The sequence below is a fragment of the Staurois parvus genome, unplaced genomic scaffold (assembly GCF_062004578.1).
Source record: "Staurois parvus isolate SC_StPar_1 unplaced genomic scaffold, SC_StPar_1.0 ptg000466l, whole genome shotgun sequence".
In the NCBI taxonomy this organism is placed as follows: Eukaryota; Metazoa; Chordata; class Amphibia; order Anura; family Ranidae; genus Staurois; species Staurois parvus.
In genome coordinates this window covers 1,276,095-1,348,183 of record NW_028318262.1, presented here as the reverse complement: position 1 = coordinate 1,348,183, position 72,089 = coordinate 1,276,095, and the positions used below count along the sequence as shown (strand labels likewise).

At 41.0% G+C, this 72,089-nt stretch overlaps 1 protein-coding gene across 1 annotated transcript; it reads left to right on the top strand.

Annotated features, from left to right (window-relative positions):
* The first annotated feature begins 30,572 nt into the window (after positions 1 to 30,572).
* Positions 30,573 to 71,342, top strand: ZNF366 (zinc finger protein 366). The gene is made up of 5 exons (XM_089689020.1): positions 30,573 to 30,704; positions 46,633 to 47,914; positions 51,091 to 51,282; positions 62,204 to 62,378; positions 65,264 to 71,342. The coding sequence occupies exons 2-5, from the start codon at positions 46,640 to 46,642 to the stop codon at positions 65,749 to 65,751; spliced, it is 2,130 nt and encodes a 709-aa protein (XP_089545146.1). The 5' UTR covers positions 30,573 to 30,704; positions 46,633 to 46,639; the 3' UTR covers positions 65,752 to 71,342.
* The last annotated feature ends 747 nt before the right edge of the window (positions 71,343 to 72,089 follow it).

The following is a 72,089-nucleotide window of genomic DNA, read 5'->3' as shown; positions in this document are numbered from 1 at the left end:
AATGGACAGCATGCCATTCAGGAGCTCAGTGTGCTGGTGTAGTCACCGGCTGCTACACATCTAAATATCTCCTAAACTAAATACGTTTAGGAGACATTTACTTTACCTACAGATAAGCTTTATTATAGGCTTTCCCGTAGGTACAAGATAAAAAGCAGAGTTTCCTACCGCTTTAACAAAACTATTAAAGAAAAGGTTAAAGAAAAATTGCCAGAAATATTGTGAGCCAAAACCTTCTTGGGCTCTGCCTGTATCAGTTTGATATCAATACCAGTTTTAGTTCTTGGGTAGCTCTGAGGACTGTAGACTCACACCCTTGTTATGAGAAAGAGGCTGGGTTCTGCAGTTTTAACTTTTCATGGTACAGAAGAGTAAGTGTTATGGGCAGAATACCAGGTGAAAGCTTAAGAAAATCTAATCAATTACCTTTATCAATGTAGTTAGCACATTCAAGGACTGTTAAGCTGCAATAAAGGTTATGTTTTTGGGTTCAGATATGCTTTAACCCAAGGCCACCCTAAGAAATCATGGGGCATTACAGCCTACCTGAAAGGGTAACCCCCTTTCCCCCACCTGGGGTGACTAGTGTCAGTGCAGAGCAGTACATAAAGTGCACTAAGTAATATGCAGAGCAGTATGTGACAGGGTAGGGCCCCTGGACCAAGGCATATAGGCAACTGAGTTTTCAGTGGTGTGGGGTTAAAAAACAGATGCTGAGGAAGCGACATTGTCACGGTCTGGGTCAGGTTCAGAGACCAGTTGCTATAGCAGTAAAAGGCTTAACTGAAACCAGCAGGATCAGTACACCAGCGGGTCACCCTGGGAAATAGCGCAGGCTCACCTGAAGTGCGGGGTCTAAGTATTAACATGTTTTCACCAGAGCTCCTAGTGGTGGAGATGGATTTGGCTGCGTGTTAATACCAGGTCGCATATCTCAGGATCACCCCACCAGGGAATGAGCAAGCTGAAAACCAATAGCAGATCAAACAGGTTAGGGATCAAACAGAAGCGGAGTCAGTCACAAGCCAAGGGTCGGTCACAAATGGTAGCAGATGTGATGAGGATGAGGCAAAATCGTAGCCCGTAGCAAGCCAAAGGTCGGTAGCAAAGATGTAGACGGCAGCAGGACTGATAAGCAGGATATTGGCTGGGAAGGCACAATAATCTGGCAAAGAGGAAATGCAGAGGCATGGCTTTTATCAGGAAGTTCATGGGAGGAGCAAGGCGTTCAAGGTTCAACAGAAAACAAGGCCCAAGGCTGGATTTTCCAATAGATCAGGCAGAGTGTTGTCCAACATCCCAGGTAGCTCAGTGAGAAGAAACATTGCCTCTCACCGCAGAAGTCCCAGGTTTGATCCCAGGCTATGACAGACATCTCCCCACTGCCTGTCAAACACCTTTGAAAAGCATTTGCTGTGGATAGTGTTCAGAGTGGTGGCAGGGTCTTCCGCAAGTGTAAATTTTGCCTTACAGGGTGATCAGTGATATAATAAGGATTAGGAGCCAATCCTGCTTGTAGGAAACCACCTGTTGATGACACTTATTCTCTATGCTGGTAGTGAACTTCCAGCACAAACAGTATATATATGTGGTGACCTACCTCTAATGCCACTGCAAAAAAAGGCATCTTTTAAGATTGAAGTACAGTTCTCAGGTACAGTTGTGAAACCTGACTTTAGAGTAATGGCCTGGACACCTGCTGATTGCTCACATTAGACAGCTGGCAGCCTGCTAAAGCTGGTGTTGTAAACTTTGAAAGTTGAGATGAATGAGCTTGTTGTAAATGTAATTACTTTTGGATACTTGTTCAGGATATATATAGTACCTCACAGAAGTGAGTCCACCCCTCACATTTTTATAAATATTTGATTCTATCTTTTCATGTGACAACACTGAAGAAATGAAACTTTGCTACAATGTAAAGTAGTGAGTGTACAGCTTGTATAACAGTGTAAATTTGCTGTCCCCTCAAAATACCTCAACACACCACCATTAATGTCTAAACCGCTGGCAACAAAAGTGAGTACACCCCTAAGTGAAAATGTCCAAATTAGGCCCAAAGTGTCAATATTTTGTGTGGCCACCATTATTTTCCAGCACTGCCTTAACCCTCTTCGGCATAGAGTTCACCAGAGCTTCACAGGTTGCCACTAAAATCTTCTTCCACTCCTCCATGACGACATCACGGAGCTGTTAGAGACCTTGACCTCCTCCACCTTCCATTTGAGGATGCCCCACAGATGCTCAATAGGGTTTAGGTCTGGAGACATGCTTGGCCAGTCCATCACCTTTACCCTTAGCTTCTTTGCAAGGCAATGGTCATCTTGGAGGCGTGCTTGGGGTCGTTATCATGTTGGAATACTGCCCTGCGGCCCAGTCTCCGAAGGGAGGGGATCATGCTCTGATTCAGTATGTCACAGTACATGTTGGCATTCATGGTTCCCTCAATGAACTGTAGCTCCCCCAGTGCCGGCAGCACTCATGCAGCCCCAGACCATGACACTCCCACCACCATGCTTGACTGTAGGCATGACACACTTGTCTTTGTACTCCTCACCTGGTTGCCACCACACACGCTCGACACCATCTGAACCCAATAAGTTTATCTTGGTCTCATCAGATCACAGGACATGGTTCCAGTAACACATGTCCTTAGTCTGCTTGTCTTCAGCAAACTGTTTGCGGGCTTTCTTGTGCATCATCTTTAGAAGAGGCTTCCCTCTGGGACTACAGCCATGCAGACCAATTTGATGCAGTGTGCGGTGTATGATCTGCGCACTGACAGGTTGACCGCCTCCACCCCTTCAACCTCTGCAGCAATGCTGGCAGCACACGTACGTCTATTTCTCAAAGACAACCTTTGGATATGACGCTGAGCGCATGCACTCTTTGGTCGACCATGGCGAGGCCCCATCTGAGTGGAACTTGTCCTGTTAAACTGCTATATGGTCTTGGCCACCATGCTGCAGCTCAGTTTCAGGGTCTTGGCAATCTTTTTATAGCCTAGGCCATCTTTATGTAGAGTAACAATTCCTTTTTTCAGATCCTCAGAGTTCTTTGACATGAGGTGCCATTTTGAACTTCCAGTGACCAATATGAGTGAGAGCGAGAACACCAAATTTAACACACCTGAGACCTTGTAACACTAACGATTCACATGACACCGGGAGGGAAAATGGCTAATTGGGCCCAATTGTACTTAGTGATGTACTCACTTTTGTGGCCAGCGGTTTAGACATTAATGGCTGTGTGTTGAGTTATTTTGAGGGGACAGCAAATTTACACTGTTATACAAGCTGTACACTCACTACTTTACATTGTAGCAAAGTGTCATTTCTTCAGTGTTGTCACATGAAAAGATGTAATAAAATATTTACAAAAATGTGAGGAGTGTAGTCACATCTGGGAGATACTGTAAATACTTTGTGTTCATATTCTGTATGCTGTTATGTAGTGTAAGGCCCATTTCACACAGGCTTCAGCTTGTGCAAGCAGTGTGAACAGCAAGCTGTTATGAAACTTTCAGTAAGCTTTGAGTAGCTTTCTCCAAGCTATTAAGGTGCCCCTCAGCTTCTGTTTGGAAGGTTATTCACATATCTAGGGCAGCACAGTGGCTAAATGGTTAGTACTTCCGCCAGCAGTACTAGGGTCATTGGTTCGAATCCCAACCACGGCACCACCTGCCTGGAGTTTGCATGTTCTCCCTGTGCCTGCGTGGGTTTCCTCTGGGTACTCTGGTTTCCTCCCACACGCCAAAGACATGCCAGTAGGTTAATTGGATCCTGTCTAAATTGGCCCTAGTATGTGTATGTATGAATGTGAGTTAAGGACCTTAGATTGTACACCCCTTGAGGGTTAGGGACTGATGTGAATGTACAATATATATGTAAAGCGCTGCGTAAATTGACAGCTCTATATAAGTATCTGTAATAAATATCCTAATGGAAGTGCAGATTGTAACTTTAAACTTTGACTGACAATTGCGCAGTCATGCAAGATTGTACCCATATGAAATTTTTATAATTTTTTTCTCACAAATAGAGCTTTCTTTTGGTGGTATTTAATCGCCACTGGGCACTTTACTTTTTGCGCCATAAACAAAAAAAGTGCAAAAAATTTGAAAAAAAAATGTTTTTCTTTGTTTCTATTATAACATTTTTCAAACAGGTAATTTTTCTCCTTCACTGATGTGCGTTGATGAAGCAGGACTGATGGGCACTGATAGGTGGCACTGATAGGCAGCACTGATGGGCACTGATCGGCAACACTAATGAGATGGCACGGATAGGCGGCACTGATAGGCAGCACTGATAGGCAGCACTGATGATGGGTACTGTTAGACAGCACTGATAGGTAGCACTGACTGGCATCGCTGCTGGGCACTGACTGGTGGCACTGCATTGATGGGCACTGGTGGGTGGCACTGGTGGGCACAGGTGGGTGGCACAGGTGGGTGGCACTGCTGGGCACAGGTGGGTGGCACTGCTGGGCACATGTAGGTGGCACTTCTGGGCACAGGTAGGTGGCACTGCTGGGCACAGCTGGGTGCACTGCGGGGCAACAGGTGGGTGCACTGCTGGGCACAGGTGGGCGGAACTGATGAGTGGCACTGCTGGGGTCCGATCATTAGGGCACTGATCATCAGTGCCCTTATGATCGGTGCCGATCCCTGCTCTGATAACTGCCAGTTCTCGGCAGTACTTTCCTCGCGCTCTGACAGCGTGAGGAAAGTGCAGCCGAGAACCGGCAATTGCATTTCCCGGTGATCAGCGTGTCATTGGACACGACTGATCACGTGGTAAAAGGCCGCTATGATTGGCCTTTTACCACATCACGTGATCAGCTGTGTCTGTAGGACACAACGATCATGGAGATCACCGGGTGCACACCCCCAGGGGCGCACAGGAGAGCGCGTTCTGGGAGGACGTTATATGACGCCCTCCCAGAACTGGCCGGCCGCAGTGTAGCCGTCATTCGGCTATCTGCGGTTGGCAAGTAGTTAAGTAGCAAGCAGCACTCCAAGGATCTGAGTTCAACATTTGCAAACTGGATCTGAAGGGCCTGTTAAAAGCTTCAAAGCCTTCTGAAAGCTCCTCAAATGTTTTGTAAAGCTTACTGTTCACACCGTGCTTATACAAGTTAAAGCATGTGTGAAACAGGCCTTATAGCCTTCCCTTAACTAGCACTTCCAGTGTAGAACAAAAGCAACCTTTAGCTGCACAGAAGTACCGTGAGGTACCGTGACCAAATGTATTGCACAATCCTCTCCTCCAGTAATTGGCCTTTATGGTCTATGTGTGTTGATTGCATCAGACTGCAGTTCTAACACTCCCTTTGAAACACACTACAGGTGGTGATTACACCAAGGCAAACCAACAAACAGTAAAAGCATCTTTGTATGCAAAAAAAAAAAAATAGTTTTTTCCTCCCCATTTTTGCAAAAATGCAAAGGAGATGGCAGATTCCCTTACCTGCATACAATATAGCAGATAACATTGTCATGGCAGTCTATGATCCTATAGCGTTCATCTTTCTGTTCATAGTCAACATGGTGAATATAGCTTCTAAAAGCAGATTCTATAGATGGTCCATTCTCAAAATACTGGAGAGAGATTTCCAGAAATAAAATGTATTTATTTATGTATTTTAACCACTAGCCTACAGGGCACTTATACCCCCTTCCTGTCCAGGCCAATTTCCAGCTTTCAGCGCTGTCACACTTTGAATGACAATTGCGTGGTCATGCAACACTGTACCCATATGAAATTTTTATAATTTTTTTGAGAGAGATAGAACTTTCTTTTGGTGGTATTTAATCACCTCTGGGATTTTTATTTTTTCTTAAACAAACCAAAAACCACTGAAAATTTTGAAAAAAAAAATTTTTTTTCTTAGTTTTTGTTATACAACTTTGTAAATAAGTGATTTTTCTCCTTCACTGATGTGCGCTAATGAGGCTGCAGTGATGGGCACTGATAGGTGGCACTGATGGGCACTGATGAGGAGGCACTGGTAGGTTGCACTGATGGGCATTGACAGGCATCACTGATGGGCACTGAAAGTCAGCACTGATACATGACACTGATATATGGCACTGATAGGTGGCACCGATAGGCAGCACTGACTGGCACTGACTGGCACTGTTAGATGGCACTGACTGGCACTGATAGGCGGCACTGACTGGCACTGATGCGCACTGATAGGTGGTACTGATTGGCAGCACTGATAGGTGGCACTGATTGGCATTGATAGGTGGCACTGACTGGCACTGATGGGTGACATTAAAAGGCAGCTCAGATGGGCACTGATATGTGGCATTGATGTGCACTGGTAGGCACTGATATGTGGTATTGATGTGGCACTGATGGGCCCTGGCACGTGGCACTGATGGGCACTGGCACGTGGCACTGGCACGTGGCACTGACAGGTGGCACTTCTGGGGCCACACTGATCATCAGGGAACACTGATCATCAGTACCCTGATGATCAGTGTACATGTCCCCTCCGCGGAAAGCCGATTACCGGCTCTCCTCTCCTCTCGAGCTGTCAGCGTGACAGCTCGAGAGGAGAGAACTGCCGATAACCGGCATTTCCGTGTTTACATGTAATCAGCTGTGATTGGACACAGCTGATCACATGACCGAGCCGACATTTTCGGCTCTTTCTGTGATCCACTGTGTCCGAGGGACACAGTGCACCGGCGATCGCCGTGCTGCACACTCCCTAAGCCGCGCATGCGCAGTGAGAATGGTAGGACATCATATGATGTCCTATCAGAACGAGAGAACCACCTTGCGCCCGTCATTGGACTATAGCGCGGGCAGAAGGTGTTTAAACAAACCACACATTACAAACAGGTTTATACTTTATACCCAGGAAACAGAGAACACAGACTGACTGCTATGCAGCCAGGGAAAAGGGAAAGACCTCTGGGAGCCACCTGAACTGGAAGGATGTAGTTTCCAGGTGACAGCCTCTATACAGTGCCTTGAAAAAGTATTCATACCCCTTGAAATTTTCCACATTTTGTCATGTTACAACCAAAAATGTAAATTTATTTTTTGGGGCGATTTTATGCGATAGACCAACACAATGTGGCACATAATTGTGAAGTGGAAGGAAAATGATAAATGGTTTTCAAAATTGTTTACAATAAATATCTGAAAAGTGTGGCATGCATTTGTATTCAGCCCCCCTGAGTCAATACTTTGTAGAACCACCTTTGGCTGCAATTGCAGCAGCAAGTCTTTTTTGGGGATGTCTCTACCAGCTTTGCACATCTAGAGAGTGACATTTTTGCCCATTCTTCTTTGCAAAATAGCTCAAGCTCTGTCAGATTGGATGGAGAGCCTCTGTGAACAGCAATTTTCAAGTCTTGCCACAGATCCTCTATTGGATTTAGGTCTGGACTTTGACTGAGCCATTCTAACACATGGATATGCTTTGATCTAAACCATTCAATTGTAGCTTTGGCTGTATGTTTAGGGTCATTATCCTGCTGGAGGGTGAACATCCGCCCCTGTCTTAAGTCTTTTGCAGACTCTTACAGGTTTTCTTCTAGGATTGCCCTGTATTTGGCTCCATCCATCTTCCTATCAACTCTGACAAGCTTCCCTGTCCCTGCTGAAGAAAAACATCCCCACAACATGATGCTGCCACCACCATGTTTCACGGTAGGGATGGTGTGTTCAGGGTGATGTGCAGTGTTAGTTTTCCGCCACACATAGCGTTTTGCTTTTAGGCCAAATAGTTCAATTTTGGTCTCATTTGACCAGAGCTCCTTCTTGCACATGTTTGCTGTGTCCCCCACATGGCTTCTTGCAAACTGCAAATGGGACTTCTTATGGCTTTCTTTCAACAATGGCTTTCTTCTTGCCACTCTTCCATAAAGGCCAGATTTGTGGAGTGCACGACTAATAATTGTCCTGTGAACAGATTCTCCCACCTGAGCTGTGGATCTCTGCAGCTCCTCCAGAGTTACCATCGGCCTCTTGACTGCTTCTCTGATTAATGCTGTCTTTGCCCGGCCTGTCAGTTTAGGTGGACAGGTCTTGGTAGGTTTGCAGTTGTGCGATAATCTTTCCATTTACGGATGATGGATTGAACAGTGCTCTGTGAGATGTTACAATGTAAAGCACTGAGCAAACCATTGGCGCTATATAAATCCTGTATAATAATAATGTTCAAAGCTTGGGATGTTTTTTATAACTTAACCCTGCTTTAAACTTCTCCACAATTTTATCCCTGACCTGTCTAGTGTGTTCCTTGGTCTTCATGATGCTATTTGTTCATTAATATTCTCTAACAAACCTCTGAGGGCTTCACAGAACAACTGTATTTATACTGAGATTAAATTACACACAGGTGGACTCTATTTACTAACTAGGTGACTTCTGGAGGCAATGGGTTCAACTAGATTTTGGTTAGGGGTATCAGAGTAAAGGGGGCTGAATACAAATGCACTCCACACTTTTCAGATATTTATTTGTAACAAATTTTAAAAACCATTTACAATTTTCCTTCCACTTCACAATTATGTGCCACTTTATGTTGGTCTATCACATAAAATCCCAATAAAATATATTTACGTTTTGGTTGTAACATGACAAAATATGGAAAATTTCAAGGGGTATGAATACTTTTTCAAGGCAGTGTATAGCAAATGACTGGATGGGACTACATATCGCAGGAGACCAGAACAGCAGAAGGAAAAGGGAAAGAAGCTCAGATCAAGAGCTAACTACTGAAAACAGCTGCCATGCTGCTTGTCATTAGTGATGGGCCGAACACCCCCCTGAATTTCAAACAGGGACAATTTCCTGAGCAGTATCTTACCTCATCTGAGTATGCAGTAAGATATCGCTCAGCTACTAAAATACAGCTTGAGTTATAATATTAAGTCACACAGTATTTTAGCATTGAAACATTTTTTAATGTTTTAGCTATCAGCTTGGTTCCCCTCTGAGAGCTGAATGTCAAAAGAATTGTTGGCATTGCTTGACAATTAAATTTTTTTTAAAAAGGCATGGAGTCCCCCCTCTCATTTGTACCATGCCCTCTGGGTCTAGTATGGATTTTGAGGGGAACCCCCATGCCAAATTTTGAAAAATGGCATGCGCCCCCCCAAAATCTATACCAGACCCTTATCAGAGCATGCAGCTCAGCAGGTCAGGAAAGGGGGGGACAACAAGCGAGCAGCCCTCCCCAAACCTTACCAGGCCACATGCCCTCAAAGGGGGACAAGGGCCTCTTCCCCACAACTCTGGCCAGTGGTTCTAGGGGTCTTCGGGCAGGGGGCTTTTTGGAATCTGGAAGCCCCCTTTGACAAGGGGAACCCAGATCCTGCCCCCCCATGTGAATTAGTATGCAGTACTGCATGGCATGGCATGGTACTGCAACCCATTCCAGAAAAATGTGTAGTAAAAAATGACAGGAGACAGTCTTTGACAAGTTCTTTATTAAAAAAAAAAATGTCAATCATGATGCCCGCCGCCACCACCGACCTGAAAAGAGGTAAAAATAACTCTCCGTTCTTGATGCTGGCTCCCACCATCTGCGATAACGTACGTCTGAGTCGAACATGAAGCCCATCACCTCTTGTCATGAGTGTTTGCTGTGGTGTCAGACTGGCCATGTCTGCATGGACGGCACAGCTGTCAGGAGATCCAGCAACTTGGATGAATGGGAAAGTCAGACAGATTGCCACTACAGGGTCCCAAGTCACTGCCACTGCCACCAATTCCCAATGCTAGAGAGTGGGAGGTGGCTTAAATACAGACTGCAATGTGGCAAAAGGCTGCTGGTTACAATTTCCTTACCCCACTTAAACTTTATCTCCTTGATCTGGGATACAACCTGGGAATTTTCACCCTGTGTCATAAGATCCACTTAGTTAGTCAAAGCAATAACTGGGCCCCCCAACGATTACTAGTACACTGGTGAATTGGGACCTGGAAAGACTGAAGGACCTATTAGCTTCCAGTACTGCCCTTTAAATTTGGACCTCCTTAGAATCAGCATTCAGGTACAGAGATACTTGGTCCTCATTTTGAGGTATTGCGAAATAAGTTTTACCTTGTACCTGTTCATTGCTATGGCCATTTTTTTAGCCTTAGCCCGGGTTCATACTGAATGCAACTTTGAAATCGCTCCACTTCACTCGAAGTAGTGCATATTCAAAGCCGCAGGTCAGTGTGATTTGTACCTCTGGTTTCACTGCGGCTTGCGACTTCATTTAACAAGTCCTTGCAAAGAAAAAAAAAAAGGTAGTACAGGAACTATTTTTGAAATTGCACTACTTCAAGTCACATGGATTAAGACAGTGCCATAGAAAAACATTAGATGCGACTTCAGGTGTGATTTATAAATCGCATGTCACATCGGTGTGAACCAGGGCTTAGGGTGTTTGTCACATAAATGTTTAAGCCTTAAGGTATGGCATTTCTAGAAAGGTCTTAGTCATCTGCAATCAAGGGACACGTACACAAATGGTTAAACATTGCAGATATAACAACTACTGATCTCAAAAATAACCTGTTAAAAAGGGGTTCTCTTGTTCTGCACCATCTCATCTGCCAGTCAAGGGTAACTTCTAATTTAGGCCTGGACAAGAGAAACCACCCCCTCTCCCAATAAAACGGGCATACTGCATAAGTTAGGTTTAGACACCAAGTCCCTTAACCAAGTCTTAAGTGGTAGTAAAGTCCGTTCTTCCATGTTTATCTACAGGTAAACTTACTTTTAGGTAAAATTAAGATCTTCTAAACATGCACCTTTTAGGAGATCTTCCTGAGAGCAGCAGCCAGCGACATCACTGGTGCATGCGCACTGAACAGAATCCCCGTGCCGTTCCTTCAGAGCTCTGTGCCGTACCAGGGGCAGCCAGAGCCCGCGAACCTGGAAGGAAGCCCGCTGAAGATGGAAGCCCTGTCAGCATGCCGCTGGAGGGCTTTGTTTTAAGACAAGCCTTTCATGATGTGCTAGTATGCGGTGCATACTAGCACATATTACCTTGCAGGGGTAAACTTATCAGAAACTTTACTACCGCTTTAAGCCACATGGTCCTACAAGATATCGGCCCAGCTTTCCTGGGAGACAGGTGGATTTGACCATACAAAGAACTCTGATCTTTTGGACATCCAGGATAAATAGCCTTAGGTAAACCCTCAACATCTTCCAAGGACAATTTACAAATGTATGCGTAACAATTAAACACCCCCTAGTCTACCTTAGGAGGGACATCTTTAGTTGCAGACAGGAGGTATCAGTAGGGAGTCATTGGTTGAGTTTGTCTGCACACTACAAACAAAACTAGTAAAACACAGACGTTGCAACACCAAGGGAAGGAACAGTAGCATGCAGACATCAGAATAGGGAGCTCTGCCAAAAAAATAGACCCATCTTATAAGTCTCACTAGTTCTGCAGCACATCTCCAGACAACAGAAACAGCTTTATAAGGCTTTTACTGTTACAGTTTTTGTGAACTGAACACTTTGATGCAAAATGCAGCATGTAGAAATGCAGCTTTTTGAACCCATTCCAATCCAGTAATTTCACTTAATACATACCACCCAGATGCTGGCCAATTATTTCTGATGTCTCTTGACCCTTTGCAATGTAGAGTAGGTCATCGTATTGTATGTGTATCCCAATTTAGCAAGAGGCTGTCCTGTTAAGTTAGTCTGCTCGCGCCCTAGAATATGAAGAAAATTCCATTAAGGTACCAAAAGAAACTGAAATTTAATTGATGGGGGGTATACCAGTTGGGCAAGCATGTGAGACCCAATGAACACTAGGAATCTAGTCCTGGTACACAAGGCTCTGGCATAGGCGTATCAGACATCCCTTGATGCTGGCAGTTTGAGAGACATCCCCCCCCCCCCCCCACACACACACACTATAATTTGTTAGATGTTACTAACTGATTATTTCTATCTTAATCAGTGTTCTATTTTTAGGTGTTAACTGTTCCACTGGTTGTTCCACCAGTGGAAGGAAGAAAGTCAAATCATCTGTTGGCTGCCTTACATTAGCAGATTTAGATGGACTTGACTAACAAACTGTCAAACACCTTATAACAGTTACAGCAAACAGTTCTTTCCTTTTGGGACAAGATTTACCATAAAATGGATAAAAACTGACCATTATAACTACTCCTGTCAGTGTTAAATTGTTTGTCTTAACCCTTGTAATTTGTCTGGACATCATCTGTTAAAATTAAATGAAAAAGAAAAAGAAAGAAAAAAAAACATTTATTGTCTGCAACACCAGGTGAAAATTAAGAGGAAAACGAACGAATGCAGCTACCACATCTAAGAATTCCTGCAAGTTTTTGTTTTTGGGTTTAATGCTGGTTTTAAGCCTGCTAGCAATTTTTGATGGAACCCTTAACAATATTGCGAGCCATGCGGCCCATGTTTGCTCAGGCACAGCAGCCCATTCATTTGAATGGGCTGCTGTGCCCGCATTTCCGTGCAAAGAATGCGCACGCACCTTTTTTAAAGGCGGCTGAAGGGAAATCGCATGGATTTTTTGACCATGTGGTTTCCCTGCAGTTCCTGCACCCACAATCATGCTGAGTGAGGTCCCGATTCAGGTGATCACTGATTGGTCAGTGAATAGTAGTAAACAAGATCTCACTTCCTGACATCATTGCTTACTACTTGTGAATTCTGTAAATGATCACAGAGGTCACATGGTACAAGACTATTCACAACAGCCTTGTATCATGTGACAAGCTGTGACCAATCACAGCTTGCACAGTATTTCTCAATGGCTTCAGGAATGCAGCCAGAGAGGAGAAATTATTGCTTTTACAGCCTTTATGGGTGTAAAGGCAATCAGTGTAAAAAAAGAAAAAACAAATCTTCATCACTCCCAACAAGTAGTACAGTGTCACCATGGTGACACTGTACTGCTAGGGTGACAGTATGTTTAACCGTTTGCCTACAGGGCATTTATACCCCTTTCCTGCCCAGACCAATTTCCAGCTCTCAGCGCTGTCACACTTTGAATGACAATTGCGCGGTCATGCAACACTGTACCCATATTAAATTTTTATAATTTTTTGTGACAGATAGAGCTTTATTTTGGTGGTATTTAAGCACCTCTGGGATTTTTATTTTTTCTTAAACAAACCAAAAACCACTTCTTTTTGTTGTTGTAAAATTTTGTAAATAAGTGATTTTTCTCCTACACTGATGTGCACTAATGAGGCTGCAGTGATGGCCACTGATAAGTGGCACTGATGGGCACTGATGAGGAGGCACTGGTAAATGGCACTGATGGGCACTGACAGGCATCACTGATGGGCACTGAAAAGCAGCACTGATATATGGCACTGATAGGCGGCACTGATGCACACTGATAGGCGGCACTGACTGGCACTGATAGGCAGCACTGACTGGCACTGATGGGTGACACTGAAAGGCAGCTCATATGTGGCATTGATGTGCACTGGTAGGGCACTGATATGTGGCATTGATGTGCACTGGTAGGCACTGATATGTGGCATTGATGTGGCACTGATGGGCACTGGCATGTGGCACTGTTCAGCACTGACAGCTGACACTGATGGACACTGACAGGTGGCACTTCTGGGGCCACACTGATCATCAGTGCCCTGATGATCAGTGTACATGTCCCCTCCGCGGAATGCGTGACAGCTCGTGAGGAGAGAAATGCCGATAACCGGCATTTCCCTGTTTACATGTGATCACCGATTGCCGTGATGTGATCACCGATGACCGCCGATTGCCGTGCTGCGTGCTCCCTGAGCTTCGCATGCGCAGTGAGAAAGGGAGGATGTCATATGATGTCCTCCCAGAACGAGAGAACCACCTTGTGTCCATCATTGGACTATATGGCGGCGGTGGTTAAAAAAAAAAAAAACCCATAAATAATAATAATATAAAAATGTAAACTTTTTTTTTAAAAATTATAATTTTTGGTTATAAACTAATTTGTGTTATTTTTTTTTACTAAAAACATAGATGAATATATTTTGGCCATGATTTATGGAGAAAGATTATTTATTAGCAAAATTTGCACTTTTAAAAAAAAAACATTTTTTCAAAATTTTTGGACTTTTTCATTTATATAGCAAAAAAATAAAAATCCCAGTGGTGAATAAATTCCACCAAAATAAAGTTTTATCTGTCTCAAAAAGATGCAAAAAAATTCATATGAGTAAAGTGTTGCATGACCGCGCAATTGTCATTCAAAGTTTGATAGCACTGAAAGCTGAAAATTGGCCTGGACTGGAAGGGGGTGAAAGTGTCCAGACTTGAAGTGGTTAAAGTGACACTAAACTGTGGTCTAAAAAATTATATTCATGTATGTATTCTTAACTCAAAAAATACTTTCTATTGTTCTCAACCTCCAAATTCCTTCTTTATTGCTGCAGTGATCCGACTTCCTGTTAGAGTGCAGCTGTGTTTGTTCTCTTAGTCCCACTGTATGTAGGAACATAGCCACCCTCTATTATTCGTTCCTTGGATGAACTAAGTACTATGGACTATGGAACTGTAGTGTGCATAGAGCAGTGCACATGATGTGTACTGCTTGTTCCAAACAAATGAAAATGAAGGGGGGAAAAGAAGAGTAAGGTCCCCTCCAATAGCTCTGAGGTCACAGCCCTGGGACAAGTATGTGGCAGCTAAAGATATAATTTTGCATACTTACTGGTGATCAGTGATTCAGAATGTAATAATGCCAATTGGATTAACATGAAAGCCAGGCACCAGCATTTTTAGGAAAGTTCAGCAATAGTGTACTAAATATTTCTATTAGTATGGGTTTCTTTTAAATCTGTATTAGTCCACCCTGCAGGCTTAGGCCTCCTTCACACAGTGCCATGTGTGCGCTAATTTGGTGTGTTTTGTGATAAAATGGTGCAGATATACTACTTTTTTTGCAACGCAGTTCATCACAGTGCATATCAATTCATTACAATGGTATGCAGCATATAAAATTGAATAGATGTAATTTTTTTAGAAACACAAAACAAAACAAAATCAAGCACTGCAATGCATTACAACAATGTACTGTAGTGATTACACATAACCATACCCAGGCATCATTCACATGGCTGCAAAATGTCATATAACATCGAGACGGAATGTATCTGGGCCAGATCTAGGGGGGGGGGGTGCTGGGATGGGCTGTGCCCCCCCTTCCCCAGGTCTCTGAGAGTGCAATCACTGATCCATGAGTCAGTAGAAGTAAGGAGGCACACTGATGGGGACAATCCATGTAAGGGGGCATTCTGATGGGGATAACAAATCAAATGTAAGGGGGTGTTCTGATAGGGACACCGATTTAAGAGGTGCTCTGATTGGGGGACCTGATGTAAGGGGACGCTCTGATCAGGACATCTAATGTAACGGGATACTCTAACGGGGACCCTGATGTATGGAACACACTGATGGGGACCCTGATATAAGAGGGTACTCTGATGAGAATCTGAAATAAAGGGGTACTCTGCTGAGGACTCTTGATGTAAATGGAGACTCTGATTGGTTTGTTTGATATAGGAGGGCACAGGCTCTGTTTAATCACCCTAATCCAATGACAGCCTAATACATACTAGTATTCCCCAGGTTGTGACACTGTATGACAGACTGTCAGTGACTCACACAATGTTGTCATTATGCCCCCTGACTTTTTTTACTGCACCCCCAGATCAGAGAGGCTAGATCTGGCCCGGGAGTATATTTTTATGCCCAGGAGTAATAGGGTTTTGCGTACAGATGGCGGTAGTGACCTGTACAAATCAATGATAGGCTGACAGACGCTGTGGCTGAACACATGTAACCACATGTCTGACCAGTTACATGCACATAGAGATTTATGAGCAGGCCGGTTCATGAGGTTACATCTAGGCAGTGTCTGTCAGGCTGTCATTTATTTGTACAGACTGCTGCTTGTGACTGTATGCAAACACCTGGGACTCCTGGGAGCAGAAGTACACTTTTTGTGTGAATGAGGTTATGGGGCTTATTCACATGGGAGCTATGGCCCCTCAACATAAACCATGAGGGAACGGTGCAGCACACAGGAGGAAGGAGGAGACGCAAGGCACATTGTGGGCTGAAACAGCGGCAGCAGGGGGTTCACATTTTTGGTGAATGGCTTGTTAGTCACTGATCACAGCTATTATTTTATTCAGCAGAATCTGGGGGACAGTTCTATTAAAAGTTCATGACTATTGAAGCAACCATGAGGTTTTAGCAGAAGGGGAAAGGCAGCCAGCTGGAAGTGATTCTGTGATACCATATACTTTTATGTTGGTGGCAGTGAAAGGGTTAAAGAGATTTGCAAAACATGAAGGGCCCTTCACCTCAAGCTTGTCCATTGCAGTGCAATAATGCACATTATGTTAATTAGAAGATGCCTATGTGAAGCCAAGCTATCTGCAAGAAGCCCCCGCAAAGTCCCACTGTTGAAAAAAAGAAGTACTGAAGAGGTTACAATTTTCCAAAGAGCACATTGACTGGCCTAAAGAGAAATGGCGCAATATTTTGTGGACTGATGAAAGTAAGATTGTTCTTTTTGGGTCTAGTGGCCGGAGACAGTTTGTCAGATGACCCCCAAACACTGAATTCAAGTCACAGTACACTGTGAAGACAGTGAAGCATGGTTGCGCAAGCATCATGATATGGGGATGTTCTCATACTACGGTGTTGGGCCTATTTATCACATACCAGGGATCATGGATCAGTTTGAATACATCAGAATACTTGAAGAGGTCATGCTGCCTTATGCTGAAGAGGAAATGCCCCTGAAATGGGTGTTCCAACAAGACAACGACCCCAAACACACCAGTAAACGTGCAACATCTTGGTTTCAGACCAACAAGATTGACGTTATGGAGTGGCCAGCCCAATCCCCGGATCTTAATCCAATAGAAAACTTGTGGGTGACATCAAAAATGCACTTTCTGAGGCAAAACCAAGAAATAGAGAAGAACTGTGGAATGTAGTCCAATCATCCTGGGTTGGAATACCTGTTCACAGGTGCCAGAAGTTGGTTGACTCCATGCAACACAGATGTACAGCAGTTCTCAGAAACAGTGCTTATACAACTACATATTAATTAAGTGATTCAAAGGAAAGCAAAATCTTCAAACATTTCTCAGTTTATATAGTGAATGTTTGAGTTTGTAAAGAAGAATACAAACACTGCTATTTTTTTGAACAGTCTAATATTCACTTTTCTTCATTTTGTTTAGAGGAACAACACAAATTTGATATATTTTTCTTCATGTTTGATTTGGAATAGAATGTGTAGTGTTCCCAATGCATTTGTGTGGATGGAAATAAAAGCTATTTTGAGCTAAGTATTTTGAGCTTTATTCACTTTTTTCAACACACTGCTATTATTTTGAACACAACTGTATATATAACATCACTGTGTATTGCCATAAAATAAAACTCACTAAAAAATCAGTAAGGCAACTTGTTAAGGGGAGCCAGGGTGCTGCATTGATGGTAACAAGTGGGGCCTATTCACTGGATGAGTAATGAAAGAAATATCTATTATAAACAACAAGAAGGAATTATTTAAAGGTAAGTATATTGGCCAAATATGATTTATGGTGGAGTGCATCTGCTCGACAAAGTATGGTCCAACAGACTCCATAACAAATGCAGATAAGGTACTTTGTCCTCAGGACTGGGTTCTAAATATGCCATACATGGGCCAGCTTTAGTTCTGTATGTTTGAACAAAAAATATCAAAAACATGAGCAGTGGATCCTTTAAAGGAATATGGGTGCAATATGTATAAGGGGATGTTTCAAAGTATAGTTAACAGCTACCTAAATACTTACAAATGAAAATGTTCCTGCGTGTATCTTTGGCTCCTCCAGGACTGTGACAAAATGGCCACTAAGCACTCGGCTTTTATAGCACATCCACCTGGACAGCGTCTGATGTCATATCCGAGCGTGGATATATTGTTGGAATCTGCACATGTGCACTGGGTTCCATCCACCTGCAAATTACTACCTATCCACAGGAAGCACACTACAAGATAAGATTTTTGTCACAGTCCTGGAGGAGCCAGAGATACACACAGGAACTTTTTTATTTGCAAGCATTTAGGTGGTTGTCAACTATACTTTGAAACATCCCCTTATACATATTGCACCCATTGCACCTACTGAATTGCTTTACTGAATTTTTAGTGAGCATCATTTTATGGCAATACATAGTATATATATATATATATATATATATAAAATTAAATATAATATAGAATGTGGTTGAACACATTATAGCCAATAAAGATTGTATTTCACTAGGATCACCCTCTGGTCATTATATCCCCTCTGCAATTTGCCTTGTGCTGACGTGGATCTGCTCCTGTGTGCCCCATGGGTTTTCTCCTAGGATTCCATCTAGTCGAGTTCTTGATGTGTCAGGTGTGAGGTGTGTGAGGACAGGGCAGATCAAGTAGTAGGGGAGTTTTTGATCCCCCTTTGCCTGCATGCATGTATACAGTATCACTGGTATGGTTGGAGAATCTCTTAATTGTGTTTTTGTATCTCTATTAGTATCCCATTCACAAGTTTGCTTCCTGAAGAAGCCAAGTAGGCGAAACATGTAGAAGAGCCTGTGTTTGAGGATCTCAGTTTAAATGGCATATATTGGATAGAAACTATGGAACTAAAGCAGTTTCTTTTTAGAATTTTTTATGTATTTGTATAAAATAAACTGTAATATTTTAATTCATTTTTTTGTTGACGTGTAGTATATGCACCTAGAAAATCCCACTCCTACCTATTCCATTATTTAATTGCACACAGTATGACGGCAGCAACAGTCTTTGATCAGCCACACCACTGTTCCCCCTTCACGGCAACCTTGTGGTGCTCTCTCAGCTGCTCAGCACAAGAAAATGATTGCAGAAGCCAATGGTCTACACAGTGACTTTCTTCATGCATTCTGAAGGATGGTGACACTACAGAGCTCCCTGTCTCCATCAGCCCAGTTCACTGCCCTGTTGCTTTGTTGCATCAATCAATCACTGTTCTCCAATCCCAGCCCAGATGGCCGGCCCCTGCATCAGAGACACCCCATAGATGAGCATTTAAAAGTGGTCTCCCTAAAGATGGCTGTTGCAGTTTTTGCCTTAATGAATATTAAGTTAAACCCTGTCCACACTGTAGAGCAACAAAGAAGAAGTTCCACAGCAGTAATCAGCTACAGTCCTGGTTACAGTAGTATGTATGTACATGACACACGGTGTAAATTTCTAATTACAGGCATACCTTGGTTTACGAACGCCTCGGTTAATGTAATTTTTGGTTTACGAATGAAAATCCATTGAAAATAATGGCTCGGTTTACTAATTTTTTTTGCAATACGAATGGATTAATTACTTTTCAATGCATTTACGAATTTTTTTAAAATCATGTCCCTGTACTGTACTATGCCTTTAAAGTGGACTTTATAAAGAGTTTTGAACAGATAAAACTTTTTTTTACTTTTTGCTGACCTCTGGAACAGATTAATTTGTTTTCAATGCATTTACAAATTTTTTTTAATCATGTCTCTTTATGCCTTCAAAGTGCACTTTATAATGAGTTTTGAACAGATAAAATGTTTCCTGACTTTTTTCTGACCTCCGGAATGGATTAATTGGTTTTTAATGCATTTACAAATTAATTTTTAATCATGTCCCTGCACAGTATTTATGCCTTTAAAGTGCACTTTATAAAGAGTTATGAATTGATAAAAGACTTTTTTTTTTTTTACTTTTTTCTGATCTCCAGAATGGATTAATTGGTTGTCAATGCATTCCTATGGGAAACCGCGTTTCAGTTTACAAATTTTTCGCAATACAAAAAGTCGCGCAGAACAAATTAAAGTTGTAAACCGAGGTACACCTGTATATGAAAGATTCAAGTAAATTTAAACCCCAGAACAAAAATGTATATATTACAGTTTACTAGCCCTTACATGTGGTGGCTGCATTAGTTGTTTTCATTTAAAATTTTTGTTCCTGTATCTTCACCAGTGGTCCTGCCAGTATTTCCTGTCCTCGAGTGACAACACTTATTATATCTATGGAGGAGCAGCATTGTCACCCATGGACGGGAAGTGTGTTAAGACTGCGTCTTCTTAGCATATGGGAAGATGTTTTGCAGTTCACAGTTCACCTTGGCAGGGCTGATAAGAATGGTTGAAATAATACTGCAGAGTGGGTAGGGCTGATAAGACTGGTAGAGATAATATTGAGTGCACAGCACACAATACAGCTCTGAATTTCTGTCACAATCACTAGGTATTTTTCTTCACTTATTGAACAGATATAACAAAATGAGTTCAATTTTCAAAAAGATTTACTTGGAGGAAGAAGTGTGACATCCATACTGATGTATCAGTTAGTAAATTAGTGATGTGCGAGGAGACCGAAGTGGTACACTGAGAAGTAGATTTGGGTGTTATCAGCATAGTGCTGGTAGTGGAAGCCATGGAAGGCTATCAACTGACTTGGGTAATCTTAATTAGTAGATTGAGGGACCTTGCTGGATCAGTATCTTTTTTGGATGCTGAAGTCCCACAAGATCTGGGCAGCCATTTTGCACATGGTGTGGGAGTAAAATAGGCAGAGTGCTGCTGGTTAGTGAAAAAGTAGGAGTAGCATTAAAGCGGTAGTAAATTCTTTATTTAAAAAAAAAAATGATGGGTACCCAGGTGGTTTAAGCCATAAGGTGCTAGTATGAAACTCATACTAGCACATTATGGCAGAGTTACCTTAAAGCAAAGCCCTCCAGCGCTGCGCTGTCACCTCTGACAGGGATTCCATCTTCACCTGGTCTTCCTTCCGGGTTCGCGGACTCCGATCATTTGAATGGTCTTGCCATGATTACGTCACTCCTGCGCATGGCGCACAGGAGTCACGGCCATCCTTTCAAAGCACAATGTGCATACACCTGTGATGTCACCAGCTTCCTCCAGTGTGAATATCTTCAAAACATTGCAAGTTTAGGAGATATTCACTGTACCTACAGGTAAGCCTCATTATAGGCTTACCTGTAGGTACACATATAAGAGGAGAGTTTACTACTGTTTTAATGAGATGTACCCGTCAAGGAGGGAAAGATTAGGTTTTCCCTTATAGGCTGTCTCCTCTTCCAGCTTCCTGGAACAGTCTCCCACTGGCAGCTGGAAACCTGAAAGGACATTTGGACATTGAGGTGTGAACAAGCTATAACATAGCCCCCTCCAAGAGAAGTGCTCCTCTGACATTCTGGGGTATGTAAATATCCACTATAGTACTACTGGAAAGTGCCATCTGGATCAACAGTGCCCTCTTCTGCCAGAAGTAGTGTATGACCTGCAACATACAGTATGTGGTGTCATTGCTGTAAATTTCCTTAGCTCTGTAAATAGTCAATTTATACAATATAGACAAAGTTTAAATATCCACGTTTTTACTCAATTTTCAGGCACACTGGTTAGGCCCCGCCTACATTGTTCCACATTTCAAGAAATCCTAGGGTGGGTGAAGGTGAGATCTGTGTACTTAATTTCCTGGAATCGCACATCTTCTGGCACTATTAAGTTCTCACTCTCTATGCTGGTTTTTTTTGTTTATATGATGGAGAATGAAAGAGGAAGCACTGTAACATACATAGGTAGTGTTACAACTCCCAGGTGGGCAGGAATACAGTACAGAATTATTGTCAGGGTCAGACTTTTGCAGACACCCCCCTGCATTGGGAAGATCAGTGTCCTGCTGTTCTCTGCCTCCTATTGACATGCCCTCGTCATCTCCACCCCCACCTGTCTAAGCCCATCACACAGCTGAGAACAGAGGTCATGTAATCACTTTAAAAAAAAAAATTATATATATATATATATATATATATATATATACATACATACATACTGTATATAGAAACGATTTGCCTGGCCTCTATTTTAAACTGTTTTACCAGGTGAAGGTTCACATATACTTTAACGTAGGTAAATATTCATAGCTCATACATTGTTATCTCTCACACTAACTACTGGAGACATTTCCACAGCAGGCAGAAATAATCAATGTCCTTAGCTTAGGATAAACCTACAGAGCACAGAAAAATAAAAACAAAGCTACAAACAACACCATGTTTATCTATGCACTCCAAGTTAAGGCAAAGTCCCTACACAACGGTGCTTCATAAAAAAAAAACTTAAAAAAGTACACTTAATTTCATAGAAGAGTAAGAATTCTATTCCATATAATTTTTCCAACATTTTCAAATAGATACAAAAAAGACAAAAAACAAAGCCATGTAATAGTGCCATATAAAAACAAACGTAAAATTATCCCTATTAATATGTCTGATTAAAACTGATATATCTGAAGTGACCACCAGATGGCAAATGTGCAACACTTTGTAGATGTACTCATAAATGAACCAGTACTCCAGGTTAGTCTGCCCTTGAGCTCCCCAGGTGACCATCTGGCATTTTCAAAACCAAGTGGCAAATAAATCTTGAAGGATGACCACGCTCTGGCATGCAGACAATCTTTCAATAGCAATGCAGCATAAACATGGATTGGCAAAGATACATCACTTCATGCCCCTGAGGAGCTTACAATTATTATTTCATTATTATACAGGATTTATTTAGCGCCAACAGTTTGCTCAGAGCTTTACAATATAAAGGGAGACAATACAGCAACAATACAGTTCAATACAAGAGGGATAGGAGGGTCCTGCTCCTTGGAGCTTACAATCTAAGAGGGCAATCTTAAGCCACCATTATAGTTGTACAGACAGACTCTACTGCCAGTTTAGTAAGAAGTCAATTAACTTACCATTAGTTCTTTGGCTTTGGGGTGGGGGTATTTGTGAAAGTTATTCATTTGTTGATTAGTTGTTGAAAGTTTGTTGATTAGAAACAACCATTCAGAATAATTGTTTCCTTCGCCTCCCCACTGCATAAATGACAGTTGGATATTGATTGGATAGGATGGACAGCAGGAATTTTTTTTCTTTACATTTTCAACTGTTTCATACATTTTTTTGTAGTTTTTTTACTTGCAACTGTTACCATACCTTTGAACCAGAACTGTACCATCATAAAAATTGTACTTTGCATCTACAGCAACACAAGTTGTTTTTAAAACCTTCACCAGTCAGACTAGAAAAAAGGTACATTTTTATCCCCTTTACCATTTTTTATTTTAAAATATATAAAACAAAAACTAAATCTTGGAAGACAATATCACCAAAAGTAAATGCTGTTTACTCCAATGACAATTTATATCACTTGTTATGACGGGTAATTACTAAGTTATTGTTGGATCACTACACCCATTTTATTTACTGTACTCACTTAAGAAAAGACAATCCATGAGCATGAAACCATTCTTAGGCCCCATGTACACGGGACACTTCTGAACGATGGAAACTGACTGCTGGAAAACGTAGGTTAAGAAAAGTCTGTTTAGCCGCGTTTGCATAACGTGTTTATGTGTGTTTGTGTTTAGAAGCATTTTTTAAAGATAAGAACGGGAGAAACTACCAAATGTCCAGAATGCACTGAAAAGTGGTAAATTATTAACTATTTCAGACTGTTTCAGAGAAATACAGAGAGTAGAAGCAGAAACAGCAGTATGTGTTGAGATTAACTTAGGTGTGAGTTGCTCATTAACATTTCTTTTGTTTCCAAGGGTGGGATAGGTGTCTGGTGCAGAGAGTCATTAAGGCCACCTGGCAGGGGGTCTTCATGAGGAATTTGAGGTGTGAATGGTCATTAACATATCTTTTGTTTCCAAGGGTGGGAGAGATCTGAGGTGTGAATTGGTCATTACAATGTGTGACAAGCTTGGTAGGAACATCCTGTGTTCAGTGTTTTGTTATCTGAGTACCTTGAAAACGCTTTGCATGCATTTTTCATGATGAAAAAAGGCTCTTGACAGCATCGGGAACTGGAAGAGTTAAAAAATAATTAAAATTCAAATGCTTATAAACACGATTTTGCGTTTTGCGTTTGAAACACTGATAAAATCGACTGCTGAACGCAAGTTTTCTGCGTTCAAAAAAACGACTGTAAACTCAAATGCCTGTAAACGACTGTAAACGAAGATGTGTACATGGACACATAGGAAATATTAGGGTGAGTTCAGGGGCTGCTGAAAAAAAAACTGAACAGCTCCTAAACATGAGTGTATCAGCTGCAGTGTACATGAGCCCTTAGACTTCATGTACACTGGCAGCTCCTAAACTTGAGTTTAAGAGCTTTTGTCAGTTTTTTTTGCCAAAGCTCCTAAACTCAGCTCCATAAAAGAATATGTGTCCATGTACACATAGGCTTGCAGCAGAGTTTAGGAGCTGCCGTGTTTAGGTGAGGTTAAACCTCCCTCTCCTGAACATGGAAGAATCGTATTCAGGATAGGAATGTTTTGACCGCCGGCCACTGGAAAACCTTAACATGAGGCAAAAATGCATGTAGTGTAGTGTACATGTAGACGTAAAAAAAAAACCAGTCACGATTGGACTTATAGATGACTGAATAATTAGCCTTATGCTATTATAATTGTGCAGGCTTACTTATGAAATATTTATATTTTCCCCAAATTTAGCTTAACTTACTTTGTCTAAAGTGTATGTCCAGCCAAATTATTCTCTTTATCCCTTTGGGCAGATTTCCCCTCACAACCTGTTCTGGAGCTGCAACAGTAAAGCAGACCAAACAGGATTAATTTTTTTCTTTTGTTTAGCCAGTGGGTTGAATGAAAAAAAAGAACCAATTTCCCATCAACACATTCAATGTGGATGGGGGAGTCAATCCCACTTAGATATTATATTCCGTTGGAAGGGAAGGCTCCCCGCTGGTAGAGTACAATGATCAGTGTGGCCAGCTTATAGCTAGAGGCACTGATCATTTGGGAAAACCGGCCAGTTGTACTATCTATTGACCATCTTGTGAACAACCAGCTAGCCCATACATGGATCAAAATTTGGCCCTGTCCCTGCTGAACTGGCCAAATTTTGTTCCATGTATGGATGGCTTAAAGTATATGTGAACCCTCACCATGTAAAACAACCATTCAGTTTAAAATAGATATGAAAGGCAAAACATTTATGTATGGATATAAAAACATTATAAATACCTTTTTTCCTCTTTTTATAAATGATCGCATACCCTCTGTTCACTTCTAAAAAAAGGAGCTCAGGGGGGACAAACAGCAGCACACTGATCTTCCCAGTGAATGTCTGTGCAGTGGGGCATGTCAGCAGAAGCCTGATCACTAGAGGAAAGCACACTGAGTTCCCAACACACCCAGAAAACCGAGCATACTCTCATACCTAGCGTGATCAGTGTTTATTAACCACTTGCCCTCCTGAGGATTTACCTCCCTTCCTGACCAGGCCATTTTTTGTGCTACGGTGCTGCGTTACTTTAACTGACAATTGTGCGCTCATGCGACGCTGCACCCAAATTAAATGTACGTCCTTTTTTCCCATGTATTGAGCTTTCTTTGGGTGGTATTTGATCGCCTGTGTGGTTTTTATTTTTTGGGCTATAAAAAAAAAAAAGACTAACAATTTTGAGAAAAAAACAATATTTTTAACTTTTTGCTATTAAACATGTCCAGTAAAAAAATTTAAAAAACTCAAATTTCATCATTAATTTAGGCCAAAATGTATTCTGCTACGTCTTTGCTAAAAAAAATCCCAATATGTGTAATTTAATTGGTTTACATGAAAGTTATAGCGTTTACAAATGGTGATATATATACTGGAATTTTTTTTTTACTAGTTATGGCGGCGATCAGTGGGGTTAAATGTGAGATGGGACCTAGACTTACACCTGCATTAAACCTCTCTCCTCTCATCTTTTGACATCTCACCATGAGTTTTATTCATGAAAAGTCTAAGCTTCCATGCCCCTTTTTCTCCTTGCATATTTTCATATGCATATTTATATCTTTATTCTTTTTATCTTAGTCTTTTGTATATTTTGTTATAAAAAAAAAGCACAATTAACAAACTCCTACTTCCTATATATTTATATTAATGCTGCTGACATGCAATGTGTTTCCATATGTGTAAACAATAAATATTCTATACAGTATAACAGTGCTGTGTAATTATTATTATTATTATTATACAGTATTTATAAAGCGCCAATAGTTCGTTTAGCGCTGTACATTACAGAGGGGGACAGAACATGTGACAGAACAATACCAATACAATGCAAAACATGAGGGGATTGAGGGCCCTGCTCTTTCAAGCTTACAATCTAGGAGGGAGGGGATGGTGGCACAGGAGGAGATAGCTGTGGGGGATGGAGTGGTAGGAAGAGTGGAGGAGGTCGGCAAGTTAGAAGGGGGAGGGGTAGGCTTCCCTGAAGAGATGGGTTTTCAGGGTGCGCCTAAAGGAGAAGAGAGTAGGTGATAATCTGATGGGTTGGGGCAGGGAGTTCCAGAGGATGGGTGACACCCTGGAGAAGTCCTGGAGGCGGGCATGGGAGGAGGAGACTAGGGAACTAGAGAGAAGGAGGTCTTATCAGGAGCGGAGTATGCGTGTTGGGCGGTACTTGGATATTAGGTCAGTGATGTCGTTTGGGGCAGTATGGTGGACAGCTTTGTACGTCAGTGTTAGGATTTTGAATTTGATCCGTTGCGCAATCGGAAGCCAGTGGAGGGATTGGCAGAGGGGCGTGGCGGAGACAGAGCGGTTGGAAAGGTGAATGAGTCTGGCAGCCGTATTCAGGATGGACTGAAGCGGGGATAGCCAGCGGTGAGGCAGGCCAGTGAGGAGGGAGTTGCAGTAGTCGAGTTGTGATATGATGAGGGAGTGGATAAGCTGTTTAGTGGTTTCTGGAGTTAGGAACGTGCGGATTTTGGCGATGTTGCGGAGGTGGAGTCTGCACGAGTTTGTTAAAGATTGGACTTGGGGCTGGAAGGATAGGTTGGAGTCCAGAATGACACCAAGTACTCTGGCCTGCGGGGCGGGTTTGATGGTAGCGTTATTCGATGTGATAGAGAAGTCAATGGGGGGTGGTGTCCGGGCTGGGGGGAAGACAAGAAACTCGGTTTTGGAGAGGTTCAGTTTAAGGAAGTGGAGCAACATCCAGTCTGATATGTCGCTCAGCAGGTGTGTGATTCGGGCGGAGACCGAGGGGGTGAGGTGGGGGGTTGAGAGATAGATTTGTGTGTTGTCGGCATAGAGGTGGTAGTTGAAGCCGTGAGAGTGTATGAGTTGGCCAAGGGAGGAGGTGTAGATGGAGAAGAGAAGGGGCCCGAGGACAGAGCCTTGAGGGACCCCAACAGAGAGGGGGAGTGAGAGGGAGGTGGTAGCATTATAGGTAAACAATCTCATATGCAGGGGCGGACTGACAACTCATGGGGTCCCCAGGCAATAGGGGATCATGGGGCCCCTGTGTCCTTGCCCAAACTCAAAAAAGCCTATGGAAAAGGTACCAGGGGCATCTCATGGGGCCCCCTACTGACCCCAGGCCCTCGGGCAGTGCCCGAGTTTCCAAATGGTCAGTCCACCCATGCTCATATGTGCAATTTTCTAAAATAAAAGTGCTGGTGCAATACTTATATAACTATCTGTAAAGTGCATATAACCATCACAATATGTGCATAAACAATATGTGATATGGATAACTCGTATAATAGAGAAAGTCCTTGTGTATAACATCTTCAACACACAATTGCCTAATTCTTGTACAAATCGGTGAACGTTTCTTCCATGTGCAAAAACACCCTTTGTTCCTCTACCACTGTCTTACATACTGTATATACTCTCACCTTCTTATTTGACCTACATATATTAGGTCAAACAGCGCTTTCCCTTTTAACCCGGGTAGGTATATATCCTTTGTAACTCCACTATCCTTCACACTCTACTCCAGACGGTTCCTCCTACTTTTTATCCATCACATCCTCTGAACATGTAGAAAAGAACGCTCAACATAGTGTAACATTTATATTCACCAATGTTTATTAAAAAAGTTGAGTACACTCACATTAAAAAGTGTCCAACTGGGACACTGCAGTAGAAAAGCTTCAAATCTACCACAAACGGCATATTCTGGTGGCTCACACCTCCTCCCTTGGCCAACTCATACACTCTCACGGCTTCAACTACCACCTCTATGCTGACGACACGCAAATCTATCTCTCGACCCCTCGCCTCACCCCCTCTGTCCGAGCTCAAAACCGAGCTCAAAGTTTTCCCCCCAGCCCACGCCCCCCCCCGACTTCTCCATCATGACCAACAACGCCACCATCAGGCCCACCCCGCAGTCCAGAGTACTTGGTGTCATTCTGGACTCCAATCTATCCTTTCTATCCTTTCAGCCCCAAGTCCAATCACTAACAAACTCATGCAGACTCCACCTCCGCAACATCGCCAAAATACGCCAGAAACCACCAAGCAGCTCATCCACTCCTTACCAACCGCTCCGTTTCCGCCACCCCCCCCCTGCCAATCCCTCCACTGGCTTCCGATTGCCCAACGGATCAAATTCAAAATCCTAACACTGACGTACAAAGCTGTCCATCATACTGCCCGAAACTACATCACCGACCTAATATCCAAGTACTCCCCAGCACGCACACTCCGCTCCTCACAAGACCTCCTTCTCTCTAGTTCCCTAGTCTCCTCCTCCCATGCCCGCCTCCAGGACTTCTCCAGGGCGTCACCCATACTCTGGAACTCCCTACCCCAATCCATCAGACTATCACCTACTCTCCTCTCCTTTAGGCGCACCCTGAAAACTCACCTCTTCAGGGAAGCCTACCCCACCCCCTGCTAATTCCCGACCTCCTCCACTCTTTCTACCACTCCATCCCCCACAGCTATTTCCTCCTGTACCCCTATCCCCTCCCTCCTAGATTGTAAGCTCCAAGGAGCAGGGCCCTCGAACCCCTCGTGTATCGCACTGTATTGTTATTGTACTGTCGCATATCGCATGTTCTGTCTCCCATTACAGCGCTGAGCGAACTGTTGGCGCTTTATAAATACTGTATAATAATAATAATGGGGGCTCATAAACTTCCAGTCGTGTAGCTTGACGTCATCGGCCCACCCTACGCCTTACATCACAACACGTGACTTCATCATCTATTATATGAGATATCCATATCACATATTGTTTATGCACATATTGTGATGGTTATATGCACTTTATAGTTATATAAGTATTGCACCAGCACTTTAATTTTATAAAATTGCACATATGAGATTGTTTATTGTGTGGTACTGTTATTTATATTTTGTTGTATTTCCTTTTTGTATGTTTTTTGTTTTGAATGGTGGTTTTAACATTTACTCTAGGCTGCCTATTCTGGCTGTTGAATATTTTGCAATTAAGTGCATGATTGACTGATTGGCAGGCGGAGTCTGTGTTTTTACCACTATTTATTTTTAAAGTTCCATGCCACATTATGGGTTATGACTTAGGCTAGGCTCACATATGTGTGGGTGGTGCTGCTGCGCATCTGCACAAAAATCTGTGCAGCCAAACCACCCACACAGATGCATGCAAACCTGTGGGCGGGTGCCATAACTTCTAATGGCACGCCGCCCACACTGGAAATCGCAACCATACAGGGAACCAAGGTTCCCGTGTGGGCTGTGTTTTCAGAAGAATAGCAGGGACTTCTTCCCTGCATGTCCTGTGGCATGGGAGTCCATTAAAATAAATGGGCTCTCGTGTCTGCGCAAAAATCGGACCGCAGGAACATGGATATGTGAGCCAGGGGTAAAGCTATGTATGTGAACGTGATCCAATTTAGTAGAAGAAAAGTTCAAAACTAATCTGAGAAAGTATTATTTTACCAAAAGAGTAGTTGATGCTTGGAACAAACTTCCTGAGGGACTGAGCCAGTCAACAGCAAGTGAATATTAAACTGCTTAGGACAGTGGAATAAAATGAAAAACAAAAAAGGGGCAAACTAGATGGACCACTTGTCACTCTTCTGTGTTAAAAATCATTCTAATAGGAAGAGAAACCACAGTGAGAGAGAGGAGCTCATCGCAGGGCTGCTTCTCCATTCACTATCTATTACCTGGTGGGGGCAGTGGCAGGATGACATGGGCTCACAAGAAGTGGGTTGAATGATGCTGGCCAACAGACTGAGGATATCTAGCATCAGAAAAATAATACTTCAGGGGAAATCTCAGGACTGAAGCTAAATCATGCTGCAAATGCAGAAAGTTGCAACCTTATTGATTTGGATGGATTACTATAGATGATGTCTCTCTTCAGCCCATAGTGTTTGTTGGCAGTAAGGACAGTAGAAGGGTTTAGAAAGAAATGACCTTTAAATCTAAGGATTCCCACAATATAGTTGTAACGTCTGCTTGTCTTTGTGCTTGCTCCTCAGTACTAAGGACTGGAATGTCACTGGAATTTCTTTTCAGTTCTCTTCTTCTGCCAAAATTTTTTTAGAAGAAAAAGATGTCTATCTGCTGTTTCCTTATTTTTTTGCAGGAAAACATAGGGTTGTTGACTTCCTCTCCCCTCCCTTCCTTCCTTCTTTCCGAAGGTACTCATCTAAGAAAAAGGAGAACCAAATTATTGTTCCTGTTCTCTTTCTTAAGTCACTTTTATGCACTGTCCATACTACCCTCAGTGCTAAACCTCACAGGCAGGCAGAGCAAAAGGACACGAGATTCATAAGAGGGCATTGAGAGAGCCAGGGAGAAGACACGGCCCTCCCTTCTCAGGGACCAGTAAGTAGATTTCCTGCTTACTCTCTAATGACACCAAGATGATAAGTGATAAACACTATACAAATATATAAGTATATGTATACTTTCTATAACATTGCTATGTTTTATTGTTTGTGCAAATATTAATTAGACATATTACTGTGAATAGCACATTTCACATTACATATAATAAATGTTCATTTGTTCCGATGTGCTTCTTACATTTTTTTAAACCTTGGTATGGTCTCAGGTTATGGATATTGTTAATTTTTTTGTAGAAGTTCTGTCCAAGTCTGTAGCTGATTTAGACAAAACTAGCACAAAAGAAAAAAATGTCTGATTCCCATAGCAGGCAGTAAAGCCTTATCTTTCATAATCTAATGTGTGCTGAAAAAAATAACATTTGAAATGAATTATTTGCTATGGGCAATGGCTAATCTTTTTGTTCATGCTTTAAATTAACCGTGATAACTAAGCTGGAGCTGTTGGTGTAGACAGAGAGTAAATTGTGTCATTAGAAGAGGAATATACCAGCAATAGAGTTGATTTACTAAAGCCAAATTGGTTGCTCACTTTGCAAGGGAATTTTGCTTATGTTTAGTGAATGTGGCAACGAAAAGTCACTTTGCAGAGAATACCCAATCATGTGCAAGGAGAATAAAGTAAGTAATTTAAAAAAACAGTGTTTTTTCTTGCGCATTATTGGAACAGCCTTTTTGTCTTTATAAATCAACACTGTTGAGTGTTCTGTCCAGCTCTAACACTACATCAGAGTCTGCACAGGTACTATGGGAACATTCAATCACTGTGTACAATAAGATCATAGTAATCCATGCGCAACAGGCTATCACTTAGAAAGTGGTATGTGTGTTTGTGTAGCATAAGCATTCAATAAATCAAAACATTAATCTAGTTAATAGCTTTCTTTTTTTTATAACTATTAAACTATTTTTTTCAAATTGAAGCATAACATATGCTGTGCCTATGCTACCAATTCCCAGACATCTGCATTCAGACAGAGTCTGCTGCTGGTGCATAGCAGGTACTCATTCAGTTACAACTGGGAACATTTAGTAAAGGAACAGAGAATACTAATTTTGTAAAGTGTTCACGTAGCGCAGTGAATGAAGTGAAACTGTGTTCATTTCAAACATTCAAACCCGAGTAAGCAAAAATCTTTTTCTTTTCCAATTCATTTGTGTTTAATTGTGTATTCAAAGGTAATGCAGCATTGCAGCTTAACCATAGTAAGCGAAGTGAACACACTGTGTGCATAGCAAGCATTTACTTTTATAAGTGAACAACTTCTTCTTTATTAAATCAACCCCAATAACTGGCCATACATGGGTATTGACAATCAAACTTTCTAAACAAAGGTCCAGTTCACTATCCTTCTGACGATAAGGGGGCAGACAGTGGGATTAAACAAAGCCCAAGCTTGATGGTCAGTGGGAAAAAAATTATCTAGCTCTTGAAGTGAGAAGGGAGAAAAATAATGCCATACTGTTGGTGTCAAGGGAAGGAATAGCACCCCATTGTTGGATTCAGTGGGAGGAATAGTTCCCTGTCATTGGTGTCAGTGGAGAAAAAGTGCCCCATCATTGGTGTCAATGGGAGAATAATGCCCCATCATTGGTGTCAGTGTGAGGAATAGTGCCCCATCATTGGAATAAGTGGGAGGAATGGTTCCTCATCATTACAGTCAGTGGGAAGAATATTGCTCCATTGTTAATGTTAGTGGAAGGCTTTATGCCCCATTGTTGATGCCATTGTGAGGGCTAGTGCCACATCATTGGTTTCAGTGGGAGGAATAATGTCCCATCATTGGAGTCAGTGAGAGGAATAGTATCCCATCATTGGAGTCAGTGAGAGGAATAATGTCCCATCATTGGATTCAGTGAGAGGAATAATGTCCCATCATTGGAGTCAGTGGGAGGAATAGTTCCCTGTCATTGGTGTCAGTGGAGAAAACGTGCCCCATCATTGGTGTCAATGGGAGAATAGTGCCCCATCATTGGTGTCAGTGTGAGGAATAGTGTTCCATCACTGGAATCAGTGGGAGGAATGCTTCCTCATCATTGCAGTCAGTAGGAAGAATATTGCTCCATTGTTGATGTTAGTGGAAGGATTTATGCCCCATTGTTGATGCCATTGTAAGGACTAGTGCCACATCATTGGTTTCAGTGGGAGGAATAATGCCCAATCATTGGAGTCAGTGAGAGGAATAGTGTCCCACCATTGGAGTCAGTGAGAGGAATAGTGCCCCATCATTGGAGTCAGTGGAAGGAATAGTTCTCACTCATTGCAATCAGTGTGGGAATAGTGCTCCATCATTGGAATCAGTGGGATGAATAGTGCCCCATCATTGGAGTCAGTGGGAGGAATGGTTTCCCCATCACTGGAGTCAGTGGAGGAATAGTGTCTCATTGCTGGAGTCAGTAGGAGTAATATTGTTCCATTGTTGGTGTTAGTGGAAGACATTATGCCCCATTGTTGGTCTCAGTGGGAGTAATTGTGCCCCGCACTGTTGTCAGTGGTAAAATGTTGCTCCTTAGCAGGAGCCAATGGGAGATATTGCCCCATTGTCAGTATAAGGGAGAGAACATATGCCCCCTTGTTTGTGTCAGTGAGTTAATAGTGCCCCATCATTTGGAGTCAGTGGGAGGAATAGAATTTCAAAGATTTAATTAAATGTGAGCAAAGGGCTGCAGTTTGGGGACCACTGTGCTAAACCTTTCACCATATCTACATCTCTAAATTCCATAGAGGGCTATGTGATTTCATTACCCCCATTGCTCCTCTATGAGACATCTCTCCAAAGTTCTCACCCTTCTTCTTTTAGGTTTTCTTATTTACATAAACTCAACATAATTATGAGAAAGGTTATTTTCAGGCTTCACTTTTGGTGTAAAAAACAAGCACAGTTGGGTTACAGAGGATTCTCAAAAAAAGAATCCTACGTATGCTACATTTTAAATAGTCATAATGCATTCTGTATTGTATAAAGAAGTAACTGAAAAGAAAAAGAGATCTAGTTATATCTATCACCATTCTGCATGGAACTGTCTGTCTGTCTGTCTGTCTGTCTGTCTGTCTGTCTGTCTGTCTGTCTATCTATCTCTGCGTACAAATAGAGAAACATTTTTAGTGCTAACATATCACAATTAATTAATGCACAGAGAAGAGAAAGACAGAAATACTTTTGACTAAAGGTAATGTAACATATGCACCTAGACAAGCATACGGCTAGTGTTACTTTTTTCTAATGGCATAAAGTACGGTGTTAATGTGACCTACATCTGGGCACCTGTCACGGCACTTCCTACAGCTGCTTCACTGCTGTGCTTGGGAAATAGCTTTTCAATTTCCAGCAGATCCCAGCTTGCACATAGAGCAGCTCCAGGAAACAGTTTGTTGAAAATATGAGAAAACACTAAGCATGTACATAAAAGAGACTCATTTGCACAATCATGAAAAAGCTATACCAAACTAACATAGATAATTCTATATAGAAAACAGCAACTGAATCAAAATCTCTTACAGGATTTGTTTGCTTCCGCCTATGGTACCATTTTTATCGCTGAATTCAATTTAATATCACTGAATTCCTTTAAGGTAATGATTCTGAATATGATTGGGTGCACTGTCCATACAATCACAGACATTTCTGAAAAGAGAACAATGACTTAAACCTTTAGCCATATATAGGCAAATTACAGTCACATTTCTGTTTCTGAAAGATCCACCAAATATTTATATAATAATTTCCCAAAAAATTTATTAGGGAATATCGTTTTTAAATACAAATATGAATATCAATAATTATATGAACACATGACACCAAAGCTTAATTTTGAGACTGAAGTGGGAAATAATATGTGGGAAGCCAATGTCAATCTGCAATAGCCCCATTAAATGAAAACAGTTTTCTTTTATTGCTTTTCTAACACACAAAGAGCAACATTTGATTAGTTATTACAGGTTACTGTACAGCCAGGCTCACATCTGTTCAGTGCGAGTTTACCGTGTTGAATATTTTTTAGGTGCACTGCCATTTAGCTATATTAGAACGTGTGTTTTATGAGAAAGTGCACCGAAGATGCAGCATGCAGGACTTTGATGCGCTTTAATGAAAGGGACATTCTAATAGAGTTTAATGGCCGCGCACCTAAAAATGTGTGTAAAACAAACATAAAAACGCAACATGGAAAAACCACACCAAATAGATGTGAATGGGGCCTACAATTCACATTACCCTTACCTTTTACACTGCCTTATTAAATAAATCAGCTGACATATAAATAGGTCCAAATATCTTCCAGCATCATGTGATTGTATTGCCATAATTGTAATGCCTAGATTTTCTACAGGCAGGTGAATACAAAAGAGAATTACAACATCACAGAGTTTTTTTTGTTTTCGTTTTTTTTTTTTAAATTATATAGTGTATGTTGTTATCAGTTGGACAAATTATTCTTACCTCTCACGTAAGAAAAATAGACTTTTCACTTTTCAATAGACTTTTTCCTTAGCTTAGTGAATGTGCTGAAAATGTACCCTCCAAAGAATACCCAATAGCATGCAAGGAAATTATAAAAACAATATTTCTTGCTTGCACATGATTGAATGACAGAAGTTAAAGTGGTTGTAAAGGCTCAATGTTTTTTTACCTTCATGCATTCTATGCATAAAGGTAAAAAACCTTCCGTGTGCAGCAGGCCTCTCAGCCCCCCTAATATTTATCTGAGCACCTTGTGATCCAGTGATGTGCATGAGAGCCTTGGACATTGGCTCCCACTGCTGTCAATCATAGCCAGTGTGCCAATGAGGAAAGAGAGGGGACAGGGCTGAGCTGCGGCTCTGTGTGTGAATGGACACACAGAGCAATGGTTCAGGAGGCGCCTGCTTGTGTGCCCCCAGAGCAAGCTGCTTGTTCTGGGGGCACTTAGCAGCAGGGAGGGACCAGGAGCACTGGTCAAAGACGAGGAGGATTGGGGCTTCTCTGTGCAAAACCACTGCACAGAGCAGGTAAGTATAATATGCTTGTTATTTTAAAACTAAAAAAAATTGCCTTTAATATCTCTTTAAGTAGAGCTTCACCTCATTCACTAAGCTAGGGGAATATTCCCTTGAAAAGTTAAATTCCTTCACAAAGTGAACAGCCCGTTTTTCTTTAGTAAATCAACCCTTCAGATGCTGCAGCTATCCAACACTTCTGGGTGTGCTAGACTGCATGTCCCTGCTGGGCATTGTTCTCCCATTGATCCCCTGGTCACTAATGTGTCCCCCTGAAGTGTTGGGTAGCAGTAAAATCTGCAGCTCTTCAGGAATGTAAAGTTTCAATGTACTGTCTCCCAGAGAAGTAAGTATAAAGAGTCTTCCTTTATAGAGGACTTCTGTTGTACGTTTTTCCACCTGGAAATGGGATTTCCACTAGGTGCATTTTAGACAATAGTAGGGAAAAACATATACTGTATATTATTTTTCTGCATGGTGCCATGACCTTTCTATTTTATTGACAATATCAGTGTCTTAATGGAAACCCGTATTTCAATAGATATAGTGGATGCCAATGCGGGCTTCCTATTTAAAATGCTATTTTCTTGGCTTTCTCTGGTCTCAAGAACTTCAAAGAAATCAAAGATCTCAGCTCTTCTAAAATCATTCTACATCTGGGATCTCTCTCACTTCCCAGGCAAAGGTTGGGGACTGAAGGGAAATCAATATCAGTGTCTTAATGGAAACCTGTATTGCAATAGATATAATGGATGCCAATTCGGGCCTCCTATTGAAAAGGCTAGTTTCTTGGCTTTCTTTGGTCTCAAGAACTTCAAAGAAATCAAAGATCTCAGCTCTTCTAAAATCATTCCACATCTGGGATCTCCCTTATTTCCCAGGCAAAGGTTGGGGACTGAAGGGAAATCCTGTGTTCCTTATTTGTATTCTACACCCATATTTTCTTAGACCTATGAGTACAGAAGACTTTCTTTCACGAAAAACAGCCACACTGCTAAATATGTATAATATATAAAATGTATTAAATGGAAGTTAGGTAAATAATATAGCATACTTTAAGTCTGCAATTATTATATTACACAATACTCTGGCAGAGAACCTCACCATTGGCATTCAGTAGTAATCACTAACAAACACAGAGATTGACCTGCTCCAGAAATTGCAGAGTACAATCTGGACTGGGTCAATCTCAATTTCCAGGGGCCTTCCAGATATCAGATATGCATAGTTACATTGAGCCAAGCTGGCGCAATGTTCATATAAAAATAATAAATAACAAAATATAATTTCTGGAGTTCAGCTTTAAAAATGTAATCAATGAAGGAGGAACGAGGGAATGTAATATATAAACAGATTAAACGTCAGCTATAAAGGGTTCTCTGCGATTTTAGGGATGTTTTTTGTAAAATTAGAATTAAATGCATTTTTATGCCACAAGCCAGCATTTATGTGTTTCTTGTGTAGTCAAGAGGATATTAATACCAAGTGAAACAATTCCAATACAGTTCAGTACTCATTAATAATGTTTCCATCCCAAGAACTTAATGTTACTTTCATTTCCTGTTGCTCATCTGAAGTTTCCTGGACCTCAAACTATTTATGCAGCTTAAAAACAAAAAAGGCATGAGGCCAAAACAAAATACAAATTCTCTAATATGTATTTTCTTCCACTTGGAATCTAAAATGGCACATCACACTGAAACATGAATCTGATTTGTGAGAGCGAGACTCTGGGGTGTGCAAATTAACAATGTGAACATAAGTAATGTAAAATAAATATTAAAAACTATTATCTGCAAGCTTTTTAGATATCTGATAAGCCTCATCATCTCATCAAAAAATAAATTTTTTGAAGTAACTCCGCACACAAATATACCAGCATACTAAAGAAGAAAAAGTGTATACCCACAATCCTTTTTAAACACATCAATGAACAACCCTTTTAAAATTGACTACATTGTCAATCTCATCCCTAGTGTGCTACATGTGGTGTCATTTTAGATTATGTATATACTGTATTTTGTGCACTGTCTATTAGGAAACATTTAGTCCTTCACCCCTCCATTCATTGCAGTTTTCATGGTTTAGCATAAGTCCTCAAAAGTGAAAAAACAAAATCCTGACTGATTGATCAAAAGTTTATTGCAGTATTAAGGCAGTCTGTTACCATGATGTAGGAAGGTAACCTATGACAAATATGGGGCACTATAGTTTCCCTACTTGTGACAACAGATTGCCTTTATTGTCTTCATTAATATGTGTGTTAGCTAATGAAACTACTTTTGGTTCCATTTTACATACATATTAAAGCAGAACTTCACCAAAAAATGGAAGTTCCACTGTTCCTCCTGCTCCTCCCTCTTCTCCTCTAACACTTTTGGAGGATTTTTTTTTTTTTTTTAGGTAGCAAGTAGCTATTTTCAACAGGTGCCTGTTTGACTTCTGCTTGGATCACCTACAAAAATTCACCCACTCTCCCTGGCCGAAACCTTCTGGAACAATTCAAGGGTCCCAGGAGGCTGTTGGTCCATTCACAAAGCTCAGCATGACTAGTGTATGTGCATTGGGGAGCCAGATATCAGGAAATCACAGCTGGTTTCCCACATGCAAGATGGTGGCACTGGGGACCCAAAGACTGGTGAAGAATATGCCCAGGTGAAGACAGCGCTGGATCCCTGGACTGGTAAGTACATGTTTATTAAAAGTCAGCAGCTACAGTAGTTGTAGCTGCTGGCTTTCAATTTTTTTCCAGACTATAGATCCTGTCTAAGTTACATTTTTTCCACATATTTATTCTTACTGGTTAGTTTAGGCTACTGCAAAAGAAAATACAATACAGTTACAATTTTGTTTGGCTTTACTAAAGCTTCCAGATATGCATGCCTGCATGCATTTTACATGGGAAAGTTTTTAACAAAATGAAGTGGCATTTTTTAACTATAAACCCACAGCATGAACATAAACCCAACAAATTATTTAAAGTCAAGGCAGTGAAAGGGTAATTTGTATGAGGCAGAATCAACTTGTGGGTAGCTAGCTGTCACCACACCATCGGTTTAGGTAGCATTGTTCTGCACTGGTTGTCATGTACAGTCCTTGCCCTCCCATGTTGTATTATCAGTACAGGTCTGTGACATTCACTGTTTGGTTGGTATTGATTACAAGGCCACTGTTATTTGTCTTTGTATGGCTTTTCTGACATCATCTGACAAAAAAAAAAATGTGCTTCTTGGTTCCAATAATGTAACAATCTTCTTGTCTGGATCCCTAGTTTAAAATGTTCTATGGCAAGGGTAGGCAACCTTTTGAGCATGGTGTGCCGAAATTTTTTTCGAAGAAATTGAGAGTGCCAGTTATATAAAAAATGTCAACTTTACACACTCAATCATGAAAAAGGATTTTTTATACAGTACATGCTGTAAACTATTTGAATAATAGTAAGTAAACATTGAGCTTTCATGGATGGTAAATAGTAACTTACCCCTTTTCCAGAACACATGTACTGTGAGGTAAGTATAGTAAGGTTAAAATGAATATGTCAGCCGAGGACGTCTGAGAAATATATAGTTAGAAATGAAGTGTGAGGTGATAGTGGTCACCCTAATAAAGTTCTTTCAAATCAAACCCAATCTCTGCACCTTCAGACCCTAAATCACCCCAATTCCTGCACCTTTACACCTCATATCACACCAATTCCTGCACCTTTACCCCTCAGATCACCCCAATACCTGCACCTTTACCCCTCAGATTATCCCAAATCACACCTCCGTTCACCCCAAATCCTGCACTTCTGCACTTCAGATAAGGCCCAATTCATGTTTCTTCGGGCCTCATATCAGCTCCAGTTTCTGCACTTTCATATCCCAGACAGCCTCAATTCCTATTTTCTCAGGCCTCAGATCAGCCCAAATTCTTTCACCTCTACATTTCAGATTAGCTCCAACTCCTGCACTTTCACACCTCAGATCTCCCCAATTCCTGTACCTCCAGACGTCAGATCAGCTCCAATTCCTGCATCTCCAGGCCTCAGATCAGCTCCAATTCCTGTACCTCACACCTCAGATCACCCTAATTCCTGGACCTTCACATGTCAGCTCACACCAATGCCTGCACCTTCATCCGTCAGTTCACCCCAATGTCTGTACTTTTACACCCCAGATCAACCCAATTCCTGTACTTTCACAAACCAGATCAGCCCCAATTCCTGCACCTTCATATTTCAGATCGGCCCCAAATCCTGCACCTTCACACCTCAGATCAGTCCCAATTCTTGCATCTCTGGGCCTCAGATCAGCCCCAATTTCTGCACCTACCCACTTCAGATCACCCTAACTCCTGCACCTCCAGACCTCAGATCATCCCCAATTCTTGCACCTCCAATCCTCAGATCAGCCCCAATTTGTGCACATTCACAACTCAGATCACCCCAATTCCTGCACATTCACACCTCAGGTCTGTCCCCATTTCTGCACCTTTACACCTGAGATCAGTTCCAATATCTTCATCTTCCCACCTCAGGTAAGTCCCAATATCTGCATCTTCCCACCTTAGGTCAGTTCCAATACCTGCACCTTCACACCTCAGGTCAGTCCCAATATCTGCACCTTCACACCTCAGCTTACTTCAATTCATGCACCTCTGGACCTCAGTTTATCCAAATTCCTGCATTTTTACAACCCAGATCATCTCTAATCCATGTTCCTTCAAACCCCATTTCCAGCATTTTCACACCTCAGATCATGCAAATACCTGCATCTTTACACTTCTGACCATCTCCAGTTCCTGCACCCATACAGCTCATATCACCCCAATTCCTGCACCTTCACCCTTCAGCTCACCCAAATTCCTGCACCTTCAACCCTCAGATGAGCCCCAATTCCTGCATTTTTTGCCTACCCCTGTTCTATGGTCACAGCATACTTTTAATTTTCTAACATAATCATTGTAATAGCAAAACAAACAATACATTTTTTGACAATCCGTATACTCTTACGAGAAAAATCTTCATGGTGTGGGTTCTGCCAGTCGGCCGGCCATCTCTTTCCACAACTTCCTAGATTTCCTTCATGCTTTGCAGCTTCTCCTCTGATTTTTACTTTCAATTTCTAAAAACTACATATCCCATGGTACCTTGCTGCATGCAAGCACGGATTCCTGTACTAACTCCTCCTCCTTACACTCCTCCTCTCAGCACCTCTGTAGTTCTGAAGGCAGGCTCTGTGAAATGTGTGAAACAGCAGTGCTTACTCACAGGGCATAGAGAATACGCGTCACAGAATTCAAGGAAGTAAGTTTATGAACTTAAAGATTTTTCAGATAAATAGGAGTAGGCTAGAAATAATTATCAAAATGTGGAAATTAATATATGATTTTAAATGTTGACCATACATATACTTTGAGAACACCTGCTCTGAACATACAGTATGCACAATTAAGAAGTGGCCAGGGGCAGGTTTTATTCTGTCACAACACTACTTTTAGAGCAGCTGAGGGAGGAATTTATGAATGAATCTGAATCTCATTATCTGTCACATGGCTTACATTTAGCATTGCCCTGCTTTGTGACAGAATTGATAAATGACCTCCTGTAAATTGTATAGTTCTGAATTTTACTGCCATTCATAGAACACCTTGTATTTTTATCAATGGTTTTCCTTTTGGATGAGATGAAAGTTGTGAAGCCACCACCCCTCCTCCACACCTTGTTCAAACAGAGAGTACCTGTAGGATTGGTCAAGATGTCGAACAAGTGACCCCCTCTGTTCAGTATGCAGAGGCAAAACCGGAAGATCACATCTCCCACTGTACAGCATCCCTAGAGGCCCTTCGGATATCAGATATGCATACTTACATTGAGTAATGCTGGCCCAATGTATATGTAGTGGTGGTGGGGGTTGGGGATAGGCGGGTGATGGCAGAACTTCCTCCATGTTCCCCATTAGCTCGTTGGGCACCAAGTCTGGAGTCTGGGTCAAGAGAGGACTACCCCTGGGGTGGTTTCTTCTGGGCTTTGCTAGGCACCTGTAACCGGATCACTCTTCTTTACACACATGGGGTACGTTTACTCTTGTGTGGTTTTCATCCATGCCCTGGGACAAGGCTGAGGTTTCCTTCAGGGACTTTCTGGTGGGCCTACACTCTTAGAGATCCTCACACACCATGTACACTTGCACAAGAACTGTTCCCCAGTTACTCTTAGGTCCCTATGTAAATCTTCGCACTGTATCTTGCAATTAGGCAGGCCGTGCCAAACACTGACCACAGCCACATGTCCAGCGTTTTCCCACTACCAGTTCCCATAGCAGCATGGAAGCCCGACAAGCGCAGCCCCCAACATGTACTTGACTTTAACTCCTGAACTTCTGTACCTATATACAGGATGGGGACCTCTGCAGTGCAGTTCTGCTCCAGTTGCTATGGGAGATATAATGCGGCATAGGCAGTGCAATTCCACCTATAACAGGTACACATTTCTGACAGGCTGCTTTGCTGACTATACTTTCGTTGCTCATCGCAACCACATGTATAACTTGCACTAGGATAACTTGTAATGTTCTGACTCTTCATACCCCAGGATGTTATTGACCCAGAACTGTAGCTATGTGCCAGTTACTTGCAATGCACCCCTTTCAGAGGACTTCAGACCAGGTAGATGGCAAAGTATCAACACTTTACTGTAAAAATTGCATAACAGTCCATACAGAGTCCAAAAATCACACAGAACAGTCACTTTCCTAGTCCCTTATCCATAAACCTAACTCAGGCTTAGGTGCTGCCCCAGCATACCTGCAAATGTAGAGTCCATGTGCATTCAGGTCCAACAGTGCCATTCCCCAGTGGCTGGATGCTTTGGGGTGAAGCCCACTCTCACATCTTTCTTAGATGGCCATACCCTCCATGTTACATGGCTGATGGACCAGCCACAAGACACTTGAACTCTTCCAGGGGAACTTTGAGGAACCTCCTTCTGTATCTAGGGCCTCTCTGGCTCTGGACCACTGTCCCTTTCTATTTCCACAGGATCAGTGGATTGGACCCAAAGATCCTGCCAAATGAAAAACTCTGGAACTATGTTAACCCCAGCCCTCCCTTCTAGGGCAGCACCTAACTAACTAGTTCTAACAGATGTAGAACTTACATATGTATGCAGAAAGTGTAGTTACAGGAATCCAGCTTTAAATGAAAGCTTTATGTTTTCATTACATTCCTTATTTTAGACCCAGTAATGTCATCCTGGTCAATGCTAGGATTGTAAAAAACCCAGGGCATCCTGGGGAACAATGTGACCAGATCATGCTTGACATTGGGAGTGGCTTAAAGGGGAATGGTTAAATAAAGTATGATCCTACTCCTGATGCACGTTGTGCAAATATGACACAGCCCTTGTACTAAAAAAAATGCTTTAGTTATTGTTCCACGCATGAAAGTCTCACAAACTAACATAAACTTCAGGACAGAGGATCATTTTTAGAAAATGAAGTTATTATATTACATATAAAACAAAAACAGAGAGATAACACTTAGCATCCCTGTACTTGATAGAAGAATTTAATTTAAAAAAGTGAGCACTACTTAGCAACCAGCAATCGTTGAGACACATTGATAAGTAATGTATAGCCAGTATACTAAATTGAACATTGCCCAAAACATTAAATCATTTAGTTGGAATAAACATTATTTTACCACAGCCGCAATTCAAATGAAAACGTTCATATTACAACTGTCTTTTTTTAGAGTCAGGTTTAGGGTTCATGTCAATGGGAATTCCAGTCAAACATTGGGTTTTGCATGGAAACACATTCAGCTATGTTTGACTGGAAAATGCAGCATTTGACAACAAGAGGCTGTGTTTGATCTGCAGTTCAAACACAGTTTAATGGGTCATGCTATGTCCAAGAAAAGCAGCATAGTGCATAGCAGGTCTAATGCAGCCTCTGAAATGCCATGCGTGCTGTCAGATTGTGCTGACTGCTGTTTTATGTGCGTTCCAAATTCACATCAAATGCAGGAAAATAACACCAATTACCATGAACCCTTCATGTGTAAGTTCAGGGAATTTGCTTAAACAATATAAATATATCAATACAAATACAGTATTGGTAATTCAGTTAAGTCATTCTTGTGATTAACACACTTCTATGACCAGTGTGATGGCACCACAGTTTCCTATTTCATCTTTGCATCTTCATGTATCACCTGTTTCCTCCATGGATAATGAATCAGCAGTGTGATGTTGTTCTCTCATAGCCAAGTGTTACAAAACTGTAATTCTGATATTTAAAATAGTGATGTTTGCTCCATGGCTATGCAGTGTGGCAGATGAAGCTAGCTGAATAGCCTGGTAGGTAAAGTGAGGAACAGAAGTATTTGAACACCCTGCAAGGGCGACTGACAGTCGTCTTTAGCCTCTTCCATTTTCTAACAATTGCTCCAACAGTTAATCTATTTTCACCAAGCTGCTTGGCAATTGCCCCGTAGCCCTTTCCAGCCTTGTGGAGGTCCACAATTTTGTCTCTGGTGTCTTTTGACAGCCCTTTGGTCTTGCCCATGGTAGTAGTTGGTGTGACTGTGAGGCGTACAGGTGTCTTTAAAGAGCTCAGACAGGTGCTACTAAGTTAGATTAATGAGTGGAGTAGAGGTGGACTTTTTAAAGGCGCAGTAACAGGTCTTTGAGAGCCAGAATTCTTGCTGTTTCTCAGGTGTTCAAATACTTATGTTCAGCAGTACAAGACAAATAAATTCTTTAAAAATCATACAATGTGATTTCCTGAATATTTTTTTTATTCTGTCTCTCAGAGTGGGAATGCTCCTACAATGTGAATTTCAGACCCCTCCATGATTTCTAAGTGGGAGAACTTGCAAAATCGCAGGGTGTTCAAATACTTCTGTTCCTCACTGTAAAATAGGTAAAACAATGTACACATTGCATGTACTTCAGCTGTATTTTAATAGGGCAAGGTTAAACACCTGTATCCCATTTAGGAGATTTCCCTTTACTTCTTATCCTATTGAGACACAAAAGTAAAAGAAAGAAAATCTCTCCAAAGTAAGCTGGCCATAGAAAGTCGAAAAACAAACAACATTTGTGTCAATTGGTGAAAATCGAAACAATTGATGGCACAATCGTATGAGCCATTTTCATTTTTCGATCGACTGAACTTTTGTTTTTCCACTCGTCTATGGCCTGCCTTAGGGAAATCCTCTCTAAACCTGGCTATACATTGATCAGTTTACTTTGATTAGCCAACAGGTTGAGAGAGAAAAAAATAGTGTATTCCCCCATCCACACATACAAGGTGGATGCAAGACTCTTCCCTGCTGAGTTATTGTATCCTGACAATGAGAATCCTCCACTGTCACAATACACTGATTAGCACTGAAGCTGATTGGCTGCATGTGCTGATTGATGAAAATGTATCATCAGTCCAGTTCTGGACAAGTCATTCTAATGATTGACTCCTCTTGAATGGGAATGGCCCTAAATGGATCAAAATGTGGACAGTGCCTGCTGAACTGGAAGATTTGTGAAGCATTTATGGACAATTTTAGACAAGTGTCTCCATCAGAAACATTTACAGTATGTTCTATACAAACTCAAAATGTTGGATTTCCTTCACTCTTAGCCTCGGTGATAGTGGTTACTGTGAGACACAGCAATGAAAACTTGGGTAGCGTTGTAACCCTTCCCTTTTCCATCCAAAACATATTACAAAATATTTTAGCTCTATATACATTTTAAATATTTCATACAAGTGGCCAATTTGTAAAAGAAGAGGGGTGTTCTATGTAACTCATGGCAACCAGGCAGAAGTCAGTTTTTAGCAATTTCTTATGGGAAGACAAGCCCATCAAAGCTGGAATTGTTTGGATGCCATAGGGTTGGTGGCAGTAGCTCACCATTCTCTTTAGCCTGTCTCATAAGGAAGGAATGTGGACATCTTTTCTTCTCATCTAAAAATCTGATTGGCTCCTTAGGTAAGATTTTCACATTTTACTATTAGTTTCAGGGCATATGTGGCAGTCTGACAGCACCTAATTAGGAATAATACTGGGTTGATACAATACTAGAAAACAATTAATACGTTTACAACAGTATATCTTATTTTATTTTGCTTTGTATGAGAGTCCCACAAACTACATTTTATTACATTGAATAGAGGAGCTCACTATTCTCTGTGTAATTCAGTTTCTAGTGAATACAACATTATGCTGTAGACATTATCTCTTTTCTCCCATCACTGTGTTGTATAACATTGGAAGCAGGCACACAGCCTTAGAGCATATGCCAAGCCCATTTTCCTGCGCCATTGGGATTATCATAGTGCTCTGTGCTTAGGAGTGGACACATTCACAGTACTGTACAGCCAGCTGGCTGCCAAAAGGGAGAAATGCTGCCCTACCCTGTGTAGGCTCAGAATCCAATGTTCTCCTGATCGAAGGTCTATGTTTTTGTTATATTTTTTTTCTGTGTTGAGCAAGTGAAGGCAATTGGGTCTTGGTTAGTCTTAGGTTCACATATATTTAAAAGGAAATCTGTCATAAGGGAAATAGATAGGTTGCCATTTCTGACCACCTTTTGAAAAAACTAGTAACCTGGTTCTCTTGCAGATCTTCTGGCTGTATCAAAAAGTATGCATATAAGGTTTCTGACTTCACTTGTTGCTTATTTTTATGGGGAGCAGTGACTCCAAAGGTACTAAAATCAGAGAGAGATAAGAACTAGCATTATCAAGAAGAATTCAGCTTTTTTTACTTTAAAGAATGCCTATATACTCTTGTATATTATTTTTGGACTTGACATAAGGTGGCCTCTGGTTGTTAAATTATTGGTATTTTCACTTGCTTCTGATTACTAATAATTTTTTTAATAACTCAAACATGTCCAGCAGTTACATATTCACCATATCTTTGTACATTTCATTTCTCTCTGCAGCCGAACAATGCAGAAAGACTCGTATCCCATAAAGGACTATACTTCATGTTTCAGACAACCACTGCCTTCCTTTATAAAATGTAGTAGACTGTCTCCTTTAATTGAGGAATACAAGCCCCACTTTTCACATTACCAGTATGACCACCAAGTGGACAGCCTGCATCGTTTTCATGAAGCTTTTGCAAGTGGATCACACAGAAGAAAGAGTGCTCCTTCCAAAATGCCAAATGAGATGGACACCAAAGATCCTAAGGGCCCAGTGGAGTCAAGCAATGAAGACAAGCATTTTTTTTCATCACCTTTTCATTTACTTTATCACATACCTCCTCTGTCACCTTATAATGCCAAAATGATTGAGTTGTCAAATATTGGTCTGCAGTACTGCAGAACAATGGATCCCTTTTGGCTTAACCATTTAAAACAAGAATCTCTTAGGACTAATATAATGTGGCCACCTGGAAACCTTTATTTACATCCATCATATCCCTATTTTCACAAAGACTTCCCTGAGACAATGTTTCCTTTTCAAGTACCCACCCAAAGCTTTCACAGGTGTCACAGCCTTGACACTGGTCTTCCAGAGAAAAGTGTCATAAGTAAAACCCATATTGATGAAAGTGAGGACCCCAAGCAGAATGTTGAGCGAGTTGATATCAACATTCAGATTGATGAGAGTTTCTATGTGGAGGTTGGAGATCAGAAACGTTGGAAATGTCCCATGTGTGAAAAGTCATATACATCCAAATATAACCTGGTGACCCACATTTTGGGACACAGTGGCATTAAGCCCCATGCTTGTGGCCATTGTGGCAAGCTGTTCAAACAACTGAGCCATCTGCATACTCACATGCTTACTCACCAGGGCACCAGGCCCCACAAGTGCCATGTTTGTAATAAAGCTTTTACCCAAACCAGTCATCTAAAGCGACATATGATGCAGCACAGTGATGTGAAGCCATACAACTGTAGGATATGTGGCAGGGGGTTTGCCTACCCAAGCGAGCTTAAAGTTCATGAAGCAAAACACGAGAGTGGAAGAGAGAACATTTGTGTGGAGTGTGGACTAGACTTCCCCACACTTGTACAGCTTAAAAGACATATGACAGTACACCGGGGCCCTGTGCAGTATAACTGTACTGAGTGTGATAAGACATTCCAGTACCCAAGCCAACTTCAGAATCATATGATGAAGCACAAGGACATTCGGCCCTATATCTGTTCCGAGTGTGGCATGGAATTTGTACAGCCGCATCATCTCAAACAACATTCCCTAACTCATAAGGTCAGTTACACGCATGACTATTTGTAACACTGACAAAAATCTTCCTCTCCACCTTGTCACTCTAAGGCAGGCCATAGACGGGCCGTTTATCGGCCGATAAACGAAAAATCTGTCGGCCCCGTTGCTGATGCTGCCACCAATGTCCACGAAAAACAGCCGTTTTTGATGGATTTTCCAGCATGACCGATAAAAATAAATGTGAAGATCCGTGAAAAACGGCCGACGGGCTGACCCCACTAATGGCGTGAATATTGGCTGATTTTTCGTGCGGACGAAAATTCGGCCGATAAACGACCCGTCTATGGCCTGCATAAATGCACATTTAGCAAAACTTACACAGTTTCACTTGTATTTGGCTCATTATCTGAAGCTTTACAGATCTGATACCACAGATGTGGGTTTTACAGATAGCAAAATCCATTAACGTAAACAATGAAGTGGAACTCCAGCCAAACCAGTTTTCATCCCCCTTTTCAATATAGTGGCAGAGGTTAACAACTCTGTAAGTTTTTTTTTTCTGTTCAAACAAAAGCAACATTTTTCCCAACACACTTACCTGCTTTTGTTTGCACTGTGCAAAACCCTTCCAAATGCACCTTACCTTAACCACTTGACCTCCACAATGTTTTACCCCCTTCATGATCAGGGCATTTGTTTGCTATTCAGCACTGTGCTATTTTAACTGGCAATTGCTTGGTCATGCAACACTGTATCCAAATGAAATTTATTTCATTTTTTTTCACAAAAATAGTTTTCTTTTTTTGGTATTTAATGACCGCTGGATTTCATTTTTTTTTATAACAATGAAAAAATACAGAAAATTTAGAAATAAAAAAGATATTTTTTTCTTAGTTTTTGAAAAAATTTTGCAAACAAATAATCTTTCTTCATAAACTTGAGCCAAAATGTTTTCTGCTACATTTCTTTGGTAAAAATAACCCAAATCAGTGTATATTATTTAATTTGTGTGAATGTTATAAAGTCTACAAACTATGTATATATATATCTGAAAATTGATCAATACTGATGTACTGGCTGCCTATCTAATTTCTTGAGACCCTAAAATACTAAGACAGTACATACACCACCAGCTGCTGTGAATTGCCTTGTACCATGTGATAGCTGTGTGTCAATCACAGCACAACAATAGTATGCAAGCTGTTCATGGATGAAATCCATTCATGACAGTTTGTTTACATTGTTAGCATGACTGGTCATAGCGATTGCATAATACATGATATGCTCTGAACTGCTGTGTCCGGTGGACAAAGCGGTTATGGGATTGCGCTGCCATGAGCCCCAAGGCGCACGCTAATACGCATGTCCACAATGATGTACAGTTACTTTGCTGTGCCTGTACATGGCCATTCACCTGCAGTAAAAGTACTGTGGGCAGGATCGCATGGTTGAAAGCTAGTTAGAAATTAGGACCATTGTTGTCATTTTTGTTAAGCTTTTTTCTGTTATCATATGCCTATTGAGGGACTTTCTCCACACTTCCTATTTTGGTAACCACACAGGATCTGAAGGAAATCTCCTCAGTGGGGACGCAGCCATACATTACTGAAAGCTGTTGTAGCCCTTACTGACACTATTATAATAACTGCTTCTGCTGCTGTCCTTTTTTTTTTAAAAATAGATATTCTCACGTCCCTCATGGTGTCCACAGGAAATGTGAATGTTCCCCATGGGGACATAGATAGCAATAGATTTTAGGCTTTCCCTACTCTACCTAAAACTTTGAAAATCATTTTTGGCTAATGTTTCACTTTAAATAGTACAGCTACAAAGTAACATACTGTATGTTGATGGTTAGAAGTTTAAACATAGTTATTAAAATGCTACAAACTTCTCAGATTGTTTAATCCCTTACACAGGTGCCTCCCTTCCCTTTAAGGGGTTTCTGATTCCAGGAGGCGGGGGCAGAGTTTATGATCATGTGACCGCTGTGATTGACTGAGGCAGCGGTCACATGATTGGAAAGCTCCGAATTGCTAGTAGTAATTGGGCGCTTTCCATTAACTGTGTCAGGAGTGCACACAGCACCCACTCTTGGCATAGGTTTGTTTACATTTTGGTATGCAAATATGCAGCCTCTCAGCATCAAAGGCCGCATATTTGCTTACTCTTAAAGTTAAAGTAGGAAAATCTGTTTGCTGGTTCAGTCCATACAAACCTGGTATTTCACAAATTTGTGGATGTTAAGGAGTCAACCACTGGCTTTGTAATCATTTAGTGGCCTCTTTCTGAAGATGCCAAAAATACTCATTCCCCTATGCCATTTTTTTTTTCCATTCAGCCATTCACACTGAATGAAAAAATTAACATATTCCTCCATCCATACAAGTGATGAAAATGAAGGAATCACCCTGCCAGGGCATTGTATTCTGACAATACAATAGTCGCTAATTGTCAAATGTTTTCTAACATTTGACAGAATCAATCTAACAGAAACACATAGATCAAAATTTAGCCTATATCTACTGAACCAGCCAAGGTTTGATCCATCTATGGCCAGCTTTACTTTTTCTGATGCATGTTTTATAAAAGTATATAGAAGCAATATAAAAGGAGAAACAATAAGAGTAAGAGTCATGTTACACCAACAACATTGTGATAGTGATCTGTAGCGGCTACAAATCTCTTGGCTTGTTTTCTCTAGTGATTTGTAATTAGCTTGCAGTCAGCAGCTTTAACTGCTACAAATGATTAGTGAGATATTATCACTAGTGGCTGCCCTTGATAACCTTAGTAGCTACTAAAGCTTGTGTTTCTGTGGATAGCATCAACACTGCACAAGGTCAAACACTCAGCAACTGAGCTAAAAATTGTGATGACACAGGCTTTTAATTGAATTCACATCATTTTTTTTTTTACAAAAGTGCTTAGGGGAGCAGCTCTATAGATGCTACCAACTACTGGAATCACCAGTATCACCAGTACCACCTGTGTGTCATGGTACTAATGGCCATGCTCGGTGACTGAAGATGGAAATTTAAGCACAGATGTCTTGCCTAAGTAATCTCCAGTGTATAAGAAGCCAATGAGTAAGTCAACCAGCCAGCATCTATCCAAACATGCAATCAAACAACATAAATGATTGTTCAACAAATAACTACCATAATAATCTAGGAAATGCCATATAAACAATATTCATATGTTATTTCTGAATGTAGGGTGTGAAAGAGCACAAGTGTGGGATCTGTGGTAGAGAATTCACCCTTCTGGCCAACATGAAGAGGCACATTCTAATCCACACCAACATCCGAGCCTACCAGTGTCACCTCTGCTTCAAAAGCTTTGTCCAGAAACAGACTCTGAAGGCACACATGATTGTCCACTCCGATATCAAACCATTCAAGTGCAAGGTGAGAGAGTGTGTTTATCCACTCTATTCTATACATGGCATCTATGGTTACCAACAATGCCAAATGGAAAATTGGAGATTTCCAACTCAAATTCTAAACATCATTACACACAATCCTATAATATTCTTCAGCTATGCAAACTGTTGCCAGGTCAAAAGGTCATCAATTGTTTTGAAGCATGAATAGCAGATCTTTTAAAAAGTTGATATCTAGGGGCCTAATATCTGCGTAGCCTATATAGACCATGGCCAAGGGTGGCATGCATATCATTTTGCTGAGTGTTAGTATTGCATTACTGTGTATATTAAAAGGTTCCTGGCGGCTACATTTCCTGCAAATGTCAGGCTGCCATGTCCATATTGCTGATGTCTCTGTACTGTGTACATTTTCATTGGTAGAATAATGTACTGTGCATTTATAGTTCACCACTTTGAGTCTATACACTGAGAACCAAATGTCTAGCAGTGTAGAGAGACAGTTTGCCCAACTTAAGATTAAGGGGGGATATGATCAACATGTATAAATACATCAGTGGTTCATATAGTGAACTCGGTGTAGAGTTATTCACCCTGAGGTCTTCACAGAGGACAAGGGAGCACTCTTACGTCTGGAGGAAAAGAAATGTAATCTCCAAACACAGAAAGGTTTCTTCACAGTGAGAGCTGTGAAAATGTGGAATAGACTCCCTCAAGAGTTTGTTCTGGCCAGCTCAGTGGATTGTTTCAAAAAAGGCCTGGATTATTTCTTAGATACACAGAATATAACTGGATATAACATTTATAGGTAAAGTTGATCCAGGGAATATCAGATTGCCTCTCGGGGGATCAGGAAGGAATTTTTTTCCCAGCAGGTGCAAATTGGATCATGCTTTGCTGGGTTTTTTTGCCTTCCTCTGGATCAACTGTGGGTATAGGATTATAACTTTTTTTTTTTTTGGTTGAACTGGGTGGACTTTTGTCTTTTTTCAGCCGGACTAACTATGTAACTATTCTAGTCATTAAGTCTTGGTATACTGATGCAGAATGAGGAAACTGTCACTTTCATTCTCTTCAACACCAGCCTTTGTATGGCATGTGTGGCTATGAGTGCTCCTATTATTAGTGTTATACCAAGGCTACAGTAGGAAGGAGGGCAGCTAAAAAAGACTTTGAACAGTGGGCAGTTGGCCATGGGGGGAAGGGGGAGGCAAAAAGTAAAAATAAGGTTTCATATGTTCATATGTCAGACTGCTAGTGTCATCTTTGTCCATTAAATTGTTCCCGTATAAAGGCCGTATTTGTAGAAAGGCTATCCTTAATTAGGGATAACAGCATTTTAAGGGTGCTGGAGGAGGTTAGGGTGTTCTTTTCTTTTATTATTTTATGACATTTTGCTCCTATGTTAGCATGACAGATAAAACAATGAGCCATTCATATTTAATAACTAAGTTCAGAGGGCACAGGTATAATACAGTTAGAAAGAAAGCTTATGGGGCTGCAAACCTTGGGTGGACTGAGCGGGGGGGGGGGCAAGTTGGCAATTGCCTCCAGGCCACTCTAATGCCACTGTGGGGGCCCCAAGAAGCCAAACTGCGGCTCCCCAGCAGTTGCAGGACTCTAAGCTGAGAGAGTCTCTCTCTCACAGCCCAGAGCCAGCACTGACAGTTCCCCTCTCCCTACACCCAGATGGGAGAGGAGAGAGAGCTGGTTCTGCTCCTCCTCTTGCCCTCTCCTCTTGTGTCTCCCCGCCTACACTCTCTGCCAGTGTTGTGCCTTAGAGAAGGAGATGCATGGTTGGGAAGTTTGAAGCCCAGTAGCCAGAAAAAGGAAAGGTGCAGCCTGCTAATCCATCCATCCAGTCAAGTTATCCCCTCCCTTCTTTCTCCTGCCTCCCAGTGAGTACTCTAACTTAAGGGTCCTTCCTTCTTTCCTCTCTCGCTCTCATCTTAATTTGTTAGTGTACATTTAGTTAAAAGGCCAACAACAGACAGATCAAAATTTGGCCGGTTCAGCAGGATCTGGCCAAATTTCAATTTGTCTATGGGCAGGCTGGTTGCACTGAGGTCAATTGATGGATCAAAACCAGCCTGTCATGTTTTTTTTGGTGCGATCACTGTCTGCAACTATAGCTGCCAGCAGTGATCACTATATTCTGACACTGTAGAAGTAGAGCAGCAGGAGGGATTCCCCCATCAACACTGACTGTGATTATGAGGGAATCGAGTGATTTTCTTTCCTTCTACCTGTGGTGGAAGAAAAAAAAATTGTATAATCTATGTGTTGTTTAAGAGTGTGTGTGTGTGTGTGTGTATATACATATACACAGACACACACACGTGTGTTTGAGCTTTGGGGTGCATGCCCTAATGCTATAGGCTGCGCACACCTATGCCTAAAGGTTTCCTGGTGAGTAAAAAGTTCTCGCTACAGCCCCTGGCCTCCCCTTGCCGGCCAGTTTGGGAATCTGGAGTTGGTGCAGCAGGCACTGTCCAACCTGAACTGCCCGGTGAGCAGAGTGTACCTGGAGCAGAGCTTCAGCCTAGGATTTATTATTTATTTATTTCAGGTACTTATATAACGCCGTCAATTTACGCAGCGCTTTACACATATATATTGTACATTCACATCAGTCCCTAACCCTCAAGGGGCGTACAATCTAAGGTCCCTAATTCACATTCATACATACACATATTAGGGCCAATTTAGACAGGATCCAATTAACCTACCAGCATGTCTTTGGAGTGTGGGAGGAAACCAGAGTACCCGGAGGAAACCCACGCAGGCACAGGGAGAACATGCAAACTCCAGGCAGGTGGTGCCGTGCCTGGGATTTAAACCAATGACCCTAGTACAGCCAGGTGGAAGTGCTAACCATTTAGCCACTGTGCTGCCCCACAGGATGGGGGTTGGTAGGAGGCAGGGAAGAGGGAGAGCGAGAGGGGAGTCAAGTCGCTGCACCATGGGCTTCTGGGTTGTACTTGCCCCCTCGGTTAAAAGTTGCCAGCCAGCCCCTGGTGCAAACTCTCCATTTTTCAATAGCTGTAGGATAAAGGTATACAGTCTATGCCAAGACAACATTGTCCATACCGTAGAAAGCCATGAGATAAGTGAAAGTCCAGCACCGACATGGTATGAAATAAAATTGTAGTACTTTATTCATTATCCATCGCTACATAAAAAGAATCCATCCAATGTAAATTCTGATGCATTTTAGCCCCACAAACTTTGGGCCTTAGTCATAATCAAAGTATACACACGAAACAGCTAAATATATAGCTTTCCCCTTTCAGCTATGATAGAGGGGTGGAGATCACAAAGGGAAGACAATCAATGACAGGTGATGATCAACTCTCTCCGCGGCTTCCTCCCCATGACAGCTAGATGGCTCAACATAATAGGCAAGCTGATGTATTGTAACAAACAGTACAGTAGTGCAGTTGGAGTTATCATATATCCAGTATTAAAAAGGGCAGCCTGGTTTCTTGCCTTGCTGTCCAGTGGCGATGTTTCTGTCTTGTGACATACCAAGACTGATACTTCACCATGGAAGAGAGGGGCCATAAACCATTCCATCCAGCTCAAGATGACAGGAGGGATCACAGAATGTATTTTGCAAAGTAATAAAAATGACTGCGTTAAATTAAAATTATATTGATTTTGGGCCAATATTATTTGAAACATTTCCAATTTATGGGTTTTAAAAATAATGACACATCTTTTTACTATTTCTATAACACCTCTATTTTACAAATGAATGTTTAATACAGGGTTCACTCATAGTCAGCTGTGGCACAGACATTATAGGTTTTCTAAATAAAAAGCATAGCTAAATATGTTTTCCTTCAGACTGTCTCTCTGTGATTGAATTTTCACATTACCCCGTTAAAACAGAGCAGTAAGGGAAAGAGGGATAAGTAATTTATTTTGTAATTTTCAAACAGTAATTTTCAAAATAAGTGAGCGCTTAAAACAACTAGTATAAAATCACAAAAATTAAAATAAAAGAAGAAGAAAACAGCAGCTGAACACCAAAGAGGTACCATATGAACCTTCTCAATAAAAATGCATACAAGGGAGAGGTGCAGCGCTAACTAAATGAATAAATATACTTATATACTTGATAAATATAAATATAAATCAGTAAAAAGTGCTATTAAAGTGCAAAACGGTGACTAAATGATGGATATAGTCCATATCGTGCTCAGAATCCAAGAGAGTCCTTTAAGAGCTCCAATCCCTGGATTCGTGGATGAGGTGATAAAAGTAAAAATTGCGCACTCACCAAATGCGCAATTCAAATGCGCATTCAAAGCTGATATTCCAAGGTCCTCATATGGATCTGGTCAGATCTGGTCATGGAAAGCCCTCTGTCACCTGGTAGTGTATTCCACACATAGAAGAAAAGGCCGCTCTGCAGATGTAAAGGACTCTGAGAACACTCAACAGCACGCCCACGTGCTAACGCACCTCCTCAGGTAGATTACTCCGCCTCGGCAGTAACACGGTTCACAGCAGTTCACAGCGGCCTTTTCTTCTATGTGTGGAATACACTACCAGGTGACAGAGGGCTTTCCATGACCAGATCTGACCAGATCCATATGAGGACCTTGGAATATCAGCTTTGAATGCGCATTTGAATTGCGCATTTGGTGAGTGCGCAATTTTTACTTTTATCACCTCATCCACGAATCCAGGGATTGGAGCTCTTAAAGGACTCTCTTGGATTCTGAGCACGATATGGACTATATCCATCATTTAGTCACCGTTTTGCACTTTAATAGCACTTTTTACTGATTTATATTTATATTTATCAAGTATATAAGTATATTTATTCATTTAGTTAGCGCTGCACCTCTCCCTTGTATGCAATTTATTTTGTAGCTTTTGTTTGCAACTTTAAACTTGAGCTATTGAGCTCTGAAAACAGCAGGCGTTTTTCAATAGAGAAGCCAAGAATACTCAATTAACATGTAAAAATGAGCCTAAAACAATACATATTACATGACAAAAAAATGAAAACATACAGGTGAAACTCAAAAAATTAGAATATTGTGCAAAAGTTCATTTATTTCAGTAATGCAACTTAAAAGGTGAAACTAATATATGAGATAGATTCATTACATGCAAAGCAAGGTAGTTCAAGCCGTGATTTGTCATAATTGTGATGATTATGGCTTACAGCTCATGAAAACCCCAAATCAACAATCTCAGAAAATTAGAATATTGTGAAAAGGTGCAATATTCTAGGCTCAAAGTGTCCCACTCTAATCAGCTAATTAAGCCATAACACCTGCAAAGGGTTCCTGAGCCTTTAAATGGTCTCTCAGTCTGATTCAGTAGGAATCACAATTATGGGAAAGACTGGTGACCTGACAGTTGTGCAGAAAACCATCATTGACACCCTTCATAAGGAGGGAAAGCCTCAAAAGATAATTGCAAAAGAAGATGGATGTTCCCAAAGTGCTGTATCAAAGCACATTAATAGAAAGTTATGTGGAAGGGAAAAGTGTGGAAGAAAAAGGTGCACAAGCAGCAGGGATGACCGCAGCCTGGAGAGGATTGTCAGGAAAAGGCCAATCAAAAGTGTTGGGGACTTTCACAAGGAGTGGACTGAGGCTGGAGTCAGTGCATCAACAGCCACCACACACAGACGGATCCTGGACATGAGCTTCAAATGTCATATTCCTCTTGTCAAGCCGCTCCTGAACAACAAGCAACGTCAGAAGCGTCCTACCTGGGCTAAAGAAAAACAGACCTGGTCTGTTGCTCAGTGATCCAAAGTCTGCTTTTCTGATGAGAGCAACTTTTGCATCTCATTTGGAAACCAAGGACCCAGAGTATGGAGGAAGAATGGAGAGGCACACACTGCAAGATGCTTGAAGTCCAGTGTGACGTTTCCACAGTCTGTGTTGGTTTGGGGGGCCATGTCATTTGCTGGTGTTGGTCCACTGTGCTTCCAGGGTCAACACAGCCGTCTACCAGGAGATTTTGGAGCACTTCATGCTTCCTTCCGCAGACAAACTTTATCGGGATGCTGACTTTATTTTCCAGCAGGACTTGGCACCTGCCCACACTGCCAAAAGCACCAAAACCTGGTTCAATGACCGTGGGATTACTGTGCTTGATTGGCCAGCAAACTCGCCTGACCTGAACCCCTTAGAGAATCTATGGGGCATTGCCAAGAGAAAGATGAGAGACACGAGACCGAACAATGCAGAAGAGCTGAAGACAGCTATTGAAGCATCCTGGTCTTCCATAACACCTCAGCAGTGCCACAGGCTGATAGCTTCCATGCCACGCCGCATTGAGGCAGTAATTGCTGCAAAAGGGGCCCAAACCAAGTACTGAGTACATATGCATGCTTATACTTTTCAGAGCTCCGATATTGTTCTATGTACAATCCTTGTTTTATTGATTGCATGTAATATTCTAATTTTCTGAGATTGTGGATTTGGGGTTTTCATGAGCTGTAAGCCATAATCATCACAATTATGACAAATCACGGCTTGAACTATCTTGCTTTGCATGTAATGAGTCTATCTCATATATTAGTTTCACCTTTTAAGTTGCATTACTGAAATAAATGAACTTTTGCACGATATTCTAATTTTTCGAGTTTCACCTGTACTTTTACCATTTTTTAGCCATATAAAAACATAATTTAAATATTTTTTTAGTCCTGAACATAATAAGGAAACCAGAAAACATGCATTACCTTCAAATTGATTACCACAATCAGATTTCAATTGATTCTCATTTGCTGCTTGCCTGACATAGAGTGCCTCCTACTGGACTAACTCTGTTATATGTAGATAAAACCTGATTGTCTTTTTTTCTACCCCACTATGTTAAGTACTACATACATTAGTCATCCTTTCAGGCCACACTGAATATAAAACACATCCAATAAATTATTGCACAGTGAAAGGATTTTTTTCTTCCTGTTTCTCATTAAGACCAGCTTGTGCCTTAGCACCGATGGTGTTCCCCAATGCTTTGTGAATACGAATGATTAGAAAGAAACACAGAGGGGACATGAACAGGCTTTAGTTCCCACATTACACTTGTCTGGTGAGATGTTAACACTTGATTTGTCAGACTCTGCATGCGTCGCTTTCATCTTCAATAATGGAGAAAGAACAAATAAAATGTGTTTTGGCTTTGATGTACCCCCTGCCAACATGGCAAAGAACTCAAAGTGCTCTAGGTGGTGTTGACTCTCTTTATCTGGCCTGTGTTCAGTAGGATTAAGGCAATGACCAGATAGCAGCATTCTGGCACACAGCTCCTCCTCAGGAGAAGGAAGGATATAAGTGCCTGAACTGCCTTCATAACAATGGTTCACAGGTCCCCAGAGACTGGTTTGCAAAGAGATTTCATCTTGCTTTCTCTTATACATCTCAAGGCTTCCTGTTTTCTCACGGTCTTTTTTGGACAATTTACAGTCATTCTTATTCTGGTTTTCTCTATCTGGCTCTCTGAGGAAAGAAACACCCCTCTTTTAAGGGAAGACAGCTCAGCAGTGGCCTTTGTAGCTCTCTGCAGGCCTTTGGTTTCCATTGCTTGGATCTCATACTGAATGTGAGATGCCAAAGGAAGAACGGTGCTGTGCGAAGCATTTATGTTAGTTGTATGCCATTGTGTTACATAACATTCCTTGCAAGTATTTCAACTTTGCATGCTATTTAGTCCTTTTTCCACATAATGCAATGACCAGAGCTAAATGTTGAAAATATGAGGTCCTAGGCAGATCATTGAATGATCATGCTATGTTACAGTATATATTCTGCACCACTTTTATTGATGACAATGTAATGTAACTGTCTGAAAAATTCAACTGCATCACAGCAGGCTATATAGAGCTTCTGTTTATTTGTACATCCAAAAGTCAAATTCCTGGACAGAGACAAGAGATGGTTTAAAATTAATTGGTTACTTAAACTGCAGGGAGTCTTGCGAGTCCTGTCCATAGCCAAAAAAACATTAGCTTTAGATGAAAAACTTGAAAAATATAACAGTGAATACAAATGTAAGTGCAGAATTTAAGCTTTGCAGACCAAACAGCATCAGTGTTATGAACAGTCTCACAGACACTAATGCATTTGTGGTATCATCCGTATCAACATTTAGATGTAGCAGTTCAGTCATTTCATAAATTTCTTACAGACCTATATCATCAGAAAAATTAGTATTCATATTAAGCAGGAAACATAAGAGGACATTGTTTGAAACCCACATATCGATTTGGGCAGACCATTAGCTGTATTTGTATTGAAAAAGGCCTCTGAAAGAATGAATTGCCCATGAAACTTGCACTTAAATTATATGTTTAGGTATTACCAAAATTAACCCCCAAACATGCCCCGTGTCCTGAACAGCATGTCCTGGCATTATAATTTTATTTTACTTTGTTTCTGTTAGTGAGAAAAAATCTTTTAGCCCCTGTTCACACCGATGTGACAGTTCAAATCGCATGACAGGTCGCACCCTATGATCGGCAATTGATTCGTTCTCATTCGTGTGACTCCAACAAAGTCGGAGTCGCACCCATTTGAAAAGTAGTTCCTGCACTACTTTTGATGATTTCTGGTGCAACTTCATTTACATCTGTGCATGAAGTCACACAGATGTCTTACAACATAGCTTGCAACTGTCTCTGATTTCGATGGACTATCCCTCATTTGTCCCTCTGTCCCCTTCCTCCTCATTTGTTCCTCATTTTGGTTTGATCTATATAGTTGTATATAAAATTAACTATTTATCTATCAAAAACTGTTTTACAGTGCAAAACCTTTCATCCAATTTCTAAATTGCTGCATTTACAAATTTCAAAAGCCAATATAAAGAAATGGTAGTGGTAAAAAAAAACACTTGTGGGTTTAACCAATCATGTTTTTGTATACTCCTTTAAGGGGATGTGTGGCTTATGTGTACACACTTTTGCTAATAGGTGTCCCTCATTCCAGTCTCAGAGAGTTGGGATGTAAGCTTACAATTCGCACCTGAAGTTGCACTGACATGCGACTTTGAAGTGATACGACTTCAAGTGAAGTCGCATGATTTCAAAGTCATATTCAGTGTGAGCCAGGGCTTATTACTCCCTGTGACATAATTACCAAAGGCAGCTACGGGGATCTAATTTCCTATTGACATAGTTATGCAGAACTACAGCACATCTTCCAAGAGACTTTTTCCTACACACAGTGGGGTTGATTTACTAAAATTGGAGAGTGCAAAATATGGTGCAGCTGTGCATGGTAGCCAATCAGCTTCTAACTTCAGCTTGTTCAATTAAGTTTTGCCTAAAAAAATCTGGAAGCTGGATTCTATGCAGAACTGCACTAGATTTTTCACTCTCCAGTTTTAGTAAATCAACCCCAGTGTGTGTAGGAAAAGGTTTCTTGAGTCAAGGCTAGAAAAGAGATCAATGGATGCCTATGGAGAGGAACAGAGAGGAGTGGGTGATATATGCAGTTCTGTTGTCCAATCTAGCTGGCCAAAGATGGATAAAATTCAGTTGATTTTCTCAATCACTGCCGCGTGTTTTAATGAATGTATTCTAACAATAGGGAAGCCTGTATGCATGGGAATTGATTCATTTTGTTTTGTTCAATCCGCTAGTTGTATGAAGGAAAATGAATCAAGTATGGCTACCTTGTGCAAGACTCATAACAATGGTTGGCAATTTAGATTAAGCGGGACTACTGATCCTGGCTTCCTCATCTAAATAAGTAATCTGGAACAAATATGTGCATATATGGTGTTCTAAGCCCTATACTAACTACCATATAAAGCAAAGATATCTATTTTTATCTACTCTGAAGACACTCCACCCTGGTCACATAATCACCCCAGAGGCCAGCAGTTCAGTGACGTCACCCATAGACGTACTATGGGGAAACCGTTGTTAACTGTCCCACCTTTGCGCTGAAACTGGAGCTAGGAGTCAATCATGTGACCGGACCATAGCGTCCTCAGAATATGTAAGTATAGACATTAGAAGGTAGAATAGGGCTTAGAATTGGGGTGGGAGCAGGTTTGGGCTTAAAAAGTAGTTGACTGGACTTCTACTTTAAGTAGATAAACAAAGATTAGAAAGACAGCTCCTACATCTTTATCTGGAGAGACCACAGGTGATGATATTACTGTTGTACATAGCAGACAGTATCTGTTTATACCCATGCTTGTGTGTGTATACATACAGTATGCATGTATTTACTTTGTTATTTTATTTATTTATTATGCAGGTATTAATATAACACCAACAATTTACAAAGCAATTCACATATTGAACATTCAGCTTCTGCCCTCAAGCAGCCTACAATCTAAAGTGCCCATCTCACATGCATGCACATACTAGGGCCAGAAAGTAGCCAATTAACCTACTAGTATGTCTTTGAAGTGTAAGAGGAACCCTAGGTAAGCACAGGGAAAACTATCAAACTAAACGCAGGTAGTGTCCTGATTGGGATTCAAACCGAGAACTCCAGTGCTACACGACAGAAGTGCTAGCCACTAAGCCACTGTACTGCATTGTGACTTTACAGTCCTGATCAGAATGATGTGTATAAACTGCTCATGTTTCAGTTTAGCACAAATATCTTCACATTTAAAATCTTCAAAGTAGTGAAATGATCATAGATGCACAATCAATACTGCTTTACCCGTGTTGATTATTTTGTTTGTCTCATATGATTGATTGTCAAATCCATCATTGCTTCTACATCCTCCTTTCCAACAGACATTCCACAGTTGAAATGTTTGGAAAAGAATTTTAGTAATCACAGACATTTGTCCTAGTACTTCTGTTCTTTGAATAATGTTCCCATTTGTGCAGTTGAACTGATAATTGGCCTGCTTAAGACTGCCTTATATTTATTCATTTATGTGTAATATGATTTTCTTCTGTATGACATTTCATAATGCTTACAATGTTTTCACAGCTGTGTGGAAAAGAGTTTAACCGAATGCATAACTTAATGGGCCACATGCACCTCCATTCAGACAGCAAACCCTTCAAGTGTCTTTACTGCCCCAGCAAATTTACTCTGAAAGGAAACCTCACCCGGCATATGAAGGTCAAACATGGTGTCACGGAAAGAGGATATCACTCTAGAGGTAAGATCACACAGCAATAATCATCTTGACTTTGGATTTTTACTAGAGTGGTGATATGATCATCAACAGTTATTTGCAGTAATAAAACAATAAAAGCACTTGGAAAAAAAAGAAAAGTTGAACTGGATAGAAAACGTTAAAGGTCTCCATAAAATGTTTATTGTATCTTGGCTCCCTACAACAATGCAAACTGAATGCAGAGGGCCTTGAGATAAAAACACAGTTGGGCCTCTCTAATGTCCATCGTTAAACCTCCATACATTGTGGTTAATTATGTTTGGGTGCAATCTGAAAAATGCTCACATGTGCATCACCTGCTATTTTTCCCTATTTTCTGTGCCAGATGTACACTCGTTGATATCAGCACTGCCATCTCTATTCTATTCTGTAACATTGTTATCACAGACAAGCCAGTTCTCTTCCTTCCAAAATAATTAAAGTTACACTCCAGTCGAACTACACTAATAACATTTTATGATGCTCATACCTTCCAGTTTTCTGAGATGGAAAAGAGATATTCATTATAGCATGTACAGTATGTAGGCAAAGGACATACCCTATCACACCACCCGTAAAATGTATCATGATGATTAATGTGCCATAAATGATTGGCTTAACCAAATAACTACTGTTTCTTTATGTTGGTTTTTCAAAATAGAAAAATAATTTAAATGTTAGATAAAAAGTTTAATGTTGTAATACATTTTAGATAATAAATTATAAAGATCTAAAGATCAGGTTAAAAAGAGGGCCAACTGAGGAAGAAAGTGGAACAAAGGGAGTTGGTTTGAAAAGACAGACAGTCCCTTTAAATGATGAAAAATGAGGAGCTACTGTATAGAGAGTATAGCCTACCAGCTGTGTAATTCAGTTTTTCATCCAGACAATGCTGTACTCTTCCATTTCACCACACTCCCCTTTGTTTGCAAAATAGTGTAGCGAAAATACACCTGCTAGTGCTGAGAGTCAAATTCAAGCCTGCCCTGGAAGCTTAAATGTGATCGGTCATACAGGATCTAGAAGGAGAGATATGACCCTATAAACAAAGGCTTCAGGAAACACACTATTAACAGGTCACACTTTAGGCCTGTTTGTGCTTCTCCTGTATTTCATTGTTTTTTAACTACGCCAATACTAGCATGTTACACCCTCTTTCTTTTTAGGCCTGTTTTAGTCTTCAATGCTGTGATGGTTTGACTGACAATTACTCAGTTGTGCAACACAGTACCATAATTAATTTCATATATTTTGTGAGACAGATAGAGCTTTCTTTTGGTGGTATTTCACAACCACATTTTTCTTTATAAAAGAAAGAAAGATAAAAAATTTAGACAATTAATGTACTCTGGGGGTGTAATAAGAACATACCCAAATCCATAGCTCCACTCAAGACTCACTACTATGATCATACATGGACAATCTGGGTGCTGGCTACTATAGCCCCTCTTTACTCTCCATCAAAGATGGAAAAAAAATATAATCCGAAATATAAACTTAGTTCCTCAAAGTGACTGCATACAACATGTATCCACCCAAAAACCAATCTTCATCACTCCTGGAGTGCTTAAAAGTTCCCCTATCCTTGTGAGCAAGCCAGGAGTGGTGAAAGGTTGTTTTTTTTCGGTTGGAGACATATATCCAGTCACTTTGTTGACAACCAGCAAAGCAAAAGTAACAAAGTTTGAGTGTGGCTGATGCTTTTTTCATATCTTCGCTGGGGGTGTCATACTCATACATGTACAGGCAGGAGGGGAGCTCCTCTTGACATCTTCAGACATTGGGCCACCAGCCCGACATATCTTATTGTGTGGGAAACTGAATATTTGCCTCCCAGCCCAGATCTCTCTGATGCTTGCTTCATTTCTATTAGTTTGCCCCAAATGGTTTATAATTAATGTACCATTTAGAATACAAGTATGACTGATCCAAAAAAAATGTGTACCGCTGGGGTGGTGGGTGAAAATTCTTATGCTTCTAAAAAGGGACATGCCTGAAAATGTTTTGAGGATTACTGCAACTGCAGAGCAACTTGCAAGGACTTTGTTGTCTTCCTGCAAGCTCAAAAAAATGTTCTCCATGCAGGTTTCTTCACGGACATATTTCCTATCTTTCTGTTCTGTGAAACGCATGCACAGCATACAGGACACTTTACACATCTGATTTCTTCAGTATAAAAGTACTGCAGATACAACAATAAAAAACATAAAAATAAATTTCAAAATTAACCTCACCCATTACATACCAACTGCAGTTGCCCTAGTCAAGACAGTGGGCTGGTAGACCATGATCAGTAAGGTGCCACCCTCCGTAAAAAAAATAATACAAGGATAAACAGTATGAGCCATACCACCCACTCCCATCCAACCAGAAATAAGGGTACTGAGAAACATACAATATATTACATTGGTGTGGGTAAGAAAAATTTACATAAAATAAGTGCCTACCAACCCCACATATCACCAAATGGCTGAAGATAGAAAATAAGTTAGAAAATAACCCCTAGAGAGGTGCAGAAGACCATACACCCAGTATTCTTAGGTCAGTGCTAATTACACTTACATTAAATCAGAAACGTTTGAGGTAGAAGAAAACCATCTGCCCCACACTCTATCAAAATTGGTAAAATTCTACTATTCCTACTATTTGAGTCTGTGGCTTTAAACAAAGGTACCACTTTATTCACAAATGATTTCTATGCCTCTAATGTCTGTGCAGACATTTTCTTCTATGGCAAGATTGTCTACTGCATTACTAATATGTAATTAATATTATATGTAACTAATATGTACTTACAACCATTGTATATTTCTGGAATTAATTCCAATGTCATAAAGAACCAGGCTCATCATAAAACTTAGCATGATCCCAATTTCTTCTACCCCTAGGTCTGAGCAGAGGAAGAGCAGGCCTCTCCCACTCAATTGTCCTGCGGAGTCTGGAACAGAAGGAACCTTTTGACCTGTCTAGAAAGCGAAGGGTTAAAGAATTAAGTTGCAGTTCAGATGGGGAGAGAATAAAGGGTAGTTCTTTCCAAGAAGGGGAGGAAGAAGACCCATCCAACACTTTGACAATGTACAACCAAGATGTTCATTGTGAATCAGAACATGGATTTGAGGAACATCATAATGCAATGAAGGTGAAGTGTAATAAAGAGAAGTACCATCGCCATATAGAAAGAGATGCAGAAAGAACAACTGACCACCACCACCACAAAGAGGAAGAAGAAGCTTTTACAGATCAGTATAAGGGAACTTTGGGACTATCTGTTCCTGATTACTTATATTTCAAGAACCGAAAAACAAACCTAAACAAGCTACAGGTTGACGGAATTCATAAACAGAGCACTGACAAAATGGATTTAGTCCCTAACTGACTAAAACCAAATTAACAACAAAGCAATTGTATTACTTAATTGGCAAATTCAGTTGTATTTAACAGGACAGCGCAAATAACAATAATAATGTGCAAAGTCTGACCTTTCAAGAAACATCTCTTGCTGAGCTGACCGCAGTAATTCTAAATATGATTATTTGCTGCTACTGAGCTTTTCACGTAATCAATGCTCTTTGCACTATCTAACCAGCTTTCTACTAGATAAGCAGAGCTGGATAAAAACCACATGGAAAGTGACAACTTTGAGTCCCCTCAAACCCCAATCCAACACCAACAACTGAATAACAGCTTGAGGTTGTGTACAAAGATCAGTACCAAGTATATTAAGTAGCAAATTTAGTTTGGATCATGCATGCATTTATGGATCCACAAGGCAATAACAACTAGAGCTGCCTTGTTACGTGACCAGTACTTATCCACCTTGAGATCACCATTGCAACCAACAAAACGTACTTTCTATAACAGGCAGTCGAGAACACTGAACACAAGATACTGTATATACTGTATAGGCAGCTTTGAAAATTTGCAGATTATCACACAGACGTGCTAACTGGTGGAATATGTGCATCTGCACATGGCAAGCCATAGGTGTTCCTACCAATACCTACCCAAGATTTAATTTACACAGGGCAATACCATTCTGGGAAACACAAATTTGGTTATGCACTTCTGCTTGCTGAACAGAATGGCAGGGTGATGAAGGAAAGGTGAGTGTGTATCTAGCTCAGACTGGGACAAAAAATAGGCCCTAGCATTTTAGACTGAGCAGGCCTGAGGCCAGGAACTTCCCTTGGAGCCCAGTGGCAGAATGCCAGGGCCCGGTCGCAAGTGCGACCTTTGCGACCCTGGTAGTTCTGTCAATGGTGTTAGTAGTTTTTTATTATTATTTTATTACCATTTTATTTTTTTTTACAATTATATTTTTTAGTATTTTTTACAATTTTTTTAGTAGCCCCATTGGTGGGCTTTCGTGAGATATCAGAGGTCTAACCATACTCCTGACATCTCACCTTTGAGACAGAGAAAGGAGATTGAGGACATAGCTCTCAACCCTATGTACAGAGCTTCCCGTTCATTCATAAACTGAACACAGTTTACTATGCCTCAGTTATAAATGGACAAAGTCAGTAATTGGTACTGATCACTTACTGTTTATTCAGACAAGGAAGGGGCCTGTAAATGACGTATTTAGCAGCCCCTTTTCCGCTCTCCATCCTGACAGATTCCCTGCAGCAGCCGATGGGAGAGGAGAGAGGGGAACCTGGCAGCATTGTGCGGGGGGAGGGGTCACCAGGGCAGAGCACAATGGGACCAAGAGACAGGACCGGGTCCTGGGGTAGCAGAAAGAAGAAGGATAGAAAGGGCGGCTGGGTGACATATAGAGAAACCAATCCGTCCATTTCTCTATTGCAACCGCTGAATGCCTGCAGGAGGGAGAGGAAGAGGAGTGGGCATTCAGCATTGGCAGGAGGGAAATGAACGGATTGGTTCCTCTATATGCTGCCCCACTGTCCCTCCTATCCAGGCGACCTCGGTCCACCGGGGAAATGCCTGGTGTGCCCAATAGCTAGTCTGGGCCTGGTGTGTACTGCTGTGGGGGGAGGCATTAAAGAAAATCTGTTGCTCTACTCTGAAAGAGCAAAGCGCAGGTTTACTGTAAGGATAGCATACAGGGGAAATATAGATGTGTTTTCTATGTACTTGATTTGTATTTACCATAGAAAAATACAAGCAAAACCAAAGTGATCTCAAACTAAATTTATCTGAGCTCAAATGCCTGTATACACTTAGCTTGCACCAGGGCACTGGAAGCTGTTGCTAGAAGGTATGGTGCTAACAGCCTGTGCAAGTCTCAAACTGCAAAGCAGCTCTTGTTGATGTGAAAATGATTTTATTCTGAAATATTTTTACATCAGTGAGGGATTGAGACTACACTATTTGTAACCCTTTTAAAAATACAGTTGTTTCTTTCTACTCCTACACACATATCTATGAGAGCCCAACTGACTTGGCCAACTTGTGGTTATTTTGACACTTTTCAGTATTGCTTTATAGTTGGTTTTTAGGCTTGTTGTGTATTATTGTGAAGTTATTGCAGAATAAAATAACAACTGAACTAAGCACTCTTTATATCTGAATTTGGCCAAATAACATAGAAAATAAGAACATTTTCAACCGCTATGCAATAGGAGATTCTTCTATCCTGCTTTAAGAATTCCTACCAATGAATCTACCATGATATATTAGAAAAAATAGGCAAAGGAACAGCGGTTCCCAAGCGGTCAAGAAAACAGGTAAAGATTTTAGTTGCGCGAATGTAATAATCTCAGCCCCTGCTTGCGTATTTAATTATTATTTTTCTTCTAGACTGGAGTTCTTAGAGGCACAGAGTATTCAGTGCAAAAGAATTACTCTTGCCAATGTTTGGTACCCTTAGAAGAATACATTAACTTTGGATGCAGGACTGAATATTTTTGTATAGAGCACAACTGAACTTTAAGCAGAACAGAGTGACAGTTTTTAGGTGCAGATCTTGATGGTTGTAGCAAATGCTCAAGTTAGAATATTCAAGTCCAAAGTTAAGAAGAGTTCCATATAAATGGCAGTTGAACATAGGTCAATTGGTCCTAAAAGATCTTCTAATAATGACTTCCAGGTGTACCGATGCAGAGTAGTCAGTCTCCTTTATCTTTTTCCAGCTCTGGTATGCCTTGTATGGCTATGATGTCTCATCTTGTCAGGGTGATACTATGGCTAGCTAAGTGACTGGAATTCAGAACAAGTGTGTCACAAGGCACCTGGCCTTTGGGTGTAGGAAGTATAAATTGGAGCTAAGAAACTGGCAATGATAATGTTCAGTTCAGAGTTTTTAATGCCAAAAAGTGAACTAAAAAACATTGCCTTACCTACTATAATCCTATCCTTAAAATGAACCCATGCTTTGCACTTGCAGGGCAAACTACATGTTCACTTAAATGCCTGAAGTCCAAGGTGTTTATACTAACTTTCTCACAAATTGATGACGCTATATAAGTACCTGAAATAATAATAACCACATTTACTCTTTTCACTTGTGAGTGAAGTGAAGAACGCTGTGTAAAGGTCTAAGGTCTTCCTGCTCAGGCCCCTAGCATTGTTATTGGTTTTAGAGAGACTAACTTGCTCCCTGAAGCCTGACGCACCAGGTATTTTTTTAACTGTGTTTATTGAGGATAATGAATAAAAATGTGCCAGGTAGTTATGTTAATTCCAGAAGGCCAAACAGAGAGGTAGATGAGCAAAGGAAATGTGTCTATATGCAGTGGGCAGGCAACACTGAAGAGACATTTAAAGTGTTTGTAAACCCTCACATATACCCAGTGAAGTGACTGGCCTCAAATGATACACAGAGATTAAACAAATCCTCCTACAGAAGTTGTACCTGTTTATCTGCTGTTGTCTCTTCTCTGCATCCATTCAAAGTGCTAAATTTATAAGGCTTGTCTGAAAGTTCAGGAAAAAGTGGGCGGGAGTTGAAGTCACACTCTGCAGAGCTCAGTGATGAGAACTCTGAGAGCTGATTGGAAGTAAGGAACTCCCCCCCCCCTCCACACAGCTCATAGGAACAGAGCTGAGGCTGTTACTCTGCTGGAGGTCCCTCTCCTGACACCATTTTTCTCTTGGTGTCAGGAAAACTTTTCAGAAGGGATTTATGCTGACAGCAGAGGAATGAAGCAGCAGACAGAAATTACACTTTAGTGCGCTTAACCACTTTAGTGCCACCCCATAGCAGAAATACTGCTAATGGGCAGCAGCTGTGCGCAAAATCACGTAAATATACGTGATTTTGCATCTCTGGGTAGGGGGCACGCGCCCCACCCACGCCGCCATTCGCGGCCAAGGCTGTCAATCACCGGGTCCCTGCCGGTGATTACTCGCCAGCACCCAGTGATTGCCGAGCATCTCTGACAGGTGGGGGAGAACTGTTTGTAAAAAAAAACTGTTCTCTTCCCTGTCAGCTCTTGCACACTGCTTTGCATGGCTGTGCAGTGAAGCACAAACACAGCACACAGTTATAAAAGGCACACAGCACACAGTTAACCCTTTCATCGCCCACATGTTAACCCCTTCCTGCCCGGTGCCATTAGTACAGTGTCAGTGCTTTTTATTAGCACTGATCACTGTATTGGTGTCAGTGGGGATGTTAGTGATACCAAGTCGGTTACCCCCCAGTGTCAGAATGTCAGCTGCAGTCCCGCAATAAGTCACTGATTGCTGCCATTACTAGTGAAAAAACAAAAAACCCAGTATATATACCACCATTTGTAAATGCTATAACTTTCACGTAAACCAATTAGTTTACACGTATTGGGATTTTTTTTAGCAAATATGTGTATCAGAATACATTTTGGCATAAATTTAAGAAGAAATTAGATTTTTTAAAATTTTTTACTGGACATGTTTAATAGTAAAATGTCAAAAATATTGTTTATTTCTCAAAATTGTCGGTCGTTTTTTTTTTTACCGCAAAAAATTAAAAAAGGTGATCAAATACCACCTAAAGAAAGCTCTATTTGTGGGGAAAAAAGGACTTAAATTGAATTTGGGTGCAGTATTGCATGACTGCGCAATTATCAGTTATAGTAACGCAGTGCCGTAATGCAAAAAATGGCCTGGTCAGGGAGGGGGGTAAATCCTCAGGAGGGCAAGTGGTTAATTGAGACAAGTACACACTGTAGAGGGATATTCTTGGTTCTTATTTTATAAGTTTACAACTATTTTAAGTGAATTATGAAAAATGCACAGGTTCACTTTAGCTTAATTCTTAAGCTGGTCATACACTGTTCGATTCCTTTTTGAAAATAATAAACCAACAGATTTCGCCATACACCCCATTTGAGTCCTCCCTGCTGGGACATTGTATTGTATCAGACAACGGCAAGTAAGAAAGTGATGTAAACCCACGACAAAAAGTGACATGTAGCTGGAAGCCCACACATCTTTGAACACTCTAATGGACTGAAATGTGGAACATGGACGTCTCCTACACCATGAGAAACATTGTATTCTGACAGCGTCACCCGCCACTGGCACATGGCTCAAATCAAAAAGATTTATTACCAGTCTAAGGCACTGTTTTTAGCCATTTAAATGTAATTTTCATATTTCATTGGCATCAACTCAAAATAATTTACTTTGTTCAAATAAGGATATTTATTTTGGTGTGTTAGTGCTGTATTTTTATTTGTTCCAAAAACCCGAACTAATGTAGAACCAAAGTATCATAAAACTACTGAAGGTATTCCTGTGCAGTTCACAATTTTTGTAAGTGTTCTAGTACTTTTCTAAGTTGGTAAACCTTTATTTCACAGAATGTCTGCCTACACTGTAAGTGACAGAATCACTTTAACTATTGCACTTTAAGCCACACTCTGCACAAATAAGCAGCTTTCTATGACACCTTAATAATAGCCCTGGGATTTCAGTGTTCTACAGAAAATGGAAGCAATCCTGAATGTAGTAATATATTCAGAATGCCTTGTCAGTATGTAATATTTGCAATACAAATAAATATATTAATTTTAAACTAAATAGTGTTATGCGTTTCATTAGGTAATAAAAATAAAAAAACCCTTTATCACAAATGAAGTTTTATTTATGGTAAGCCAGAGATTTAGGCCCTGTTTGTAGCTATGTGCAATATTAAAATTTGTATCTTTGTGTGTGTTTTAGGGGTGGATGCATTAGTTTGTATAGGGTCTTCAATGCAGATCCATGATTAAAAAAAAACTTTGACCTTAACTTATCACAATGCATACACCAGTAGACACATGCATTATGTTGGGATGTGATATAGGAACAGATTACAGTATCTTCTTTAACCACTAGCCTACAGGGCACTTATACCCCCTTCCTGCCCAGGTCAATTTCCAGCTTTCAGCGCTATTGCACTTTGAATGACAATTGCGTGGTCATGCAACACTGTACCCATATGACATTTTTATCATTTTGTTGTGACAGATAGAACTTTATTTTGGTGGTATTTAATCACTTCTGGGTTTTTTATTTTTTTCTTAAACAAACCAAAAACTACAGAAAATTTTGAAAAAAAAATTTTTCTTAGTTTTTGTTATAAAATTTTGTACATAAGTGATTTTTCTCCTTCACTGATGTGCGCTAATGAGGCTGCAGTGATGGGCACTTATAGGCTGCACTGATGGACACTGATAGGTGGCACTGGTAGGTGGCACTGATGGGAATGACAGGCATCACTGATGGGCACTGAAAGGCAGCACTCATATATGGCACTGACAGACGGCACTGACTGGCACTGTTAGG

What these genes read in the sequence shown, in the direction of transcription:
- ZNF366 (XM_089689020.1), top strand. Translation starts at nt 46,640, where the DNA reads ATGCAGAAAGACTCGTATCCCATAAAGGACTATACTTCATGTTTCAGA. An exon ending in TCAAACCATTCAAGTGCAAG is followed by an intron (nt 51,283 to 62,203) that starts GTGAGAGAGTGT and finishes ATGTTTTCACAG; the next exon opens with CTGTGTGGAAAAGAGTTTAA. An exon ending in AAGAGGATATCACTCTAGAG is followed by an intron (nt 62,379 to 65,263) that starts GTAAGATCACAC and finishes TTCTACCCCTAG; the next exon opens with GTCTGAGCAGAGGAAGAGCA.